Source organism: Coregonus lavaretus (genome assembly GCF_964263955.1).
Source record: "Coregonus lavaretus genome assembly, contig: HAP1_SCAFFOLD_3731, whole genome shotgun sequence".
In the NCBI taxonomy this organism is placed as follows: domain Eukaryota; kingdom Metazoa; phylum Chordata; class Actinopteri; order Salmoniformes; family Salmonidae; genus Coregonus; species Coregonus lavaretus.
Window position 1 is genome coordinate 1 of NW_028160586.1, and position 59,101 is coordinate 59,101.

Sequence of the window (59,101 nt, forward strand, 5' to 3'; positions counted from 1 at the left end):
CAAATCACAGCACTCGGGCTGCTCCATGCCTTATATGGACATTCAGCTTTTAGGGGGAAGGTTTTTCCCCATGAGCCGATGCAGCTATGCTGGGCTTTTTGTCTGCCTGTCTACCTTCCATATGCACACAGGGCTAAGCATGGGTTAACTTATGTATAAATTATTAATGGATGTCAATGGGGGATTTGTGATTTTTCTCTTCTTGAAAAATCGTTCTCCGTTTCCACGCACAGAAGCAAGCCAGTGCCTACTTACAGAGGGTCACTCACTGGAGCTTCGGCTGTCTTTTAAGACTCTGACAGACTGCTGACACAGCAAAGAAGGGAATCTCCCTAAAGGAGGGTATCAGCAGATCACATCCCTGGAATCTGTCTTTACTGTGCACCGATAAGTACAATTAAACACACACGCACACACGCACGCACACAAGCATGCACACACACACACAAACATTCAAACACAACACTGCCTGTGTCCTCATGCACAGCCCACTGCTCCTACCTCCCTGAATCCCCCAGAGAGCCCAGAGACTGTGTCCCATCCCCAGAGAGCCCAGAGACTGTGTCCCATCCCCAGAGAGCCCAGAGACTGTGTCCCATCCACAGAGAGCCCAGAGACTGTGTCCCATCCCTAGAGAGCCCAGAGACTGTGTCCCATCCCTAGAGAGCCCAGAGACTGTGTCCCATCCCTAGAGAGCCCAGAGACTGTGTCCCATCCCAGAGAGCCCAGAGACTGTCCCACTCCCAGAGAGGAGCAGAGTCAGACAGACAAGCAGCTGGAGGGCGTCTCCTCTCCTCTCCTCTCCTCTCCTCTCCTCTCCTCTCCTCTCTCTCCTCTCTCTCCTCTCCTCTCCTCTCCTCTCCTCTCTTCTCTCTCTTCTCTTCTCTTCTCTTCTCTTCTCTTCTCTTCTCTTCTCTTCTCTTCTCTTCTCTTCTCTTCTCTTCTCTTCTCTTCTCTTCTCTTCTCTTCTCTTCTCTTCTCTTCTCTTCTCTTCTCTTCTCTTCTCTTCTCTTCTCTTCTCTTCTCTTCTCTTCTCTTCTCTTCTCTTGTCTTGTCTTGTCTTGTCTTGTCTTCTCCTCTCCTCCCCCTCCTCTCCTCCCCCTCATCTCCTCCCCTCCCCTCCCCTCCCCTCTCCTCTCCTCTCCCCTCCCCCCTCTCCTCTCCTCTCCTCTCCTCTCCTCTCCTCTCCTCTCCTCTCCTCTCCTCTCCTCTCCTCTCCTCTCCTCTCCTCTCCTCTCCTCTCCTCTCCTCTCCTCTCCTCTCCTCTCCTCTCCTCTCCTCTCCTCTCCTCTCCTCTCCTCCCTTCCTCTCCTTCCCTCCTCTCCTCCCCCCTCTCCTCTCCGCTCCCCTCCTCTCTTCTCCCCTCTTCTTCTCTCCTCTCCTCTCCCCCTGGACCTGGAGGCTCAGCCTAACACTATCTCTCTCCGTCTCAACCAAATCTCCATGGTGATCAAAGCTAAAATAAATCCCTCCTGAACACAACACAGCACATTCACAAAATAAATAATCTTCTGATGGGGTGAGGGAAGCTGCAAATAGTCCGAGGCTTCTGATGGGGTGAGGGAAGCTGCAAATAGTCCGAGGCTTCTGATGGGGTGAGGGAAGCTGCAAATAGTCCGAGGCTTCTGATGGGGTGAGGGAAGCTGCAAATAGTCCGAGGCTTCTGATGGGGTGAGGGAAGCTGCAAATAGTCCGAGGCTTCTGATGGGGTGAGGGAAGCTGCAAATAGTCCGAGGCTTCTGATGGGGTGAGGGAAGCTGCAAATAGTCCGAGGCTTCTGATGGGGTGAGGGAAGCTGCAAATAGTCCGAGGCTTCTGATGGGGTGAGGGAAGCTGCAAATAGTCCGAGGCTTCTGATGGGGTGAGGGAAGCTGCAAATAGTCCGAGGCTTCTGATGGGGTGAGGGAAGCTGCAAATAGTCCGAGGCTTCTGATGGGGTGAGGGAAGCTGCAAATAGTCCGAGGCTTCTGATGGGGTGAGGGAAGCTGCAAATAGTCCGAGGCTTCTGATGGGGTGAGGGAAGCTGCAAATAGTCCGAGGCAAAATCAGATGTAAGCAAAGTAAAATCAAATGAACTTGGATAGAGCTAGGCAAAACAACATGTAAAGAGAATGTAAAAACGAAATGATAGCCTACTTTAGCGCCCAATGATCTCATGACTTGGGGCTCTATTCAATCTGTAAGGCTGAAGCGTTACAAATTCCGCGATATAAATTTAAAGGTAATTTCCGATTGAGCTGACATGCAGTCTACGCTAAAGCGAGAACATTGCCTTTAAATTTGAATCACGCTGTAAAGCAGAAATTCCACAATGCGGATTGACTAGAGCCCCTGGTCTCTTTACATGATGCAGACCTGTATGAATCGCAAGCTCAAGAATATTGCCAAGTAACATATTGTCCTGCAATAAAGTTAGAGCCACAGCATTCTTTGCAGGTGTCATGGCGTATGAACCCTCACAAACTTTGTCAGTTGTAGTTTCCCAGAGATGTAGGCTCTGCCATGAAGCATCTCTTCACTTCTAAGGCAGAACACCTTGTTGTGGTCCTTCCAATTCTGGAAGGCAAGTATATGCAAATCAGAGGCAGAGCCAGAGAGCAGCAGCTTTGCATGGTTTCCACAACATGAGCTCTGTACCCAGAATGCTTTTTGGCAGGACATCTGTCTCACTCCCATCATGCAGTGCGATAAAATGAAAACGTCTTGAGCTGGACTGGACCACCAATGTGGAAACAGCATTAGAGTAGAATTTAATAGGAGAAATGTGCACCATATGCTGCAGTATACTTTGATGTGGTATAACTCAATATGGCTACATGGCAAGGAGAGATGTCTCTAGCAGAACATAGATGGAGTGGTATATTGTGTTTGGACACACTTAGCACCAGATAAAGAATGTTTTTTTTCTTTTTTTAAATATTATTAGTAAAAAAAAAAATAAAAAAAATTTTTTGGGGGGGGGATGGATCAGCTTAATATTGCAGATAGATTGTATCTTCTATCAATGTAATTGTCTGCATCACTTCCAATCCCCCATGTTTTTTATATATATACTCCCCTTTATTACTTTTCAACCCCGCCATCATTTCCCTACTTGGAGTAAATTAGTGAACAACAATGCCCAGGCCTCTACTTCCGGCCTATACTTACTATCTACACCTTATGGACAGAGTTAATTTTACAATAATTCTATTATATATATATATATATATATATATATATATATATATATATATATATTCTTTTTTTTTGTTGCTCCTGAACTTCTTCTACTCTCAACCTCTCCGATCATTTTCATGATGTCCATCCGGTTTGCTTCTATATGCCATATCTTTCGAACTGTGCTCTTTCCCAAAAGCTCCCAACATACAACCTATATACTTATTATGGACACAGTATGCTTACATTATTAGCTATCTTTGTTATTATTTGTTGTTATTTGTTATTAGTCCCATCCTTCAACTCTATTCAATACCTCCCATCTATCTCTTAACACCATCCATATAGGATTTCTATTTGCCATATATATTTCAACCGTACTGTGATGTTTTACAAAAGTTCTGAACCTTTCTATTCTCATTGCTTCTACAGATTGTGAATTAAAAATAAACATTTTTGCTAAAAGTATTATTATATTATTGATTGATTGACTATGACTTTTCAGATCACCCAGTAATGCTATCTGCAAGGTTAGCTCCAGGTAAATATTGCAATCCTTTAGCCATTCCTGGACCTGTGTCCAAAAACAAGCTACAAATGGACAGAACCAAAACAAATGATCTAATGATTCTGTCTCTTCACAGCAAAATCTGCAGAGCTGGGAAGATTGTATCCCCCATATAAATAACATTCTATTGGTAGCAAGAATTTATATAATAATTTAAATTGAAAGATTCTAATTTTTGAATCCGGTGTCGTTTTGCGTGTCAGTTCATAAACACTATGCCATGGGATCGGTACATCAAAGATCTCTTCCCAACTATTTTGCAATCTATATGGGACGGCTGTCAATCCTTTGGTCCTTAAGTGAAACTGATATACTTTTTTATTTATCACAGTTTTCCTTAACCAATTATGTTCTTTAATGCAAGGCCGACAGACAAGTTCCTTACTTTCTCCCCCTTCCACTTTCCTCTTCCACTTTTGCGGTAAGGCTGCAATTATTTGGTTGTAATTTTGGGTAGAGCAGACATTTCCATATGTTTTTGTTAGCTGCATGTGCGACATAACTCCACCAGTCCTATCGATGATATCATTTACAAAGATTATACCTTTTTTAAACATTCTGTCAAAAAATAAAGGTTTTTTGTCAATTAGTATATTTGAATTTAACCACAATATTTGTTGCATTATTTGTTCTGTCGTTTCTGGAGGATTAAATTGAAATTGCAACCAACTTTCTATGGCTTCTTTTAGAAATAGTGATATTTGGGATTATTTTACATTTATTATTTGGGCTATGTAATACTTTATTACATTATATAGCATGGATTGCGTAAATGTTTTGACAATCCTGACTATTCATGTTTGAGAAAACACATGAAAGACAGAGTTCTTGGAACATCAGTCACAAGGAGATCACAGGCCAGTCGGATACATTTTCTGATTTTTTTTCACCCCCAGAAACTGTAGTTTGAGTGAAATGATGGAACTGAGCCAAGAACGCTCGACTTAAGAACTTAGGCTGCTCTGAACAGAGCCGTGACACCGTCTGAGACAGAGAGACCAGACCGTGTGTGTTGCTGATAGAGCATGATCGGCTCCGGCTCTGTTATTTCTAGACACAGTCTGTGACTAACCGCACACAGCCGAGTGGAATCAGGAAGAGGCACCCGTGTTGTAGACATTCTTCATCTTCCTCTTTCTTGCTCATAGTTTGTATTCACTGAACCCTAATGTTAATTGGGGGTAACACCAGCCTGGTCTCATAGAATAGACGTAACATAGTAAATGTAAATTCGGAGCACTCAAATTAGTATGATATGTTACGTTTTGGTATGGTTACATAAGACAGAAGGTTACTTAAGGCAAAAACAAAAGGAGGGTGGTTGGTTATGGTGGATGGGTGGGCGTATAACGCAAACGTCTAGCAACCCAAAGGTTGCATATTCGAATCTCATCATGGACAACTTTAGCTAATTAACAACTTTGCAACTACTTACTACTTTTTAGCTACTTAGGTAACCCTTCCCCTAACCTTAACCCTTTAACTTAACTCCTACCTCTAACCTTAATTCTAACCTTAAAGGAGTTTTTACTCACCAATGTAACAACATAGTGTGGTCAAAGACTTAGTAACTTAGTTGTAGTCACGATCTGGTTACCTATACAAACATAGTTATGTCTTTGGGATATTACATATTTATAAACTTATTTCTGGATATCTTCTTGTCACGATCGTTGAGAGACGGGTCAGACCAAGGTGCAGCGTGAATAGCGTACATGTTTATTAACTCAATAAACATACAACAAAACAAGAAACAACGTAACGTGAAGTCCTCCGGCTAGACACAGACAAGCCTAAACGGAACAAGATCCCACAACTAAGGTAGGCAACCAGGCTACTTAAGTACGATCCCCAATCAGAGACAACGAGCGACAGCTGCCTCTGATTGGGAATCACACCCGGCCAAACATAGAAAGATCAACCTAGATCTGCAACATAGAAAGAGACTAACATAGATCTCAAATAGACATTCACACCCTGACTCAACAAACAAGAGTTCCATAGGTCAGGGCGTGACAGTACCCCCCCCCCCCCCCCCCCCAAAGGTGCGGACTCCGGCCGCACAAACCTGACCTAACAGGGGAGGGTCCGGGTGGGCTTTCAGCCTCGGAGGCGGATCCGGCTCCGGGCGTGACGACCTCGCCCTCTCTGCCTCCCCGTTGCGCCCCTGGTCTGGTCTGGACCTCGGCGCGATGCTTCCCCTCTCCTTCCTCCCACGATGTACCAAGCCCTGTCTGGACCCTGGTGTGGGAGACCCCGAACCTGGAGAGGGGCTGACTTCTGGGTCTGAAGTGGAGCCGCTGACCGGAGCTGAACTGGACCCCGGTGGAGCGGACTGCTCTGGCTCCGGAGTGGAACCGCTGACCGGAGCTGGACTAGAAACCGGTGGAGCGGACTACTCTGGCTCCGGAATGGATCCGCTGACCGGAGCTGGACTCGGCACCGGTGGAGCGGACTGCTCTGGCTCCGGAGTGGAGCCGCTGACCGGAGCTGGACTGGGCACTGGTGGGCGGACTGCTCTGGCTCCGGAGTGGAGCCGCTGACCGGAGCTGGACTGGGCACACGCAACACTGTCTGGTGCGAGGAGCAGGCACGGGCCGTGCCGGACTAGATACACGCACCACTTGTCTGGTGCGAGGAGCAGGCACGGGTCGTGCCGGACTGGAGACACGCACTACTGGTTTGGTGCGAGGAGCAGGTACGGGCCGTGCCGGACTGGAGACACGCACCACTGGTTTGATGCGAGGAGCAGGCACGGGCCGTAACGGACTGGAGACACGCACCACTGGTTTGGTGCGAGGAGCAGGCACGGGCCGTGCCGGACTGGAGACACGAACCACTGGTTTGGTGCAAGGAGCAGGCACGGGCCGTGCCGGACTGGATACACGCACCACTGGTTTGGTGCGGGGAGCAGGTACGGGCCGTGCCGGACTGGATACACGCACCACTGGTTTGGTGCAGGGAGCTGGCACAACCCGTCCTGGCCGGATGCCCACTTTCGCACTACACGTGCGGGGCACTGGCACAGGACACACTGGGATGTGAATGCGCACTGGCGACACAGTGCGTATCTCCGCATACCTAGGTTCCTCAATGAACACACGCTCCTTTTGTTGCCTGACCAACTCCTCTCTCCGTGCCTCCACTACTTCCTTCTCCCTTTGAGCATCCTGTAGTACCTCCCTCTGAACGGATAACTCCTGCTCTCTCTGAGCTAACAGCCCCCGTAACGTGGTGGCCTCCTCTCTCAGACTGCTCCAGTCCTTCTCTCTCTCTCGCCAATTCTCCTCCAGTGAGGACTCCTCCGGGAGCCCCCACGAGTTAGGGAACAGAACCTCCTCCGTGTAAAACTGTTCCCATTCCTGTTCCCATGGTCGTAGGGACTCCAACTGGAACCCCACCGGGTGCAGTGGTCGGGGCTCTTCTCTCTCGATTCTCGACCACCCCTTTAGCCCCCCCAAAACATTTTCTTGGGGCTGCCTCTCGGGCTTCCTCCTCGGCTGGCGCCGTCGGTGTCGCCGTTGCTCCTCTCCTACCCGGGCTTCCTCTGTCCGTTCCCAAGGACAGCGATCCATCCCAGCCTGGATCTCCTCCCATGTCCAAGATCCCTTACCATCCAGGATCTCCTCCTATGTCCAGGATGTCTGCTCCTGGCCATGCTACTTGGTCCTCGTTCGGTGGGATCTTCTGTCACGATCGTTGAGAGACGGGTCAGACCAAGGTGCAGCGTGAAAAGCGTACATGTTTATTTACTCAATAAACATACAACAAAACAAGAAACAACGTAACGTGAAGTCCTCCGGCTAGACACAGACAAGCCTAAACGGAACAAGATCCCACAACTAAGGTAGGCAACCAGGCTACTTAAGTATGATCCCCAATCAGAGACAACGAGCGACAGCTGCCTCTGATTGGGAATCACACCCGGCCAAACATAGAAATATCAACCTAGATCTGCAACATAAAAAGAGACTAACATAGATCTCAAATAGATATTCACACCCTGACTCAACAAACAAGAGTTCCATAGGTCAGGGCGTGACAGTACCCCCCCCCCCCCCCCCCAAAGGTGCGGACTCCGGCCGCACAAACCTGACCTAACAGGGGAGGGTCCGGGTGGGCTTTCAGCCTTGGAGGCGGATCCGGCTCCGGGCGTGACGACCTCTCCCTCTCTGCCTCCCCGTTGCGGCCCTGGTCTGGTCTGGACCTCGGCGCGATGCTTCCCCTCTCCTTTCTCCCACGATGTACCAAGCCCTGTCTGCACCCTGGTGTGGGAGACCCCGAACCTGGAGAGGGGCTGACTTCTGGGTCTGAAGTGGAGCCGCTGACCGGAGCTGAACTGGAGGTGTAACTTTGCATTGGGACTTTTGATGCAAATCCATATGTTACATGTGGTTACGTTTATGCTACCTACCCTTTAACCCTAACCCTAACCCCAAGCCTAGCTAACGTTAGTCACCTAGCTAACGTTAGCATTAGCCACATAGCCACCTAGCTAACGTTAGCCACAATACATTTGAATTTGTAACATATCATATGAAATTGATGATGGATATCCACAAATTAATACATACCATACGAAATGTAACATATCATACTAAATGGAGGGAGACAGATTTACATGTACTATGTTCCATCTACGCCTGAGTCCAGGTTGGTAACACATGTGTGCTAAACAAATACCTCAAGGATGCTTGAGGTGACCATGAGATGTTTCTCTTCCTCAATGTGTAAGTCAACGCGGAGCGTCACTCATCAAATCATATACACCCATTAGACACGTGGTGACAGGAAGCTTCTTCCTGTCTGCTACGCTGTTGGATAAAGTGTTGACATCTGGAGTCTGACTGCAGTTAGTCACGGAGCAGAGCAGCGTCATTCCTAATTAGAGGAGGCAGAGGGACCTCTCTCGTGTTTAATGAGCAGGGCTTGGCATGAAGGAGGCCACAGGCGCCTGCTGCCCTCTCAGAGGAGATTCTGCCCCCCGGAGTGTCAGGATCTCCACAGGCCGAGAGAGAGAGAGACAGCAAGAGAGAGAGAGAAAGCAAGGGAGAGAGCGAGAGAGAGAACAAAACAGAGAGAAAGAGAACAAGAGACATAGCGAGAGACAGAGAGAGAGAGAGACAGAGCGAGAGAAAGACAGTGTAATATGTATACGTATTTAAGTGTGCATTGGGCAGAGAATGTATTGCATGTATTCCATTCATACAGTAGCCTTCTCTCGGCTGTGTTCTGGCTTCTTAATTTCTGGGGTGTATTTTTGTGTCTTGCAGTCTCATTGAAAATCACTGTCAGTATCTGTTCCTCTTCCCGCCTCAATGGTGCTGTGAACATTGGTGCCACATCTCACCCAGTTTTAAAGAGGTGCCACCATAACACAGTCCGTCATGCTGTAGGCCCAGCTCTCTGTCTGTGCCGGTGTGTGTGTGGGTGTGTGTCTGTGCGTGTGTGCATGTACATATCTACAGACTGGGAGAGAGAGTGTGAGTGAGTGTCGTTTTAAATGCTCTAGGCGGCGGTCTTGAACTGATTTGGTTAAAAATAAAGAAAGTAATCCTCCATTTCTTTTGTTTAGCACAATTTATTAAAATGGAACCCTGAGCGAGCAGGATTTAAATCTCTGAGTCTGTGTACAATTCCTTCTCCATTTCCATCAAGTAATCCACCTAGCTCATACTCTGCTATTGTATTCCTATGGTACAATCTTCATCTCATCCATAATGTACAAGAATTAGGATTTTGTAAATGGCTGGGGGACAATCATTGTAGTTGCTGAGTAACTTTCCTATAATCCTCTTGGTATTTAAGGCTGCGGTAGCTACTGTTTGGTGCCAGACCCACATTTGGTGAACAAAATTGGAAGGGAAACTGAAAATATGACAACATAAACATATCATACATAAAAAGAAGGAAGACATTTCACCTTACAGAATTAACTCATGATTGAATGTTATGCGTTTTTGTGTGACCATGTGTGGCCAATATTGGCTGGATTTCACAACTTGTGACCACACCTCCTGTATCCTGGTCCTGTATGGATCAGTTGGTAGAGCATGGTGCTTGCACCGCCATGGTTGTGGGTTCGATTCCAGGGGCCACCCATACGTAAAATGGATGCATGCATGACTGTAAATCGCTTTCGATAAGAGTGTCTGCATATATTAATATTATATCCCAGAATGCATTGCCAGATGTAGAAGACGTTAAGTTGATTTGGTGTTTGATGGATTGTTTAGGTTGGAGTCGGTGTGACCAACCATTTCACACATGTGAAAAGGTTGTCAGAACAAGTAGGCTGACGTTTACATTGTCAACTAGAAAATATGAAACATTCTTATTTACATTATCAATGTATTTCAATGGGAATAGTTGTATTACCTTGTACAGCCATATTATCTTTGGCATAGCTTGAAGATGGTATTATTGCTGCCATAAATACAATGCTTGGATCAATCACTTCCTACCTCAGCATTTCCTATGAAAACCACCCCTATATTCCAGTAGGGCATTCTTCTCAAAGGACATACAAAATCATTTTATTACAATTCTCGGCTAGGTTTTGACTTAAAAAAGCACACATTCAATGTAGAACAATGGTTGTCTGAATTAGGCTGATTGTTATAATTGCACAAGTGGTTGTGTCTCAAGTACTTTGAAAGTCCAGAAGTGATGAACTTCAGTGCAAAGCAAAGCCACTTCCGTTTCCATCATAATGCAACGCAATAAGCAAATACAGCAACATCCTTTGAGATGATTAAAACTGCTCCAAGAATGTACAGTGCATCGGGGGTCATATCAATCTTTTCAGGATTGCACAAACATTAGGTTTTGTGTTCAGCCTCACACAAGATAGTACTTCATCCCAGATAAAACTAAATGACACCAACAATAATAATATTTTTTATGGCCTATTCAGTTAAATGTTTCCTGGGGAAAGCTTTGTTTTCTGTTGTCTTCTTTCTAACATCTTTCTCACCTCACCCTCTTTTATGTCCATTCATAAAATCCAACTTCAATGATTTTTGCCTTCTGTTATTGGGTTGTGGTTGAACAAACAGAATAAAACTACAATATGCATAGTTTCAAGTTGAGCATTCTAAGAGCGTGAAAGTTCTAGAATGCCCTGCCTATTTTGTTCTCTAAAGCCTGCCTTAAATCATCCTACAAAAGCATTTTAAACAAATAAAAAACACAAACAATGATAATAACATAATCATAACACTGTTTTTTTTGTCTGTTTGACAGTCCAGAGCGAACCATTTCCACAGTACTGTGCAAACACATAACATACGTTAGTTAGCTACTGACTATAAAACAAGGCGGGGTGCTCTGGCGAGGCGCACTGTTCATTGGCTTCTCTCTCTCTCTCTCTCTCTCGCTCTCTCTCTCTCTCTCTCTCTCTCTCTCGCTCTCGCTCTCTCGCTCTCTCGCTCTCTCTCTCTCTCTCTTCTCTGACATAAACCCTATAAGACCTTAAGTAGGACATGGAGGTCAGAGGTCAAGCATTAGCATCACTGTTAGCTAGCCGGAGGGATGTATTCATCAACAGCATTGTTTACACACATTGTACCTTTGAAAAGCTCAGATTTTCAAACAGTAGCGAGCCGAGTGACTGTCTTAGGTATCAAGGTGTTGGAACTGTGCAGTCTGTATGTTTCTAGACACAGTAGCTTGTCGTAACAAATATGTAGAACAGAGTGAAAAGCCATATTAGACACATCTGTTCTCTCCAGTTTCTACCCGCCAGTTTCATCCTCTTGTTTTACAGCCTTCCTTTATAGTGCAATTCTGTTATTATTACTATTTTAGCAAATCACTTACAAGTGGTTCCTCTCCTCAGTACTGCATCTGACCTCTATGTCACGTCTCCCACTCATACCATACACACACACAGACGCCATCCCAGCTCCATGGCTCTACAGTAGCATGATAATCACCACTCATACCAGACACACACAGACACCATCCCGGCTCCATGGCTCTACAGTAGCAGGCGAAACAATGGCTGCAGTGGCAACTGGCTGAAGACAACTGGCTGTAGGCCTACAGGAAAGGAACAGCCCTGTCCTAGAATGTACCATCTAGTAACAACACAACCTAGACAGACGTCATCCATTTTGACCGTGTCATATGGCTCATGGAACAGACAGAAACACCCTATGGAACGCCAGTGCGTTCTGACTCTGTGAACTGGTTCCCCGACCTCCCCTTGTCCCTGTGAATCATAATGGTCCAGCAGAGATGAGGATGCCGCTGAGCTCCATTCCCAGGGCAGCAGCAGAGGGAGGGAGGGAGGGTGGTGTACTGTACTGTGTACAGTGGACTGCTGTTGGTTTTTGAGCGGTGCTCGTTGGGAATCTGGCTCAGACCAACCTTCCAGTGTGTTGTGTAACAGAAAAAGGAAAACATTCACATTCCCAACATGCAGGGCCAGTCTGGACACCATGTTTCCCTTCCTCTAATCTGAGTTTTCCTCAACCACTGTGTGTCTATCCCTGGAGAGGAGAGCCCTTCTGATTCCCCGGCCAAACCCTACATGTGGAACATCCCCTCTTTGACAACCAATGCAGAGGAAAACATCGAGAGAAAAACCTGACACTGCAGTATCACAAGGTCTTTCAGCAGCCGGTCAGTACAGAGAGACAGGATCTCTACTGGACTCCCTGGCCAACATGTACCTCAGACCCTAGATTGCCCCCCACACCCTTCATCAAGCAGACATGTAAGGGCACAATGGTTAACCACAGGGGACGTCGTTGGGCAACTGAATGTCCTCACTTTGTCACAGCATCAATAAAGTGAAAGGACACAGAAGGGGAGAAACAGACATATTTTACAATATTGTGGCTTTGCATGTTTAGTAGTTTTCTTTTGCTGAGGGATTCATAGTCAAGTCTGTGTTGAGTTCTCTGACGGTCACATCATGCTCTTCCTGTAGTCAGTCTGCTTGCCACTGTTGGAGGGCGTGAGGGGTGATAGGGAGGTGGGGGTGGTGGGCAGAGAGTCCAGCTGACGATAGAGCGCCCTCAGCTCCTTCACCTCCTCTAGAACCTCCTTGGCCTGACCCCATGTGGACGCTGCCTCCTTCAGCAGCCTCTCAGCCTCCGCCCGGGCCATGTCTGAGGAACTCCTGGAGCCCTTGGAACCTGGCGAGTCCTTCCCTTTCCCCTTCGCCCCCTGCACCTCCTCCCCCTTCGCCCCCTGCACCTCCTCCCCCTTCGCCCCCTGCACCTCCGTCAGCAGCTCCTGAGTTCTCTCCAGCTTCTGAGCGATGAGGTCCTGCAGCTGGCTGATGGGCGGCAGGTTGCCCAGGGGGGCGGAGGTCGCAGAGCGGGGGAGGGATGTCCTGGGTTTGGTGGCCCGTGTCTCGGAGTGCGAGAGGATCTCGTCCATGGAGGCGCAGCGGCTTTTCTCGGCCGATGTGAGCCTCTTGCCCGGCTGAGGGGTGCAGGATTTCTCCATCGGGCTCTGAAGTTGCTGTTTATCGTCCCAGGCTACCGCGGTATCGCGCGGCAGACTCTGGGACTTCCCAGTGACCTCTGCGGGAGTCGCTAGGCAGATGCTACTGATGGCACCCTCTGTTTTGGACCTGAGGCAATCGAGCTGGGTGGATTTGTCCAGGTTGACCCGGAAGCTCTTGTCACAGGTGTCCTGGCCGTCTGTGCTGGGGCTGGCCTCCTCCTGGATCAGGTCAAGGGTCAACATGCCGTCAGAGGTAGAAGTGGAGGTCTGGATACGGAGCAGGGAGAAACAGTCTGTTAGTGATATCAGACACAGTGAGAAAGACTGAGATCAGGGTAAGGCCCATTGTGATTTAGTTAAGGTAGGAAATGAATCGGATTAAACTAATCAAAAATCCCTGTTGAAAGTAGTTTGATCATTACCATGTCCAACTGACTCATTGAATTAAAGCTCAATTGACCGAGTTGGAATTGTCTCCAACCAGCCGTTGTGGTAATAAGGAGACATAAGACAAGACAGGCCAGGAGAAGCAGGATACCTACCACAGCCATGATGTGTCCTCGTGTAGGCAGGCGCCGTGTGTGAGGGATCTTAGCCCGGTCCCGTGTGAGATGGGACAGAAGGTTTTCATCCTCAACCATGACCTGAAAGAAAGAAAGAAAGAAAGAAAGAAAGAAAGAAAGAAAGAAAGAAAGAAAGAAAGAAAGAAAGAAAGAAAGAAAGAAAGAAAGAAAGAAAGAAGAGAGAAAGAAAGAGAACAAGAGAGAGAGAGAGAGAGAGAGAGAGAGAGAGAGAGAGAGAGAGATAATGAAACAGTCACGTGGAGTGAGGGGATTGACATGCTTTCACATTAGCCTGAGGGCTGTGTTTGTGTTGGAGTGGGTTGGGTAGTTTATTGATCATTATTATCGGCCTAATCATTGATTGATTATCTACAGGCATGTGATTCACTGGGCGAAATGGGCCACAACATATTGCATAAGGCCTTGGGAAACAGGCCGCTAACCTATAGCTAACCTATAGCTAACCTATAGCCACACTGACGACCAACACCTCTACACTGTCATCTAGTGATAACACCGTCTCCACTGATGAAGCAAGTTCAGCTGGAGTGTCGTTTATTCACTGGCTAGTAGGACTAAGCAACATGTAATCTTTTATCCGCTGGGATTTTATGTCTAATATCAAAGTCATATTGTCAATTGCATCTGAAAGCTTTTAACCATTTACATTATCAGGTGGAAGGAGAAAATATGGAGCAGACCAGAATATGTGCCCTGTGACTACACCCAGTCACCCACCCTAAGAGCCTTGTGTCCTCAATACAGAGTCATGGGGTTGAGTATTGAATTTAGGTCTTTATGTGACAACATGTGGCTTATCTGTATTTTAGGAAATGGAGGTTAGGTGTTTTAGAGGGGCGGTTAGGGGTTTTAGAGGGGAGGTTAGGGGTTTTAGAGGGGAGGTTAGGGGTTTTAGAGGGGAGGTTAGGGGTTTTAGAGGGGCGGTTAGGGGTTTTAGAGGGGCGGTTGGGGGTTTTAGAGGGGAGGTTAGGGGTTTTAGAGGGGCGGTTGGGGGTTTTAGAGGGGAGGTTAGGGGTTTTAGAGGGGTGGTTAGGGGTTTTAGAGGGGTGGTTAGGGGTTTTGGGTGCAGGCAAAGTAGAGTCATTCCATTACAGCAAAGTACCACTCATTCCTCAAGCTTTAAAGGATTTCATTTGTTTGCCAACATGATCCATTATCCATCTCCGGTGTTGGACATAACACAGAGTGGGTTTAAATGGTGATTATATGATGCATGCAGCTGTTATGTTCTGCCAAACATACTACAGTGTTATTTTGTTAGCTTGTCGCTCCACAATCATGGAAAGTATGCAGTTACAGCTATGACCTGCCTTATTGCTTTCTGACATGACAACCAATGACAAAGCCCATACTCATCCAGATGTCTTGTTCATCTTCCTTTGACAAAAACCTCGGATCAGCAATTGTCCCAAATCCAATTGTCAACATGTATCTAGTGCATCTATTGTAGGACAATATTCTAAAGTCAATCTAGCATTTCTATGTGGTACAGCCGACCAGGAGGAATCCACAGATTGAATAGAATTTTGGAGGATAAAAAATTAAATTGCTTCCAATCATGTGACTGTCTTGTCAGGGTAATGCGTTCAGTATAAGGGTGTATTTAAGGGCACTAGGTTAGCTAATATACACATACATTATTTGTACACAACACTTTCAAACAATGCTAAATTGTGATTCAATGCGGTTTTATCAACATAGATCTACAGTATGTGTGTACCATCATGTAGGACTCCACCTGCGATAACCCTACAGTTGAGAGCAATGAAACCCCATCCTGATGGAAGAGTGAGTCCCGTCTCTGATGTCATCAGGCTATTGAGCAGCAGAGACACTGGAGCCCTGGAGGTAACTGATACCTCTCACAGTGCTGGTGCTGTTGTTCTGAGCCCATCCACACGCCTGACCATTTGTCCTCTAAAATGTTAGTTTTTTATGTGAAAGTCGCTCAATTCTATATTCATTCTGTTTCTTTAACAGTGATGTCATGGATTTGGATAGTCAGAGTGAGAGTGTTTCTGCTTCTCCTATTTATAGCTGTGTGATAGGGACCTGTAAAGTTTGGGCCATCTATAGCTGTGTGATAGGGACCTGTAAAGTTTGGGCCATACAGTGGGGAAAAAAAGTATTTAGTCAGCCACCAATTGTGCAAGTTCTCCCACTTAAAAAGATGAGAGAGGCCTGTAATTTTCATCATAGGTACACGTCAACTATGACAGACAAAATGAGAAAATGTTTTCCAGTAAATCACATTGTAGGATTTTTAATGAATTTATTTGCAAATTATGGTGGAAAATAAGTATTTGGTCACCTACAAACAAGCAAGATTTCTGGCTCTCACAGACCTGTAACTTCTTCTTTAAGAGGCTCCTCTGTCCTATACTCGTTACCTGTATTAATGGCACCTGTTTGAACTTGTTATCAGTATAAAAGACACCTGTCCACAACCTCAAACAGTCACACTCCAAACTCCACTATGGCCAAGACCAAAGAGCTGTCAAAGGACACCAGAAACAAAATTGTAGACCTGCACCAGGCTGGGAAGACTGAATCTGCAATAGGTAAGCAGCTTGGTTTGAAGAAATCAACTGTGGGAGCAATTATTAGGAAATGGAAGACATACAAGACCACTGATAATCTCCCTCGATCTGGGGCTCCACGCAACATCTCACTCCGTGGGGTCAAAATGATCACAAGAACGGTGAGCAAAAATCCCAGAACCACACGGGGGGACCTAGTGAATGACCTGCAGAGAGCTGGGACCAAAGTAACAAAGCCTACCATCAGTAACACACTACGCCGCCAGGGACTCAAATCCTGCAGTGCCAGACGTGTCCAGGCCTGTCTGAAGTTTGCTAGAGTGCATTTGGATGATCCAGAAGAGGATTGGGAGAATGTCATATGGTCAGATGAAACCAAAATAGAACTTTTTGGTAAAAACTCAACTCGTCGTGTTTGGAGGACAAAGAATGCTGAGTTGCATCCAAAGAACACCATACCTACTATGTAGCATGGGGGTGGAAACATCATGCTTTGGGGCTGTTTTTCTGCAAAGGGACCAGGACGACTGATCCGTGTAAAGGAAAGAATGAAAGGGGCCATGTATCGTGAGATTTTGAGTGAAAACCTCCTTCCATCAGCAAGGGCATTGAAGATGAAACGTGGCTGGGTCTTTCAGCATGACAATGATCCCAAACACACCGCCCGGGCAACGAAGGAGTGGCTTTGTAAGAAGCATTTCAAGGTCCTGGAGTGGCCTAGCCAGTCTCCAGATCTCAACCCCATAGAAAATCTTTGGAGGGAGTTGAAAGTCCGTGTTGCCCAGCGACAGCCCCAAAACATCACTGCTCTAGAGGAGATCTGCATGGAGGAATGGGCCAATGTGATTTTCTGGATTTTTATTCCTCATTTTGTCTGTCATAGTTGACGTGTACCTATGATGAAAATTACAGGCCTCTCTCATCTTTTTAAGTGGGAGAACTTGCACAATTGGTGGCTGACTAAATACTTTCCCCCCCCACTATAGCTGTGTGATAGGGACCTGTAAAGTGTGGGCCATCTATAGCTTTGCGATAGGAACCTGTAAAGTTTGGGCCATCTATAGCTGTGTGATAGGGACCTGTAAAGTCTGGGCACTCTATAGCTGTGTTACAGGGACCTGTAAAGTTTGGGCCATCTATAGCTGTGTGATAGGGACCTGTAAAGTCTGGGCCATCTATAGCTTTGTGATAGGGACCTGTAAAGTTTGGGCCATCTATAGCTTTGTGATAGAGACCTGTAAAGATTGGGCCATAGCTGTTTGATAGGGACCTGTAAAGTTTGGGCAATCTATAGCTGTGTGATAGGGACCTGTAAAGTTTGGGCCATCTAAAGCTGTGTGATATTATAAAGCTACAGAGAGAGGAATAGGGGAAAGAGATTATAAAGCTACAGAGAGAGGAAGAGGGAAGATATATTATAAAGCTACAGAGAGAGGAAGAGGGGAAATAGATTATAAAGCCACAGAGAGAGGAAGAGGGGAAAGAGATTATAAAGCTACAGAGAGAGGAAGAGGGGGAAGAGATTATAAAGCCACACAGAGAAGAAGAGGGGAAAGATATTATAAAGCTACAGAGAGAGGAAGAGGGGGAAGAGATTATAAAGCTACAGAGAGAGGAAGAGGGGAAATATATTATAAAGCTACAGAGAGAGGAAGAGGGGAAAGAGATTATAAAGCTACAGAGAGAGGAAGAGGGGAAAGAGATTATAAAGCCACACAGAGAAGAAGAGGGGAAAAATATTATAAAGGCCATCTATAGCTGTGTGATAGGGACCTGTAAAGTTTGGGCCATCTATAGCTGTGTGATAGGGACCTGTAAAGTCTGGGCCATCTATAGCTTTGTGATAGGGACCTGTAAAGTTTGGGCCATCTATAGCTTTGTGATAGAGACCTGTAAAGATTGGGCCATAGCTGTTTGATAGGGACCTGTAAAGTTTGGGCAATCTATAGCTGTGTGATAGGGACCTGTAAAGTTTGGGCCATCTAAAGCTGTGTGATATTATAAAGCTACAGAGAGAGGAATAGGGGAAAGAGATTATAAAGCTACAGAGAGAGGAAGAGGGGAAATATATTATAAAGCTACAGAGAGAGGAAGAGGGGAAATAGATTATAAAGCCACAGAGAGAGGAAGAGGGGAAAGAGATTATAAAGCTACAGAGAGAGGAAGAGGGGGAAGAGATTATAAAGCCACACAGAGAAGAAGAGGGGAAAGATATTATAAAGCTACAGAGAGAGGAAGAGGGGGAAGAGATTATAAAGCTACAGAGAGAGGAAGAGGGGAAATATATTATAAAGCTACAGAGAGAGGAAGAGGGGAAAGAGATTATAAAGCTACAGAGAGAGGAAGAGGGGAAAGAGATTATAAAGCCACACAGAGAAGAAGAGGGGAAAGATATTATAAAGGCCATCTATAGCTGTGTGATAGGGACCTGTAAAGTTTGGGCCATCTATAGCTGTGTGATAGGGACCTGTAAAGTCTGGGCCATCTATAGCTTTGTGATAGGGACCTGTAAAGTTTGGGCCATCTATAGCTTTGTGATAGAGACCTGTAAAGATTGGGCCATAGCTGTTTGATAGGGACCTGTAAAGTTTGGGCAATCTATAGCTGTGTGATAGGGACCTGTAAAGTTTGGGCCATCTAAAGCTGTGTGATATTATAAAGCTACAGAGAGAGGAATAGGGGAAAGATATTATAAAGCTACAGAGAGAGGAATAGGGGAAAGAGATTATAAAGCTACAGAGAGAGGAAGAGGGGAAATATATTATAAAGCTACAGAGAGAGGAAGAGGGGAAAGAGATTATAAAGCTACAGAGAGAGGAAGAGGGGGAAGAGATTATAAAGCCACACAGAGAAGAAGAGGGGAAAGATATTATAAAGCTACAGAGAGAGGAAGAGGGGGAAGAGATTATAAAGCTACAGAGAGATGAAGAGGGGGAAAATATTATAAAGCTACAGAGAGAGGAAGAGGGGAAAGAGATTATAAAGCCACAGAGAGAGGAAGAGGGGAAAGAGATTATAAAGCTACAGAGAGAGGAAGAGGGGAAAGATATTATAAAGCCACACAGAGAAGAAGAGGGGAAAGATATTATAAAGGCCATCTATAGCTGTGTGATAGGGACCTGTAAAGTTTGGGCCATCTATAGCTGTGTGATAGGGACCTGTAATGTTTGGGCCATCTATAGCTGTGTGATAGGGACCTGTAAAGTTTGGGCCATCTATAGCTGTGTGATAGGGACCTGTAATGTTTGGGCCATCTATAGCTGTGTGATAGGGACCTGTAAAGTTTGGGCCATCTATAGCTGTGTGATATTATAAAGCTACAGAGAGAGGAAGAGGGGAAATAGATTATAACGCTGCAGAGAGAGGAAGAGGGGAAAGAGATTATAAAGCTACAGCGAGAGGAAGAGGGGAAATAGATTATAAAGCTACAGAGAGAGGAAGAGGGGAAATAGATAATAAAGCCACACAGAGAAGAAGAGGGGAAAGATATTATAAAGGCCATCTATAGCTGTGTGATAGGGACCTGTAAAGTTTGGGCCATCTATAGCTGTGTGATAGGGACCTGTAATGTTTGGGCCATCTATAGCTTTGTGATAGGGACCTGTAAAGATTGGGCCATAGCTGTGTGATAGGGACCTGTAAAGTTTGGGCCATCTAAAGCTGTGTGATATTATAAAGCTACAGAGAGAGGAAGAGGGGAAAGATATTATAAAGCTACATAGAGAGGAAGAGGGGAAATAGATTATAAAGCTACAGAGAGAGGAAGAGGGGGAAGAGATTATAAAGCTACAGAGAGAGGAAGAGGGGAAATATATTATAAAGCTACAAAGAGAGGAAGAGGGGAAAGAGATTACAAAGCTACAGAGAGAGGAAGAGGGGAAAGAGATTATAAAGCCACACAGAGAAGAAGAGGGGAAAGATATTATAAAGGCCATCTATAGCTGTGTGATAGGGACCTGTAAAGTTTGGGCCATCTATAGCTGTGTGATAGGGACCTGTAAAGTCTGGGCCATCTATAGCTTTGTGATAGGGACCTGTAAAGTTTGGGCCATCTATAGCTTTGTGATAGAGACCTGTAAAGATTGGGCCATAGCTGTTTGATAGGGACCTGTAAAGTTTGGGCAATCTATAGCTGTGTGATAGGGACCTGTAAAGTTTGGGCCATCTAAAGCTGTGTGATATTATAAAGCTACAGAGAGAGGAATAGGGGAAAGATATTATAAAGCTACAGAGAGAGGAATAGGGGAAAGAGATTATAAAGCTACAGAGAGAGGAAGAGGGGAAATATATTATAAAGCTACAGAGAGAGGAAGAGGGGGAAGAGATTATAAAGCCACACAGAGAAGAAGAGGGGAAAGATATTATAAAGCTACAGAGAGAGGAAGAGGGGGAAGAGATTATAAAGCTACAGAGAGATGAAGAGGGGAAAAATATTATAAAGCTACAGAGAGAGGAAGAGGGGAAAGAGATTATAAAGCCACAGAGAGAGGAAGAGGGGAAAGATATTATAAAGGCCATCTATAGCTGTGTGATAGGGACCTGTAAAGTTTGGGCCATCTATAGCTGTGTGATAGGGACCTGTAATGTTTGGGCCATCTATAGCTGTGTGATAGGGACCTGTAAAGTTTGGGCCATCTATAGCTGTGTGATAGGGACCTGTAATGTTTGGGCCATCTATAGCTGTGTGATAGGGACCTGTAAAGTTTGGGCCATCTATAGCTGTGTGATATTATAAAGCTACAGAGAGAGGAAGAGGGGAAATAGATTATAACGCTGCAGAGAGAGGAAGAGGGGAAAGAGATTATAAAGCTACAGCGAGAGGAAGAGGGGAAATAGATTATAAAGCTACAGAGAGAGGAAGAGGGGAAATAGATAATAAAGCCACACAGAGAAGAAGAGGGGAAAGATATTATAAAGGCCATCTATAGCTGTGTGATAGGGACCTGTAAAGTTTGGGCCATCTATAGCTGTGTGATAGGGACCTGTAATGTTTGGGCCATCTATAGCTTTGTGATAGGGACCTGTAAAGATTGGGCCATAGCTGTGTGATAGGGACCTGTAAAGTTTGGGCCATCTAAAGCTGTGTGATATTATAAAGCTACAGAGAGAGGAAGAGGGGAAAGATATTATAAAGCTACATAGAGAGGAAGAGGGGAAAGAGATTATAAAGCTACAGAGAGAGGAAGAGGGGGAAGAGATTATAAAGCCACACAGAGAAGAAGAGGGGAAAGATATTATAAAGGCCATCTATAGCTGTGTGATAGGGACCTGTAAAGTTTGGGCCATCTATAGCTGTGTGATAGGGACCTGTAAAGTTTGGGCCATCTATAGCTGTGTGATATTATAAAGCTACAGAGAGAGGAAGAGGGGAAAGAGATTATAAAGCTGTAGAGAGAGGAAGAGGGGAAAGAGATTATAAAGCTACAGAGAGAGGAAGAGGGGAAATATATTATAAAGCTACAGAGAGAAGAAGAGGGGAAAGAGATTATAAAGCTACAGAGAGAGGAAGAGGGGAAATAGATAATAAAGCCACACAGAGAAGAAGAGGGGAAAGATATTATAAAGGCCATCTATAGCTGTGTGATAGGGACCTGTAAAGTTTGGGCCATCTATAGCTTTGTGATAGGGACCTGTAAAGATTGGGCCATAGCTGTGTGATAGGGACCTGTAAAGTTTGGGCCATCTAAAGCTGTGTGATATTATAAAGCTACAGAGAGAGGAAGAGGGGAAAGATATTATAAAGCTACAGAGAGAGAAATAGGGGAAAGAGATTATAAAGCTGCAGAGAGAGGAAGAGGGGAAATAGATTATAAAGCTACAGAGAGAGGAAGAGGGGAAAGAGATTATAAAACCACACAGAGAAGAAGAGGGGAAATATATTATAAAGCTACAGAGAGAGGAAGAGGGGAAAGAGATTATAAAGCTGCAGACAGAAGAAGAGGGGAAAGATATTATAAAGCTACAGAGAGAGTAAGAGGGGAAAGAGATTATAAAGCTACAGAGAGAAGAAGAGGGGAAAGAGAGGGGAGGTGCACCGAGGGGTGTGTCTCACCTCATCCAGGATGCTGTTCTTGGATCTGGTAATTGCTCCATTTAAGGCGTTTATCCAGGACTCCTTCTCCTCTGGACTAACAGCCAGGAACACTAGGTTAGGGACCTGACAGACACAAAGGAGAGAGAGAGAGGGAATGTAAGAAGCCAGGGCCTTGCACAATATTGTGTTACTGAGCATGAAGGGAGTGTGGAAAATCCTAACATGCATAGTTCTCAGTAAACCACTTGTAAGGGATACCTTCAGATAGGTACCATTCCAGAAACCCATTCACTCACGCACACATTCACAGACAGATATGACCATATGGTGCTCTTTCTCCCACTGTGGCTACAGGAAACTGCAGCTGTGTGGAGAATCTGAGAATCTCTCTCAGTCTGTGTCTGTCTGTGTGCTGAAACACAAGCTTCCTGGCCTGACAACCCAACATGATACTCTATCCTCCTGCTGCTCTGGGGAGTTCTGGGAGAGCCTGCAGATGGTGTGTGCGTGTGCAAGCACGTGTGTATAAGCACGTGTGTGTGTGCCGCTTTGTGAGTGCATGTGTGTGTTAGGGATGGGCATGAGTTATCGAGTACTCAAACGGAAGTCAAGGCTTGATCTTTAACCAGAGATAAAAAATAATAATATTACTGTAAAACTATTTTTTGGATTGTGCTTTGTGGCTGCCCGAACAGGAAAGAGAAATGTTGTGTGGAAATGTTTTGTTGTCTTGAAGACAACGTTAATTTGCTTTGACTCTAGTGTTCCATTTGTACATGTGCATTTGCAGGGCACAACAAAAAAGAAACCTAGCCAAGCATCATTCAAGTTAGGCCTATAGATTAATGGGCACATCTTTTTTTCCTGTGCGGGCCTTGTGTTCTACATATAAAAGAAAATAATGATTTAGTACTCGAAAAAAAAATAAGAGTACGCAAACATAAAAAAAACGTCAAATGCCCATCACTAGTGTGTGTAGGGGACATGGGGGAATCACTGCCTCACCATAAGAGCCTTTTCATGTATCAAAGGTGAACTGGACTGGTAAACTGTCAGATTTCAAATGGTCTACAAGCATTGGAAATGTGACACTTTCACTCTGTTTCTCAAGTTAGTCTGTCAATCAGCGTTGGTGATCATATACTGGGTGTAGGAGTTGGAGGTGTGGTGAGTCTGGAACACAATGTCCCTGTGAAAGGGAGGGAACAGAGGGAGGGAACAGAGGGAGGGAACAGAGGGAGGGAACAGAGGGAGGGAACAGAGGGAGGGAATAGAGGGAGGGAACAGAGGGAGGGAATAGAGGGAGGGAACAGAGGGAGGGAATAGAGGGAGGGAACAGAGGGAGGGAACAGAGGGAGGGAATAGAGGGAACAGAGGGAGGGAACAGAGGGAGGGAACAGAGGGAACAGAGGGAGGGAACAGAGGGAGGGAACAGAGGGAACAGAGGGAGGGAACAGAGGGAGGGAACAGAGGGAACAGAGGGAGGGAATAGAGGGAGGGAACAGAGGGAGGGAATAGAGGGAACAGAGGGAGGGAACAGAGGGAGGGAACAGAGGGAGGGAATAGAGGGAGGGAACAGAGGGAGGGAATAGAGGGAACAGAGGGAGGGAACAGAGGGAGGGAACAGAGGGAGGGAACAGAGGGAGGGAACAGAGGGAGGGAACATAGGGAGGGAACAGAGGGAGGGAATAGAGGGAGGGAACAGAGGGAGGGAATAGAGGGAGGGAACAGAGGGAGGGAATAAAGGGAACAGAGGGAGGGAATAGAGGGAGGGAACAGAGGGAACAGAGGGAGGGAACAGAGGGAGGGAATAGAGGGAACAGAGGGAGGGAACAGAGGGAGGGAATAGAGGGAACAGAGGGAGGGAACAGAGGGAACAGAGGGAGGGAACAGAGGGAGGGAACATAGGGAGGGAACAGAGGGAGGGAACAGAGGGAGGGAACAGAGGGAGGGAATAGAGGGAGGGAACAGAGGGAGGGAACAGAGGGAGGGAATAGAGGGAACAGAGGGAGGGAACAGAGGGAGGGAACAGAGGGAGGGAACAAAGGGAGGGAACAGAGGGAGGGAACAGAGGGAGGGAACAGAGGGAGGGAACAGAGGGAGGGAACAGAGGGAGGGAACATAGGGAGGGAACAGAGGGAGGGAACATAGGGAGGGAACAGAGGGAGGGAATAGAGGGAGGGAACAGAGGGAGGGAACAGAGGGAGGGAATAGAGGGAACAGAGGGAGGGAACAGAGGGAGGGAACAGAGGGAGGGAACATAGGGAGGGAACAGAGGGAGGGAACATAGGGAGGGAACAGAGGGAGGGAACAGAGGGAGGGAACAGAGGGAGGGAACAGAGGGAGGGAATAGAGGGAACAGAGGGAGGGAACAGAGGGAGGGAACATAGGGAGGGAACAGAGGGAGGGAACATAGGGAGGGAACAGAGGGAGGGAACAGAGGGAGGGAACAGAGGGAGGGAACATAGGGAGGGAACAGAGGGAGGGAACAGAGGGAGGGAACAGAGGGAGGGAACAGAGGGAGGACATTGTCTCTGGGCAGAGACATAGGAGGTGGGAGGAGCTAAGTAGAGTCAAAGAGGAACATAGCTAATGACTAAGGACAGGGTGTACAGTGTGGTGGCCCGGTCCGGTGAGCCGGGTCAGGTGAGTGTCAATCAGCTTGTCAATCTGGCTGCTGTAACCGATCTGACTATGTTAATAGCCGGCTAAAGTACCGTGAAACTCATCTCAACAGTGTGTTTTAGATGTAAGTATTGATTGTGTTGCTATTGTGGTACAGTACTTTGAGGTACAGGTTTGCTCTTTGCAAGGTTCTAGATCTGGGTTCATGTGGGGACTTCCGGTGGACTCACCGTATTGCCTGGGATTCTGGAGCGCAGCAGGGTGAACTTGCTGTGGTTTTTCTTGCTGCGGCTCTTGGCCTTGCGGAGCTCCTCAGAACGCTCGTAGTCCGTCAGGTCAACCACCTCCTGGATCTTATTCTCATCCTTCACCTGCAGATAGACACAATGGACAGATGGAGATGTTTCAGATAGACACAATGGACAGATGGAGATGTTTCAGATAGACACAATGGACAGATGGAGATGTTTCAGATAGACACAATGGACAGATGGAGATGTTGAACATAGACACAATGGACAGATGGAGATGTTGAACATAGACACAATGGACAGATGGAGATGTTGAACATAGACACAATGGACAGATGGAGATGTTGAACATAGACACAATGGACAGATGGAGATGTTTCAGATAGACACAATGGACAGATGGAGATGTTTCAGATAGACACAATGGACAGATGGAGATGTTGAACATAGACACAATGGACAGATGGAGATGTTGAACATAGACACAATGGACAGATAGGGTTGAACATAGACACAATGGACAGATAGAGATGTTTCAGATAGACACAATGGACAGATGGAGATGTTGAACATAGACACAATGGACAGATGGAGATGTTTCAGATAGACACAATGGACAGATGGAGATGTTTCAGATAGACACAATGGACAGATGGAGATGTTTCAGATGGACACAATGGACAGATGGAGATGTTTCAGATAGACACAATGGACAGATGGAGATGTTGAACATAGACACAATGGACAGATGGAGATGTTGAACATAGACACAATGAACAGATGGAGATGTTGAACATAGACACAATGGACAGATGGAGATGTTTCAGATAGACACAATGGACAGATGGAGATGTTGAACATAGACACAATGGACAGATGGAGATGTTGAACATTGACACAATGGACAGATGGAGATGTTGAACATAGACACAATGGACAGATGGAGATGTTGAACATAGACACAATGGACAGATGGAGATGTTGAAAAGCAAGCTGAGACTCCAATACAGACGTCAACTTGTACAGAATGAACTGTATGAACTGTAATAGCGTATTCTGTGTCCCTGAAAACTGTGAGAGAGATACAAAGGATGTGTCCGATGTGATGTGTGAGGCTGTTTGGTGTAAGGGCGGGGATGGCATGCAAGAAGCCACTGAAATCTAATCAAAGGTAATCATCCAATAATGCTGCAGGGTGCAGATAGGGCAGGTGGCCATCAATTCTCCGGTTCGGAGCATGCTGGACTACTCACAACGGGCACAATCAGCCCCCCCATCCCACTTCCTAGACACAAACTCCCTCCTGTTCCGTGTTGTTAATAACTGTTAATAACTGGTGTTATTAATCTGACGGCCCCCACCCCCACCCCACCACCAAACACATCCCAGGACAAAGGCAATAGACTGAACAGGCAGCACCCAGTGACAACACAACAGCTAATTGGATTAAGGTCAGACATGGCTTTGTGTCCACAACAATGCTTAAACCACATCAGACCACTTTTGAGGTCTGGGAAAAAATTGAGAAGTTTAGATTTTTGGGTGTAGTTACCCTTTAATTCAAGTGCACACATAGCAAGAGGCTGTTGTTTAGCATGTTTTTGTAGCGCACATATAATGTTCACTTGCTTACAAGTTTCAAGTTTTATTAGTCGTAAAAAATACTATGATAAACTATTTCAAATCTTGTTCAACTTTTGTACATAAATGTGCCTCAGTGAGTCAACATAACGCTCGCTGCCTCTAGTGATTTTAGTTCTCTGATCCCTGGTGGAGCCATACACACTCCTTGGAACAATCAAAAGGCCTGAAGTGTTTGCATTGAGATAAGGAAGATATCTGTTAGTTATCTAGTTACTAAGTTGATGGCCAGAAAGCCAGTCAGAAAAAATATTAATTCATGTGCTTATAAAATGGGTTTATAAGAATACTTATCTGTGCTTTCAGACAGGAATAACAATTCAAAAACAGAAATGGTCATTGTTTATCCTGTGTAAAAAATATATTATATAAAACCATTATTTAAACTAACCATGCACTTTTCATAAACATGCTAACATTTGGGTGATTTAAAGTGTTTACTGCATTACAAAGGATTTGATTACAGCTATACGGCACCGCTGTTGGGAGATATGTTGTTGCCCTGGGTGGGTGAGTTGGGCTGTGGGTTTAGGATTGAAAGAGTAGATGGCACTGGACAGAAGGTTTTGGAAGATATCATACCCCACGGCCTCCCCCCTCCCTCCCAACACATGTCCCCCTCAGCGCTGACACTCACTTTGGTTTTAATCCCCCCCCCCCCCCCCCCCCCCCCACACACACACACTCTGTCACTTCTGATCAGGGAGAGTGGGGAGGGAGAGAGGGGGAGGGGGGTTCCAGAGCCGACGTGATGTTGGAGCTCAGAGCTACAAAGCCAGACTGGAATCTGTCTTACTCTTTCTCCGCGACAGTCTGATCACCACAGACTGTATGCATGATACTGTCTATCCACCACACTGTCTATCCACCACACTGTCTATCCACCACACTGTCTATCCACCATACTGTCTATCCACCACACTGTCTATCCACCACACTATCTATCCACAATACTGTCTATCCACCACACTATCTATCCACAATACTGTCTATCCACCACACTATCTATCCACAATACTGTCTATCCACCACACTGTCTATCCACCATACTGTCTATCCACCACACTGTCTATCCACCACACTATCTATCCACAATACTGTCTATCCACCACACTATCTATCCACAATACTGTCTATCCACCACACTATCTATCCACAATACTGTCTATCCACCATACTGTCTATCCACCACACTGTCTATCCACCACACTGTCTATCCACCACACTGTCTATCCACCATACTGTCTATCCACCATACTGTCTATCCACCACACTGTCTATCCACCACACTGTCTATCCACCACACTGTCTATCCACCACACTGTCTATCCACCATACTGTCTATCCACCATACTGTCTATCCACCACACTGTCTATCCACCATACTGTCTATCCACCACACTGTCTATCCACCATACTGTCTATCCACCATACTGTCTATCCACCACACTGTCTATCCACCACACTGTCTATCCACCACACTGTCTATCCACCACACTGTCTATCCACCACACTGTCTATCCACCATACTGTCTATCCACCATACTGTCTATCCACCACACTGTCTATCCACCACACTGTCTATCCACCACACTATCTATCCACCATACTGTCTATCCACCACACTGTCTATCCACAGACACCAGTTCCTTCCTCTCTCTTCTTCTGCTGATGAAAAAGCAAATCTTGTCACATGAATTCTGACCCCTTTCAGTCACACGACTCTTGGGAAGTCTCACATCAAGCTATGATGATGACCATGTCACCTTGCCATCTTCTATGACTTCCTGTTGTTCAGTGGAGAGACACCCCGTACTGTCCACTGTATGATTTCAGGAGGGAGAAGACCAGACATGGCGTGACCATGCTACGCCTCAAACATCACACTGGTTTGTTTACTGTCAGAAAGCCTCTCTCTCTCAACTGGTTCCAAGCGCACACCAGGACCCGCGCTGACGTCACTTGACCCCTCAGCACAACAAGGCCCTCGCTAAGTGGCGATCAATTTCCATTAGTGGAGCAGGACGGAGACTGATCAAACTGTGCAGCCGCTGTAGGACACACGCATGGCTGGACGCATGGCTGGACCTGGGAGACAGCAGGGCAATGCCAACGCTAGTCCAGTCAACTTTCACTCTAAACAACTCTTCTCTCTCAGAGCTGCCTCCAGAACGCAGTGGTCAGCCCAACATCGTCACTCTTCTTAGAACTCAAAGGCAGCATATTGCAAGTCAGCTATGTCTGAATCTGCTGGATAGAGTGGGAGAGAGGAGGGAGGGTCACATAATACTGGTTCAGATGGGTTTAGTGGTCAGGACAGGAGATATATTAATACTGTTTCTGTTCGGTTTAGTGGTCAGGACAAGAGATATATTAATACTGGTTCAGTTGGGTTTAGTGGTCAGGACAGGATATATATTAATACTGGTTCAGTTGGGTTGAGTGGTCAGGAAAGGAGATATGTTAATACTGGTTCAGTTGGGTTGAGTGGTCAGGAAAGGAGATATATTAATACTGGTTTAGTGGTCAGGACAGGATATATATTAATACTGTTTCAGTTGGGTTTAGTGGTCAGGACAGGATGAGACTCGTTGAGGCTAGGTGACCTCTGCTAGCGTCAAGACAGACTAGGGTCTCCTCTGAGGCCTGGGGAAGCCTGTCTCATGTAGCCTCAACAGAGCCAGAACCTGAGCCGGACTCTGCTCACGTGACGTGTCACAAGTAGGCGTTAACCAAACAGTGGGTTTGTTAAGCTTGGAACCCATATCTGCTTGTCAAGGAACATGGAGAACACATAGTCCCCTCGTCAAGCTTGGTTTGGACTCTTTTGTGAAGGAGGCCCTATTTCAAGACCAGCCATTAAACTCCAGAGGGGGAAAAACAACAAAGCACTGTGTTCTGTGGCCCTGATACATGCCTAGGAAGAAACGGATCTCAAAGCGCCATCTTGTCCGGCTTTGTTGGAGGCTCTTTTGTAGCATGCAGCTATTCCGAGGCTTGGTCCTGGCTATACATAGACCCTCATAGAATCTCTTGAGTGGGAGAAACCCAAGTGCTTGCCACACAAAAGATGCTGGTGCTAATTTTGGCTGATGACGTGCTGTACCGACAAACTACGGGGGACCTTTTCCGTTGCGGATTGAGGGGGGTGTCGTGAATAATTAACAGCCCTTCTGTATTGCATTAAGATGAAAGTAGGGTCATCCCTTTTCAAGGTAACACTTTCCAAAAGGATGAGGCCCCTTCAAATATCCCCCAACGATACTGATGAATACAAACTCATATATTGTGGATATCTCTCCTACCACTCATGATCATATATGATACATGTTTTCCAGTGGTATAAAGTATATCTATGAGGTCACAAGCAGGCCTGAAACACATCTGATTATGTACCATGTAACCACTAAAGTGCAGCAAATACACTATAATCACTCATAGGATGAGTTCCCTTAAGGTTAAAGGGCAAGTGCTTGGGTTGGAAAAACTGAATTCACTGCATCTTTCCTCTACATGATGGAACCATGCATTTTCCCTCTGTGTATTTACAAGCATTATTCCACATAATATATAATAATATATGCAATTTAGCAGACACTTTTATCCAAAGTGACTTACAGTAATGCGTGCATACATTTTACGTACGGATGGTCCCGAGAATGGAACCCACTATCCTGGTGTTGCAAGCTACCAAGTGAGCTACAGAGGACCACCATGTGGTACTGGGCGGAGGTGGAGCCTATGAGGCTAGCCCTGTAATTGGTGCATTCATCTCCCCAGGGGAACATTTTAGCCCCCTGCATAGGTGTTGTATTTTTTATATTCTAATCCCCGGAGTATCCTGACTTCAACTAACACCTGATGCAAGACTAATCTTGACCGACAGGGTGATCAATCGAGGATGATGACAGTGATGATGTGCATTCATGGGTATAATCGCCTCTAAAAAGTAGGGACCCTTTAAGCTCACTGGCTCGTGTCCATGTAAATTCTGGTTTATGAGGACATATACATGGATTCTAGTTCACACCAGCTGCCGCCAGGGGACATTCTCTAGAACATCCAAAAACCTTTAGCCACATCTGTACAGATCAGGATGCCCACCAGATTCAGCGAGCGTCTCTAACTACAACATTCATAAATGATGAGACATCCAGGCACTAAAACGTGAACCCACAGACTCTCAATCTCCCTTCTATAGAAAGATCAGATCACCCAGGGAAGGTGTGCAGTATTAGCACATCTCATTAAAGTTGCATGGAGTAGCGTTTGGAGGCTATCAGTGAGGTGGGAGGGATGGGAGCATGGCAACATGCCCTGGTGATATCAAAGCTACAGAAATAGCCCCAGTAACACCTCCTGTACCCCCTCCCATAGTCACGACTTGGCAGTGGTCTCTGGCACTTGTTCAACAGAGGAACAGGTGAGGACAGGGAGGGAGGCAGGGGGTGGGAGATCCAACCGTTAACTGTGCTTTTGAAAAGAAAAACACAGCTGCTCCAGAAAAGAAATAAAATGTTTGGAGAACACCCTTTATCCAGAGGCAGAATGGAATGAGACGCCACGTGAGCACAGAGAGACGAACAGCGCGAGAGATTCGTTTCCTCAGTGCTTGGAAAGGAAAAGCAGTATGGTACCCACGAGGCTGACTTCTGTCTCTCTTTATCTCCCTCACTCACTCACTCTCTCTCTCTTTCTTTCTTTCTTTCTCCTTTGTCAGGATGGGATATTGAGCAATGCCCACTCCCAGCGCTTACTGAGTTTAGGACAAACTAAAGGAATGAAAATGAAGACAAATAGCCATTTAAAACTCTCTGTCCATGTTGTGTGGCATACTGTAATCACTGTGTTAGGAACAAACCTAATTCTGCCTTGTAAAATTAAGGTAATTTTCAACACACTTGCATAATGTTCAAGTGTTAATAACACGCAACACCTCAGTTTCCAATATACAGTATGTCTATTTCAATTACACTGAGAATCCATTATGTGTCTACAGTATTTGAGAAAACAAATGTCCTCCTACATCACTAGTATGAGTCACCGTGTCCATGTGAGTCACAACCCCCCTCCATCTGTCTGGATCAGCTGAGCGATGGCTTCCCAGACACGGTGCTCATAGCAGGTGAGGTTCCTAAAGCCATGCCTGGTCTGAAAACAACCACTAGCCTCGTAGACCCCATCAGATCAGTGTTTGCAGAGATTAAGGTAATAGGTGGAAGCAATAGAGGAGAAACTCCCCTGAGCCTATTGAGATGCTAGGTGGAACCATCATCATATAGCTTCCACCCATCCGGTCCATTCAGATCTTTAAAACACAATAGAAGTAGCTAATTGTCAGTGGCACACCACAGCCAAGCGACACCAACTTGTAGCAACAGGTAGAGGTAACACATTCACTAAAATAGAGGTAGTGTATGCTCATATGCTCATATGTAGACAGACATAACAAGCCCTTGTCTCCACGGTTCACTCGCTGTAATACACTGTAATACAGGGGACTCTCTAAATAAAATGTGACTCATGTACTACTTCCTTTAATAAATATGGGGCGGCAGGTAGCTTAGTGGTTAAGAGCGTAGTGCCAGTAACCGAAAGGTCGCTGGTTCTAATCCCCGAGCCGACTAGGTGAAAAATCTGTCGATGTGCCCTTGAGCAAGGCACTTAACCCTAATTGCTCCTGTAAGTCGCTCTGGATAAGAGCGTCTGCTAAATAACTAAAATGTAAATGTAAATGTAAACAGTGGTTTCGTGCATTCTACTAGGTGGTAGAGAATCTTGGTCTCTCCACATTAACACTGTTTTCTCACTTCAGTGGTGTAGGTCTCAGGAGAACCCAGCCAGTTAGTGACAGGTACAGCCACAGACAGGGTGATGAAGGGTCAAATGATAATTGTGTCAAAGCCCCAAAAACATTATCTGACAGTATTGAATTAATCGTTTCAAATTCATAAATCACCTCAACCTTTATTTCAGTTGGGTGCTACTAACACACAGGAGGGGTGTGAGTAATAGATTAGGCTACTGATCCATGGTGAGAACCTGTCCCCCTGAGTGTAACCCTAATTACGAGGTTTAATGCAAATAGTGAGGTCAGATGTGGTCCGGCAGTCTCAACATGAGGAAGTGGAATGGACACATAGGGTGCCGTTGATGTGGTTCTAGAACTAGACGTTGGCATATTTGTATTTATTTGTTCATTCAAAGTGAGAAGCCTGTCTGAACCAAGCCATGCAAATACCTTGTGTCATATTTAGAGAGCAAATTCAGTGGGACGCACCAGCTCCTTTTTGCCTAAGCTCAGTTGGAGATTACAATAGCAGGTAAGGATGGTACTCTCCAAATGCAACCCTTATAACCCACGCAGCAACTTACTGTATACTGACCTTTTACACGGGAGCAATGAGGTACCATTGTCATAAATCTGGTCATACACTGACATGCATGAGGAAACAATTGGCTAATGGCGATGCTGGTAAACGCTTGGGTTTGTTCCATTGTTTCACTGCTGTATAGTAAAAGGCTTTTCCATAGAGGGAGTATAAGTGGTGGTGTTCAATAGGAGAACCTGCAGGGTCTGGCAGGATCCCATTACAGGGATGAGTCAGACACAGCTGACAGGGAGTCATAGCATTCTGATATCATCTAATGCTGGGCCTCTAACCAAACCTTTTCCAATTGTTTCTTATAATCACCATCATCCCACACTTCCCATCAATCCGAAATTGAAATTCCCTTTCAAGCTTTTTTCTGTTTCCAACATTACTATGGCCATGAAGCAATATCCATGACCTACAGCACCAGCCTGTTGTTTTGGAACCAACGGAGGCCCGCCTCAGTAATGGTGAGGGGAAACACTGCTCTTGATCTGGACTACTTTTTTCAAGCAAGCAGATGGTTGCTCTCATTACCGTTTCAGCAGAAAAACATTCTGAGCTCACGAACTGTTAATTACATTACTAGAACTATCCATCTTCCATACAATCTTGTTTTGAGCTTTACAACAACATTATGTGTGTAACGTCTAGGCAGTTGCCTTCAAACTCTTATCCGTATTATAACCCCCTAAAAACCCTTTTTAATTGAAAGATAATTTGGTCTTGTTACATTGCCCTTACCACAACTCCCCCAGCCAGTGGATGACATTTGAGTTAACATAGCATTTCTGGCAATCCTGAAGTGTGACCTAAATACATTAAAATGAGGGAAAGAGTGCTGAGCGTTTACAGCCGTTTGACTCCATCATCATCCTCCCTGCCAGAGTTTAATGGCCCTGATGCAAATGCTGAAAGTACAGCAGCTCTGGCATCAGGCAGTTTGGACCACTACATTAATGAGTCATGCTCCCCCATCTTCTAGAACCTGCGGAACACCAAGCCATTGAGGTGTCACTATAAACTAGCCTTTGCTATCCACTTTTGAAATTTAAGGCTCCTCATTTGGGTTCATCCTTGACTCAATACCAGTCTCCGACACAGTCTGCTGTATTCAACAACCCTTTATCTTTGTAACACTGGGTGAGTCCTAATGCACAATGTGCAAGCAGCACACCCATAACATATGCATCTGGGCGGCAGGTAGCCTAGCGGTTAGAGCGTTGGGGCAGTAACCGAAAAGTCCCGGGTTTGAATCCCTGAGCCGACGAGGTGAAAAATCTGTTGATATACCCTTAAGCAAGGCACTTAACCCTAATTGCTCCAAATAAACTGGCCGTGACCCCACTCTCAGAGGGAGTTGGGATATGCAAAAAACACATTTCCAATTCCCACATATAATACACATGTGTGAAATAGGACACATAGACGCACCCACCACACTACTATTATTACCAGAGACAGAGTGGTTTCTGTTAATCTCATTCACACCTTGAGTCCAGCCCATGATTACATTCAGCATGGCATCTTTCCGGCAGGAGGATGTGGACTTGTGGTCTGCCCCGTGCCAGGCTTTGGAGGCTTTCTATAGGTTGGCATGGAAACTAGCAGCCCATCCTCATCTAACCCACTACTCCCCTCACCCTCCTGATGGGCAGCTGGAGGCACACTAGCACAGACCCACCACTCCCATTCAGAACACAGAGGGAGAGAGAGGGGAGGTAGAGGTAGACAAAGAGTAAAGGGAGGTGGAGATACAGGTAGCGAGAGAGCAGAGAGAGAGAGAGAGAGAGAGAGAGGGAGCAGAGAGAGAGAAAGAGAGCAGAAAGAGAGAGAGAGAGAGCCGAGATGCAGAGAGCAGAGATAGAGAGAGCAGAGAGAGAGAGAGCAGAAAGAGAGAGAAAGAGAGCAGACATAGAGAGAGCAGAAAGAGAGAGAGAGCAGAGAGAGAGAGAGAGAACGAGAGAGAGGGAGAGCAGAAAGAGATAGAGCAAGCAGAGAGAGAGAGAGAGAGAGAGAGAGCGAGCGAGCAGAGAGAGAGAGGTCTGGGGATTAAACAATCATCCAGATTGAATTACCTCTGTCCAATCAAAGAGAGAGAGAGAGAAATAGAGAGGAAGACAAACAGACAGCAGTAGACAGCGTTGGCTTTACTCCCTAACATGAGAAAGATACTTGCATGGCTTTACTCCCTAACATGAGAAAGATACTTGCATGGCTTTACTCCCTAACATGAGAAAGATACTTGCATGGCTTTACTCCCTAACATGAGAAAGATACTTGCATGGCTTTACTCCCTAACATGAGAAAGATACTTGCATGGCTTTACTCCCTAACATGAGAAACATACTTGCATGGCTTTACTCCCTAACATGAGAAACATACTTGCATGGCTTTACTCCCTAACATGAGAAAGATACTTGCATGGCTTTACTCCCTAACATGAGAAAGATACTTGCATGGTTTGCGTTGTGTGTTTGTGTGTGTGTTGTTTGTGTCATTGCTATGCTATAACACTAAAAGGCCCACTCCCAATGACACACTTTCCTGGAGCTGACCCCCAGCGTGCTATAGCCTGGCATGAGAGGCCAGTTGGCAAACACCAGCGAGCATTATGCCAAAACGCCACACAAAGAAGTGCACTTCAAAAGGAAGTATGCTTTGTTCTGTCTCTGTTCTTTTTTCTATCCCCTCTGCCTTTCTTCCCCACTTTCTCCTCCTTTCTCTCTCTTCCAACTCTCTTCCCCCCTTCGTCCCTCGCAGACAGAGAGAGAGAGAGAGAGAGAGAGAGAGAGAGAGAGAGAGAGAGAGAGAATGAAACAGTCACATGTGGAGTGAGGGGATTGACATGCTTTCACATTAACTGTGTAGGTGTTGGAGTGGGTTGGGTAGTTTATTGATCAGTATTATGGACCTAATCATTGATTAATTATCTACAGGCATGTGAGAAAGATAGGGGACAGCAAGAGAATCAGGGAGAGTGAGAGAAACAGGGAGAGTGAGAGAAACAGGGAGTGTGAGAGACACAGGGAGAGTGAGAGACACAGGGAGAGTGAGAGAAACAGTGAGAGTGAGATAGAGAGAAACAGGGAGAGTGAGAGAAACAGGGAGAGTGAGAGACACAGGGAGAGTGAGAGAAACAAGGAGAGTGAGAGACACAGGGAGAGTGAGAGAAACAGGGAGAGTGAGAGACACAGGGAGAGTGAGAGAAACAGGGAGAGTGAGAGAAACAGGGAGAGTGAGAGACACAGGGAGAGTGAAAGAAACAGGGAGAGTGAGAGACACCGGGAGAGTGAGAGACACAGGGAGAGTGAGAGAAACAGGGAGAGTGAAAGAAACAGGGAGAGTGAGTGACACCGGGAGAGTGAGAGACACAGGGAGAGTGAGAGAAATAGGGAGAGTGAGAGAAACCGGGAGAGTGAGAGAAACAGGGAGAGTGAGAGAAACAGGGAGAGAGAGAAACAGGAGAAAGTGAAGTAAGTACTTTCTCCTCCTTTCTCTCTTTTCCAACTATCTTCCCCCCTTCGTCCCTCCCTCCTCCCCTCCCTTCCTCCATTGCATTATTCCCTTTAGACAAACATAAAACATCTCCTCCCCTTCAGGACAAAGCGATGGCTAACGGACTGCTTGGGGTAGGCTTATGTTTTAATTCAAATGTAAGGAGCTAATTCTTTATGTGCCTCAACACTGAATGAATCACTGAGCAGGTTGCTAGAATGGTTTAATTGAAGAAAAGCTATGGTTGTGAAGTGAAATCCACCCGCTCTGGGACTGATCAGGCTCATCTACAATTCAAACAGATTATCATTCTCACAGTACTTTCCCTCATACCATCCCCCTGACTGACTCAATTAGAACAGGTTCAGAAAGAAGGAACTTGTGCAAATAAACACTGCAGCCTTTAGTTAGGAAGTAAGATGATACCAATGAAGAAGCAGAATGTATAGTGTGGGGCTGTGGGCTAGAAACGATCTCAAAATGGATCTAGTGCTTAGCAGTGTTGAGGAGAGAAACTGCAGCACATGCTCCACTTCAAGATAGCAAATAATGTGCAGAGCGTTTCAGAAACCCACTGGGTGATGCGGTTATCAGCTAAAGTGAAAGCACACTGCCATACATGACTTGATAACTCACAAATCAAACAAAATAGGTTTGTGTGCATCCCAATGGACTAAGACCTCATCAACCCAATGGACTAAGACCTCATCTCAGGTCATCAGTATCTCTATCAAACATATGTGTGTTTGTCTAGTGAATCCATGTCTAGAGGGTATTCTAGTATTGAGATAACAGAGGAATGATAATGACTGAACATCTCCCTCTGCAACTGGATCCTGGACTTCCTGACGGGCTGCCCCCAGGTGGTGAGGGTAGGCAACACCACATCTGCCATGCTGACCCTCAACACGGGGGCCCCTCACGGGTGCATGCTTAGTCCCCTCCCGTACTCCCTGTTCACCCAAGACTGCGTGGCCACGCACGACTCCAACACCATCATTAAGTTTGCCGACGACACGACGGTGGTAGACCTGATCACCAATGATGATGAGACAGCCTATAGGGAGGAGGTCAGAGACCTGGCAGTGTGGTGCCAGGACAACAACCTCTCCCTCAATGTCAGCAAGACAAAGGAGCTGATTGTGGACTACAGGAAAACGAGGGCCGAGCACGTTCCCATTCACATTGACAGGGCTGTAGTGGAGCGGGTCGAGAGCTTCAAGTTCCTTGGTGTCCACATCACTGAGAAAATGTCAATCCTGCTGAGCGCAAACTTGAACGTTGTGAAAATTCTGTGCAACTTCCGGCGCGCGTTTACTGTGAAAACTGAGGCTGTACCCACTTTAAGTTAGTTTTAACAGTGGTCAAGTGATCATAATGTAGGCCTACCAGAGGCCTACCATAAAAACCAATGGAGAAAATGCATCCCATAGCATTTTAACATGGAAATAGCTGTTCTATCGTTCAGCCTACAGTAGCAGCCAATGTGTGGTGTTCAATGTAGGCCTACATTCCATGAGACTTTTGAAAGAAACATGCAGGGCTTGACATTAACCTGTTTATCCACTTGTCCTTCAGACAAGGAGGTGACTGAACATGTTGTTTTGTTGTTTGATGCAAGAAACCACTTTACTAAATGAAATGCATCATTATTACCATACCATTATTACAGAGAATCAGACATATTATGCTTCCCTCTGCTTATTGGCTACCAAAGACCAAAAAAAGCTCTTTACCTGACTCACTTTTCAAAGATGTCTAGAAATGCACATGTTTTGTGCTCTTGTAGGAAGCAATCACTCCCCCATTGCTGACTACAAATTATATATAACTGAGCTAATAACTCACTAACTAGCAAAGGATATGAACAAATGTACAAATGTGCACACGTCGCTACATGTAGCTTTCGCTTTGATCTCAAAACAAGTGCATCTACTCACGACTGCTCATGCTGTAAAAACAGTCCAGTTCAAAGTGAATGGCACAGATCCATATATGGCAATTGTCTATTTGCATATAGACCTACTGCAGCTCTGATTGGTTATGGCACACCAGTCTGTGTAGAGTACGGGCCTTAGTTTTGCATACTAAGTCTTGCATAGTTAATTTTGTTTCGGTATGTTGCATTGAAAGTGGCTAATATTGTGTTGATTCGATCACAATTCCCACAGTAAAGGGAAACGTTGATAGTGTTAACTCTAGAATGTTTAGTGAAGTTCAATCTCATGCTTCTCTGCGCGGGCTGATATTTCTTCTGCGCGGCAGTCCTGGGGGAGCTGCACGCCCGCACGCAGCTTAGAGGGAACATTGCTAAGGACCTATCATGGTCCAAACACATCAACACAGTCGTGAAGAGGAAACGACAATGCCTATTCCGCCTCAAGAGGCTGAAAAGATTTGGTATGGAACCTGAGATCCTCAAAAAGTTCTACAGCTGCACCATCGAGAGCATCCTCACTGGTTGCATCACCGCTTGGTATGGCAACTGTTCGGCATCCGACCACAAGGCGCTACAGAGGGTACTGCGTAAGGCCTAGTACATCACTGAGGCCGAGCTCCATGCCATCCAGGACCTCTATACCAGGCGGTGTCAGAGGAAGGCCCTAAAAATGGACAAAGACTCCAGCCACCCAAGTCATAGACTGTTCTTTCTGATACCGCATGGCAAGCGGTACCGGAGCGCCAAGTCTGGGACCAAAAGGCTCCTTAACAGCTTCTACCCCAAGCCATAAGACTGCTGAACAGCTAATCATGGCTTCCTGGAATGTATTTTATTCTTATTTATTCTTTTTTTTTGCACTGACTCTCTTGCACAGGCTCAACTGGACTCTAACCACCCACTCACACATACTACACTGACACTCCAACACACACGGACACGGACACACACATGCATATTGACGCCACACACACACACACACACACACACACACACACACACACATACATTCACATTCTTTCACACTTCACATATGCTGCTACTACTCTCTGTTTATTATCTATGCATAGTCACTTTACCCCTACCTACATGTACATATTACCTCAATTACCTCGACTAACCCGTACCCCCGCACATTGACTCGGTACCGGTACCCCTTGTATATAGCCTCGTTATTTTTATTTATTAGCAAATTTGTCTTAATTTTTAAAAACTCTGCATTGTTGGTTAAGCGCTCGTAAGTAAGCATTTAACGGTTGTATTCGACACGTGACAAATAACATTTGATTTGATAGACTTAATGGAAAAAGGTTTCTTGTTGTGTGCTGGTGTTACCTAGGGTTTTGTCTTTTGCACAAAGTGCTCATAAAATCCCCCCCATGTCTTGACGAGTCATTTGAAGAAGAGAGGTTAGGTGTCAGTTTCTGAGAAGAAGTACTGTTTGGTGCTCTGACCAATAACCCTCTAACACACAAAGCAGAACAGAGACAAAGGTTGTTTCAAAATACCCCAGAGGGAAGAAACGTCTTCCTTATTTGGGCAAAGAACTACAGTCAGAAGAAGGAACTAATTCAGTCAATATGTCCATGGCTCATATCTGCCAGTCTAACTTGGTTGTCTCTTTGGTTGAGGACAGTCTAAGCATCATAATGAAGTGGGAAACGGTACTGTGGTTAGGTATCTAAAAAGTGTAGTGAAACACAACAGACATCATAGTGAAAGTGGACAGAGACTGAATCAGAACATTACAGACGTCAGGCTGGAACAGGTTGGTAAGCGAGGTGAAATCGGAGCTCTCCCACTTGCCAGTCCTCGTTCCTCACAGCTGTCCCAACTAAGGGGAGGCCTTTAATCTCAGATCTCCTTGAAACCTGACCCCATGCCTGCATTGTCATGAAAAATAATGCTGGGTTGACATTTGGCCCTAAAAGCCACTTGAGGAAAGTCAAGGAAGGCACTTTCTTTGTTGACCATAGACTTTAGACCTACCTGCTAGCCATTTAATATGGACCCAAGATACTTGTTGCGCAGGGTCATCAGTTACAGATCTGAAAGAATAGGATTTGGCCTACCCGTTGGCTGCATAGAGTTCCGGCCATATTGTTTACAGCCATCAGATTCTCACAGGTCTATAAAGACCCTTGGGGAAGTGTAGGGAAAGGGGGCTAGCAGGTTGATTACAGACTGGACCTGAGACTCATGCTCCCTCCAATGTAAATCTCTCTCAGGACTGCTGACACTTAATAAGTCATGGCAGTCAACTCAAGTAAAGGCTTGATAGGTGAATATATGAGCTGCACTGACGTCACCCACCTTAACAGGCCCCCTGACAGAATGTCAATGGGAAATTATCATGAATTCAACATTTTATCAAGCTAATGTTCTATCTGGTGGGGTTTCCAACGGGAAGCTTTCCTTTGCCATTGTTTCCTAAGGTTTGTTATTTTGGGGTACTTAGCTCTGGGCGGTTTTGTTTATAATTCTGTGACAAATGACTGAAAATTGCAATAAATTGATACGGTTGGTGATTGGTTGGCCCCTCTTACATTTACATTTTAGCAGACGCTCTTATCCAGAGCGACTTACAGTTCGTGAGTACATTTTTCATACTGGCCCCCCGTGGGAAACGAACCCACAACCCTGGCGTTGCAAGCGCCATGCTCTATCAACTGAGCTACAAGGGACTCTTCAAGTGACCAAAACCCTGGAAGGCATTTCTTTGCCACATATGCCTTGATATTCAACTCTCAGAGGCTACTTTCCCTCAAAGCTGTGAATATGTTAGGATTGATTAGATCACAGTTTGGAATCTTCAGTGTCTGTCAGATTCCGCAGTGATCCCTGGAGTTCTGTTTACAGTTGGAGCAAGGTGTTAAAGTGCTCCCTTAGAAGCAGCCAACACATCCTCCTGTAAGCTTCAGCTGAGCTTGGCAGAATACTAATACCCTGCAACTCTAAAGCAAGCCCAGCAAGAGAACTGTCAGCGCCCGATCGCAGTCAGTGTGTGTGTGTGTGTGTGTGTGTGTGTGTGTGTGTGTACGTGCATGCGTGCGTGCGTGTGCGTGTGTAGCAAATTCCCTGTAACTCTCAGCTAAGCGGTTTAAAACGGCCTCCTCTGCCTTGTATCAAGCACCACATTGACTCTGACTATGTGGCTCATTATTGCCTCTGTCTAATATCTGGAGCAATCACCCTGACACATCACAGGCTGGCTCTGTCACTATGGTTACCAAGACTCTCATTAAGGTCTTAATACGGCAACACCACAACCACGAGGGTGCTGTTGTGTCTCGTAGCTATGCCTGGAGCACCCTTCTGTTCTCAGTATATTACCATCTAGTGAGCCTGACCACGGCAGTTTCTGCATGCCTTATTACCATCTAGGGTCATCTCTCTGACAACTCCTTCTGTCACAAGGCTAGACCGATGTGCTAGAGGTTTCTGGAGACTTCCTAGCTCAATTAATAAACATTCTAGGGCTTTTATGAGCGCATATTTGAGATGGGGATACTTTATACTCTTCTCTCAAGCTGTTTTGCTGTGGACAACTAATAGAGTAATACATCAGACTTCAGCCATTCAGAAGTACTCTAACTGACATTTGACTGCAATGATAACAGACACTTTAGGTCAAAGAACCAAAGTATAGTGTAGAGCAGACATACAGTGGAGTATTATCTGAAATAGTTTTTTAAAATCTATAACGTTGGGTTCTGTTTCCTGTGAGGTGGAAGGTGTGCTGCAGCTCAGGTTTGATGCTGACAGGGCGAGAAAGAGAGAGACAGAGAGAGACAGAGAGAGAGGAGAGAGAGAGAGGCGAGAGAGAGAGACAGAGAGAGAGGAGAGAGAGAGAGGAGAGAGAGGAGAGAGAGAGAGGCGAGAGAGAGAGACAGAGAGAGAGGAGAGAGAGAGAGGAGAGAGAGAGAGAGAGAGAGAGAGAGTCATAGAGAGACAGAGAGAGGAGACAAATTTGACCCCAATAACTACAGTGGGATATGCGTCAACAGCAACCTTGGGAAAATCCTCTGCATTATCATTAACAGCAGACTAGTTCATTTCCTCAGTGAAAACAATGTACTTTACCAAATTACGGTAAGACAGACCACGTATTCACCCAGCACACCCTAATTGACAAACAAACAAACCAAAACAAAGGCAAAGTCTTCTCATGCTTTGTTGATTTCAAAAAAGCTTTTGACTCTATTTGGCATGAGGGTCTGCTATACAAATGGATGGAAAGTGGGGTTGTGGGAAAAACATGTACACAAACAACAAGTGTGCGGTTAAAATTGGCAAAAACATACACATTTCTTTCCACAGGGCCGTGGGGTGAGACAGGGATGCAGTTTAAGCCCCACCCTCTTCAACATACATATCAAAGAATTGGTGAGGCCAATAGAACAATCTGCAGCACCCGGCCTCACCCTACTAGAATCTGACGTCAAATGTCTACTGTTTGCTGATGATCTGGTGCTTCTGTCACCAACCAAGGAATGCCTACAGCAGCACCTAGATATTCTGCACAGATTCTGTCAGACCTGGGCCCTGACAGTAAATCTCAGTAAGACAAAAATAATGGTGTTCCAAAAAAGGTCCAGTTACCAGGACCACAAATACAAATTCCATCTAGACACCGTTGCCCTAGAGCACATAAAAAACTATACATACCTCGGCCTAAACATCAGTGCCACAGGAAACTTCCACAAAGCTGTGAACTATCTGAGAGACAAGGCAAGAAGGGCCTTCTATGCCATCAAAAGGAACTTAAAATTTGACATACCAATTAGGATCTGGCTAAAAATACTTGAATCAGTTATAGAACCCATTGCCCTTTATGGTTGTGAGGTCTGGGGTCCGCTCACCAACCAAGAATTCACAAAATGGGACAAACACCAAATTGAGACTGCATGCAGTATTCTGCTAAAATATCCTCAGTGTACAACGAAAAACACAAAATAGTGCATGCAGAGCAGAATTAAGCCGATACCCGCTAATTATCAAAATCCAGAAAAGAGCCGTTAAATTATATAACCACTTAAAAGGAAGTGATTCCCAAACCTTCCATAACAAAGCCATCATCTACAGAGAGATCAACTTGGAGAAGAGTCCCCTAAGTAAGCTGGTCTTGGGGCTCTGTTCACAAACACAAACAGACCCCACAGAGCCCCAGGACAACAACAACAACAACAACACAATTAGACCCAACCAAATCATGAGAAAACAAAAAGAGAATTACTTGACACATTGGAAAGAATTAACAAAAAAATGGAGCAAACTAGAATGCTATTTGGCCCTAAACAGAGAGTACACAGTGGCAGAATACCTGACCACTGTGACTGACCCAAACTCAAGGAAAGCTTTGACTATGTACAGACTCAGTGAGCATAGCCTTGCTATTGAGAAAGGCCGCCGTAGGCAGACCTGGCTGTCAAGAGAAGACAGGCTATGTGCACACTGCCCACAAAATGAGGTGGAAACTGAGCTGCACTTCCTAACCTCCTGCCAAATGTATGACCATATTAGAGACACATATTTCCCTCAGATTACAGAGATCCACAAAGAATTCGAAAACAAACCCAATTTTGATAAACTCCCTTATTTACTGGGTGAAATACCACAGTGTTCCATCACAGCAGCAAGATTTGTGACCTGTTGCCACAAGAAAAGGGCAACCAGTGAAGAACAAACACCATTGTAAATACAACCCATATTTATGTTTATTTATTTTCCCATTTGTACTTTAACTATTTGCACATTGTTACACTGTATATATACATAATATGACATTTGAAATGTCTTTATTCTTTTGGAACTTCTGAGTGTAATGTTTACTGTTAATATTGATTGAGCGAGAGAGAGAGAGAGAGAGAGAGAGAGAGAGAGAGAGAGAGAGAGAGAGAGGAGAGGAGAGATAGGAGAGAGAGAGGAGAGAGAGAGAGGAGAGAGAGGAGAGAGAGAAAAAGTCAGAACCCTGTTGGCACACCAGCCCCTGAGGGATGATAGATGAGGTTTGGCAGGAGGATACAGAGATTTATGTGAAGCCTTAAGTGAACCTGCGATTTTTTAAATGGGAAAAGCCCAGCCTCAAGCACACCCTAGTACACAGACACACACACACACAAAGCTTTGGAGATGCTGATTTGGTCCAGTCAGTCTGAGTGGATCCAGAACAGAGGAAATGTGCTGGTTCTGTTTGCATTTGAAAAGTAAAAAAATAAGTGTTCAATGCTCCAAAAAATGTCAAGGTGTGTAAATGTTAGCTGTTCAATGAAGAGAAGTTACTTACCTCTTTCTCTGAGATGTAAAGTTGGTCCCCTTTGAGTATTACAAAACGATTTTTCCATATCTCCCTAAATATCCCTTTGCCACAGAACTTGCGAATCCAACCGATTTTGTCTGGCTGCGTGGGATGCTGGTTTGTGTCCTGGGGTCCCTGCATATTCAATGAAAGCAACAAAGTAGCAGTTAAGACATGAAATTGTCAGAGCACCTCGTTTAGATTCTAAACGGGGAATGAACAGACAAGAAAAAGAGGAGAGTCTTTTAGTGAGGCGACTCAGCCCCCTGTCATTTCCTTTGTCATGTAGATGCTGTCACATTCCTTGCGCGCACCGTTTTTCTTGGGCTAGTGTTTTTGTCACCATCTCATGATCTCAGTTAGGCTACACCGACCACGTTAGCTAATTGCATTCCAAGAATAAGGCTAGTTTTAAAGGCCTCTGATTCCGTTATACACAAAAAGGTTTGTATTTTACAGCATCCACAACAAGCATTTCATCAGAACACTTTTAAACTCTACATTGCTAGATCTCTAGTCGAATATCATTGTGTTAATCAAGTTAAGATAGGCTAACTGGAGAATGACCCCCACTATGAATAAAGAAAGCAAAGCAGCATGTCTAACAAATGCATCACTTTGGAGTTTGGACACAGACTTCGCTACAAAGTAACCGAGTCAGTAATGTATCAAGTATCATTGACGTGTTTATTAAACACAACACTCGTTACATTGTAGCTTTTTGTTACATTCTTTTGAATAGCAGCTAACCACAAACCCGTTATTACATTGTAGCTGAAGTGATCATCACTGGCATCGTTTCAGAACCTTACCCGTTTTGCTGAATTGTTTTTCTTCATTGTGAAGGATAGGACTGTCGATTACTACCCACGACTTCACCCAGTTATAAATCCGTAATTTTACACAATAGGCTGATGCCAAGAATCGCCGTATATGGCCGTAAAGCTCGAAAGCCGTCAGTAGGCTATGTCTTGCCCCTTTTCTCGCCGCCTCCCTACGTTGGAACACTTCAGTTTTCTCCCTCTCTACTCCTTTGTAGTTAGACCTGAATGGGGTTGGTCTAGCTGTGCTCTCGCATGCTCTGAACACTGAACTGAATTGGTAGTGTCTAGTTACGCGGATGAGTCCGTTTCATTGCCTCCCCATTGAGTCCCTCTCGCTCTCCTCTCTTCTCCGAGACTTCGGTTATTACAGACCTTGCAGCTGGGGACTGGATAGGCTGCTCCCCGGCTCTGTAACTCGACGGCTCCATCTATCTAAAGCCCAAGCTGTAGGCCTACCAAGTATTGATGTCATCATAGAAAATAAGGAATGAAGGCACGAGTTTAGTGTGCGAGACACTCATGTGGAAATTACAGGCTGTAGAAAGTGGGGGTGTATGGGAGGGGGTGTTAGGCTACAAGTTAAGTGATGTCTAGAAAATTAAAGATGCATTCTCAAACTTTTGTATAATTTCAGTTGGAAGTGGTGCTCACCGAGCCAAAAGTGGTCCCCGTTTTTTGTGTACTATGTCATCAAATAGTGTACTAAGTCATCCATTTCGTATGTGTTACATCCTGTGCAATTCGTATGATATGTTACGAATCCAATTCGTACTATACTATATGTTACACATTTGTTGTGTTTAAGATTCTGGAGTGCATCTTTAATTATGTCATGATATTCAAATGACCCTTAAGATCTCACAAAAAAATATCAATAGACTAGAAAATTATACGAAGATAAAATCTACGTCTGGGCTATAGGGTGGAAAATATTATACCTGTGATGTAATAGTCTGTCTCATCAAAAACAAAATGGCCACTTGTTGTTTGCAACCTTTGGTGACCCTCTTAGGTTTCCAAGAATATCTGAGGAAGCTTATCGCTTAAGCCCCCTTTCCACTTTCACACACTCTAGGATAGGCCTACACCAATATGAATAGACAAGATTGTTGTGCCTGAAATACGTTTTTCTCCAGCAACATTGGCAATGTTCTATGGCATGGACATCTATTCTCTTATGTTATCTCAGGACAACCTTTATACAAAATTGCTATTCTTTGTTTCCTTGGTACAATTTCTGTCTTTATCAACATGTCCAACAACCAAAGCACAGTGCCCTGTATTTTGAGGTATTAAGCAGTATCAAACATTGTTAAGCGGCTCGAGTTCTGAGTCACACGTAACACAGATTTGGGAACCATTTGGACTGAAAGACATGTAGTCAGTACTTTTGTCTCTGTGATTTGTTGTTGTTAGCATTGGGAGGGATTAGGTGTAGATAGCTGTGTGGTGGGATTGGGTGAGGGCTTGGCTGGAGAGCTAAACAAGGATTCAATGCCCCTGGATGTCTGGGTCTGGGACTTTATGAATAGAAAGGCTAGAGGATAGTAGTGAAAAAAAGGGTAATGATTACGCCTCATTACAATACTATTTAACAGCCAAGTTCAATTGTCTGTTCCATGGTTGGCCTCAGTCCTCCTCTTGCTAACCCAGGCATGTCACTACAGCCAGGGAACACGGAAGGGAACACCATTATTTTAATTTCCCCCTAAAACAAATATTTTAATTAAACTGAGTCACTACTGAATTGACACCAAACCATGTAAAGTATATCTCCAAAGATTTGTCAGCATGTTTGCTTCATTAAAGTGGTCAGTCAATATGACTGTGTGTATTTTAGGGGTTAACAACACATGTAAATACACTTAACAAAAATATTAATGCAACATGCAACAATTTCAAAGATTTTACAGAGTTACATTTCATATAATGAAATCTGTCAATTGAAGAAAATTCATTAGGCCCTAATCTCTGGATTTCACATGACTGGGAATACAGATATGCATCTGTTGTTCACAGATACAGTACCTTAAAAAAAAGTAGTGGCGTGGATCAGAAAACCAGTCAGTATCTGGTGTGACCATCATTTGCCTCATGCAGCGCAACACATCTCCTTCGCATAGCGTTGATCAGGCTATTGATTGTGGCCTGTGGAATGTTGCATTTATATTTTTGTGTAGATTTGGTTACAGTTGGACGTGTGATGAACCTGTCAAGTGTAGACTTTGATTCTCTCCTTGTTCTTTCTCAGGACAGACTCTCACTATTCACTGCACAGACTGAGCAGAAAGTCTGAGCAGAAAGAGACAGAGGGTAGCGGGTCTACTGTCTCAAGATTCATCTCTTTCTCCCGCAGTCTCTTCTCACAATCTCCTATCATGGTTGATGAAAAAAGGAAATCTGTCCGGGAATAGGATGGAGTAATCACAGAATAGTCCCTGCAGCATGACTCCTGCTAATCCCACCCAGCAGTAGTGTTAAAATGCACCCCTGGCCCGGTATAACACAAGGCTCTTGCGCAACTACACCGGAAATCAGCTTATAGACTAGAGCATGACCTCACTTCACGGGGTCCAAAGGAGGCATTGTGTGTGTGTGTATGTGTGGTGTGTGTGTGTGTGTGTGTGTGTAGACCAGTGAGTGAATGGTCTAATGCTCTAGTTTACAACAGAATGTAGCCTTTTGTTGGACCAAAGCCACTTTCTCCTCTGTCACTCACTCTCCCTGTTTCTCTCACTCTCCCTGTTTCTCTCACTCTCCCTGTGTCTCTCACTCTCCCTGTTTCTCTCACTCTCCCTGTTTCTCTCACTCTCCCTGTGTCTCTCACTCTCCCTGTTTCTCTCACTCTCCCTCTGTCTCTCACTCTCCCTGTTTCTCTCACTCTCCCTGCGTCTCTCACGCTCCCCTATCTTTCTCACATGCCTGTAGATAACATAATACTGATCAATAAACTATCCAACCCACTCCAACACATACACAGCCCCATGGCTAATGTGAAAGCATGTCAATCCCCTCACTCCACATGTGACTGTTTCATTCTCTCTCTCTCTCTCTCTCTCTCTCTCTCTCTCTCTCTCTCTCTCTCTCTCTCTCTCTCTCTCTCTCTCTCTCTCTCTCTCTCTCTCTCTCTCTCTCTCTCTCTCTCTCTCTCTCTTTCTCTCTCTCTCTCTCTCTCTCGCTCTCTCTCTCTCTCTCTCTCTCTCTCTCTCTGTCTCTCTTTCTCTCTCTCTCTCTCTCTCTGTCTCTCTCTCTCTTCTCTCTCTCTTCTCTCTCTTGTTCTCTCTCTCTCTCTCTCTCTCTCTCTCTCTCTCTCTCTCTCTCTCTCTCTCTCTCTCTCTCTCTCATTCTCTCTCCCCCTCTCTCTCTCCCTCTTTCTCTCTCCCCCTCTCTCTCTCCCCTCTCTCGCTCCCTCTCTCTCCTTCAAGGACTAATCACAACCCCCTTCACCCCCAAATGCCTCTGCCATCCTCCCCCACTGATAAGATCAGAGCCCTTACATCAAGTGTTCACCTTCAGACGCTGATTGTTGTTTCTCAAAAGGTCATCCCTATAAATAGAGATCACTCTTCACCTTGTCAAGTGTGTGTGTGTGTGTGGGTGGGTGCGTGTGTGTGCGTGCGTGCGTGCACATGTTTATTTTTGTGTATCTTTGAAGGCCAATCGAGGCTGATTGTCTTGAAGGACCATGGCTGCAGGCAACTTAAAACTGTGGCCCTTCTTTACACAGCACAGAGAATGGAGAGCACTGGTTAGCTAGGGTGGTATTAAAGGGCATCTCACTGACTGGATTTCCTCAGAACTCAATAAAGCCTTAAAGTGATGCTCCAAAGGTTCTGTATCATTTCAGCCAGTAGTTTTGAAAGTAGTGCTCACGAGCCAAAATGGGTCTCAGATGTTGCACAATTGTGTACTACGTCATCCATTTCGTATGATATGTTACGAATTTGTAAATGCTTAAGATCCCGGACTGCATCTTTAACTACCACAAACTTCAGCTGTGGCCAACAGGTAAACACTCCTGGAAGAACAGATGTGAACACAAAGCTTGTGTGATGGCATAGTAAATATCTTTATTAGCAACAGACACGTCTCTTAAAAGTGAAGCATTATCAATCAAATATTTGTTTAAATCCAAAGCCTTAAGATGAACCCTGGTTTTATCTATACTTAGCCTTTTTCCATGATTATTTCTGACACCAAAATAACCAAAATGTTTTGTCTACATCCTCATGGGCTTGAAATCAAATCCTTTGCGATAAGAAGATTGAAAGGTTGTCTGGGTCTTATCACAGAGAACATGTGTTAGATACAAGATTGGAGAACCCAAACAAAAGACTTAACTATGTTGTAGTACAGGGTTCTTCAATTCCTGTCCTGGAGGGCCGAAACACTTCTGTTTTTTATTTCTACCTGGTAGTTAATTGCACTCACCTGGTGTCCCAGGTCTGAATTAGCCCCTGATTAGAAGGAGAGGATGAAAAACAGAGGTGTTTCGGCCCTCCAGGACCGGAATTGAAGAACCCTGTTGTAGTACATCAAAACATGTTTTAAACCTGATACCTCTAACTAACTTCAAATGTAGGCAGTCTGCACTTCCATGCTTCAACTGTTGGACTAGGTTACAACGCATTCAATTTGTAAACATTTTGCAGAGTAGTGCCATATGGTGCTCAGTCAGACGCTGATTCTAAAGCTGTTTTGTGATATTCTACTCAGAAAGTACTGAGTTGAATAGACTTGTGGAAGCATGGAACTTTGCTCATTTACTGATTGCTCCAACAAGTGTTATAAATTGGACCATACACTAGGTCAACCTGGTCTCAGAGCATTATTTATTATCATATTATTCTGTATGTAAATCCGAGACACCCCATTTAGTATGATATGTTACGTTTCGTATGGTATGTATTAATTTGTGGATGTCCATCCCCCATTTCGTATGATATGTTATGAATTACAATTCGTATTATATGTTATGAATTCGCAAAACCTACAATATGTTAAAAATGTACAAAATGTACAATATGTTACGAATTTGAGCTAGATGGCTAGGTGGCTAACGTTAGCTAGCTGGCTAATGTTAGCTAAGCTAGTGGTTAGGGTTAGGGTTAAGCTTAGGGTTAAGTTTAGGAGTAAGGTTAAATGGTTAAGGTTAGGGTTAGGGGAAGGGTTAACTAAAAAGGTTAAGGTTAGGGTTGGGGTTAGGGGAAGTGTTAGCTAACATGCTAAGTAGTTGCAAAGTAGCTAAAAAGTTATGTAGTTGAAAAGTTGTCCATGATGAGATTTGAACTCGCACCTTCACGTTTTTGCCTTAACTAGTCATCTGTCACCATACCAAACATAATCAAACAAAATCTAATCAAATCAAATGTATTGGTCACGTATGTCACGATCGTCGTAGGGAATAGACCAAGGCGCAGCGTGATGAACGAACATGTTTAAACTTTATTATCTTTAGTGATAATAGACAACCAACAAAACAAGAAACGACTCGTGAAGTCCACGGTAACAATGAGCAACACGGAACAAGAACCCACAAACACAAAGGAAAAACAGACAGTTTAAATATGGCTCCCAATCAGAGACAACCAACGACAGCTGACACTCGTTGCCTCTGATTGGGAGTCACTCTAGCCAACATAGAAATAACCACAACTAGAACTACCAACATAGACATCTAACACATAGAATGAACACACCCTGGCTCAACATATAGAGTCCCAGAGCCAGGGTGTGACAGTACCCCCCCCCCTAAAGGCGCGGACTGCGACCGCGCCTCAACTTGAACAAAACAGGGGAGGGCTGGGTGGGCATACCTCCTCGGCGGCGGTTCTGGCTCCGGCCTTGCCCACCACCCTCCAATAAACCCCCCATAGCACCCCTGGTCCAGTCTGGCCCCGCTGGCTGGAGCTGAACTGGACGTAGCAGGAGCGGTTAGCTTCAGCTCCGTAGTGGAGCAGTTGACCGGTACCTTACCAGGCACCGGTGACCCAGGCACAGGTTGTGCTGGACTGACGACGCGCACCCCTGGCTTGGTGCGTGGAGGAGGAACGGGCCTTACCAGGCTGACGACGCGCACCCCTGGCTTGGTGCGTGGAGGAGGAACGGGCCTTACCAGGCTGACGACTCGCACCCCTGGCTTAGTGCGAGTAGCAGGAACAGGCCGGGCCGGGCTGGCGACGCGCACCGTAGGCTTGGTGCGTGGAGCAGCAACGGGCCTTACCAGGCTGACGACGCACACCGTAGGCTTGGTGCGTGGAGCAGGGACAGGCCGGACCGGGCTGGCGACGCACACCGTAGGCTTGGTGCGTGGAGCAGGGACAGGCCGGGCTGGGCTGGCGACGCACACCGTAGGCTTGGTGCGTGGAGCAGGGACAGGCCGGGCTGGGCTGGCGACGCACACCGTAGGCTTGGTGCGTGGGGCAGGGACAGGCCGGACTGGGCTGGCGACGCACACCGTAGGCTTGGTGCGTGGAGCAGGGACAGGCCGGACCGGGCTGGCGACGCACACCGTAGGCTTGGTGCGTGGAGCAGGGACAGGCCGGGCTGGGCTGGCGACGCACACCGTAGGCTTGGTGCATGGAGCAGGGACAGGCCGGGCTGGGCTGGCGACGCACACCGTAGGCTTGGTGCGTGGGGCAGGGACAGGCCGGACTGGGCTGGCGACGCACACCGTAGGCTTGGTGCGTGGAGCAGGGACAGGCCGGACTGGGCTGGCGACACACACCGTAGGCTTGGTGCGTGGAGCAGGGACAGGCCGGACTGGGCTGGCGACGCACCCCGTAGGCTTGGTGCGTGGAGCAGGGACAGGCCGGACCGGGCTGGCGACGCATACCGTAGGCTTGGTGCGAGGAGCAGGGACAGGCCGGACCGGGCTGGCGACGCGCACCGTACACTTGGTGCGAGGGGCCGGAACAGGCCGGACCGTACTGGGGACACACACCACTGGCTCTACCTCGGGATCTGGAACGGGCCGGACCGGACTGGTAACACACCCCAGTACCTCTCGCCGTGCCTCTACACCTTCCTTCCCTGCTTTGACCAGTGGCCCCCGTAACCTGGTGGCCTTCTGAATCCGCCCCTTTTCTGCCTCCGTCAGCCCCGTCGTCCATGCCGTGTGCCCCCCCCTAAAAAATTTCTGGGGTTGCCTCTCGCCTGTCCGACGTTGACACTGCTGACGCCGCTGCTCCTCTTTCGCCAGGGCCTTTCCCGGCGCTTCCTCCCATGTCCAGTCCAAGTTCTGCCCCGGGACGCGCTGCTTGGTCCTTACTTGGTGGGTTCTTCTGTCACGATCGTCGTAGGGAATAGACCAAGGCGCAGCGTGATGAACGAACATGTTTAAACTTTATTATCTTTAGTGATAATAGACAACCAACAAAACAAGAAACGACTCGTGAAGTCCACTGTAACAATGACCAACACAGAACAAGAACCCACAAACACAAAGGAAAAACAGACAGTTTAAATATGGCTCCCAATCAGAGACAACCAACGACAGCTGACACTCGTTGCCTCTGATTGGGAGTCACTCTAGCCAACATAGAAATAACCACAACTAGAACTACCAACATAGACATCTAACACATAGAATGAACACACCCTGGCTCAACATATAGAGTCCCAGAGCCAGGGTGTGACAACGTACACATGGTTAGCAGATGTTATTGCGAGTGTAGTGAAATGCTTGTGCTTCTAGTTCCGACAGTGCAGCAATATCTATCAAGTAATATCTAACAGTTCCACAACAAATACCTAATCCTAAGGAATGGAATAAGAATATATAAATATATGGGTGAGCAATGTCATTATCAGAGTGGCATATGCTAAGATGCAATAGATAGTATAGAATACAATATATACATATGAGATGGGTAATGCAAGATATGTAAACATTATTAAAGTTGCATTATTAAAGTGACTAGTGTTCCCTTTATTAAAGTGGCCAGTGATTTTCAAGTCTGTATGTAGGCAGCAGCCTCTCTGTGCTAGTGATGGCTGTTTAACCGTCTGATGGCCTTGAGATAGAAGCTGTTTTTCAGTCTCTCGGTCCCAGCTTTGATGCACCTGTACTTACCTCGCCTTCTGGATGATAGTGGGGTGAACAGGCAGTGGCTCGGGTGGTAGTTGTCCTTGATTTTCTTTTTGGCCTTCTTGTGACATCGGGTGCTGTAGGTATCCTGGAGGGCAGGTAGTTTGCCCCCAGTGATGCGTTGTGAAGACAGCACCATCCTCTGGAGAGCCCTGCGGTTGTGGGTGGTGCAGTTGCCATACCAGGCGTGATACAGCCCAACAGGATGCTCTCAATTGTGCATCTGTATAAGTTTGTGAGGGTTTTAGGTGACAGGCCAAATTTCTTCAGCCTCCTGAGGTTGAAGAGACGCTGTTGCGCCTGTCTGTGTGGGTGGACCATTTCAGTTTGTCAGTGATATGTACGCCGAGGAACTTAAAACTTTCTACCTTCTCCACTGCTGTCCCGTCGATGTGGATAGTGGGTTACTCCCTCTGGTGTTTCCTGAAGTCCACGATCTAGTCTATGAGGCCAGGCTGACTAAGTTAAACAACTTGGTATGTGTCTTAGTGGGAGGACATTGAACTGCTCCACCACTGGATCCTGTGGACTGGATTAGGTGGAAAAGGGATAGATTAGGGCCCATGCATAGCAGGAGTCATTTTTGTGGGCGCTAGACAGGGGCGCAGATGGCCTGGGTTTATAAACCAGCAATGTAGGGCAGTGGGGCTGGGACATGACAGACGGGAGGCCAGGGGAATGGGATGGGGGCTGGTGTGACTGGGGACTCAACATGGGGGCTGGTGTGACTGGGGACTCAACATAGGGCTGGTGTGACTGGGGACTCAACATGGGGTCTGGTGTGACTGGGGACTCAACATAGGACTGGTATGACTGGGGACTCAACATGGGACTGGTGTGACTGGGGACTCAACATGGGGGCTGGTGTGACTGGGGACTCAACATAGGACTGGTGTGACTGGGGACTCAACATGGGGGCTGGTGTGACTGGGGACTCAACATAGGACTGGTGTGACTGGGGACTCAACATAGGACTGGTGTGACTGGGGACTCAACATGGGGGCTGGTGTGACTGGGGACTCAACATAGGACTGGTGTGACTGGGGACTTAACATAGGACTGGTGTGACTGGGGACTCAACATAGGATTGGTGTGACTGGGGACTCAACATGGGTGCTGGTGTGACTGGGGACTCAACATAGGACTGGTGTGACTGGGGACTCAACATAGGACTGGTGTGACTGGGGACTCAACATAGGACTGGTGTGACTGGGGACTCAACATAGGATTGATGTGACTGGTGACTCAACATGGGGGCTGGTGTGACTGGGGACTCAACATGGGGGTGGGGGGAAAGGTTTGGTTCCTTGGCCTGGGATTTGGTAGTCCAGATCAGGATACTGCCAATGGGATTAGACTGGTAAAATCCCTGGCCCTCCATTCACCGCTCCGTCAATAGATTTGATCTTACTGGTCATCAGAAGGGTAAGTTAAGTATCAGGATCTTCATCAAGCCCCACCCCTGCCCTTCCAAAATGAGAATGAAATAAACCCTCCAGCCAGTGATGCGTAGATAGATGCCCAGCGATTCTGAGATGTGAAATCTGATTGAAGTCTTCTAATTCTCTCTAATCTTAATGCGAGGCAGATGTTGAGAGAAGGTTGATCCACAGGCGCCATGCAACTGATAATTTCATTACCCAATGGAAGGCCAGAGGAAAGGTCTGAAATGGGTCATGGGTCAGGCTCTCACATGCAAGTGTTGTTTAAAACCAGCTTTGGGGTCTATTTGGTTGAGGAATGCCATTTGCGTTTGAGCTGGCGATTTATTTAGATTAGGATTATTATGATTAATGGATTAAAATGCAAGTAATTTTCTTTACTATGTTATACAAAATGATTGACCTTAAAGCTAGGATCTGAATCTGATCAGTTTCTCACAGCAGGAAAATAATCCTGCAGCACATGAAATTGGAATTATTGTGTGGATTATAATTAATGGACATATTTGTGTTGATACATTTTTCGTTGGTAAATCAAGTCTGACATTTTTAAGTGGAAATTACAAACTTTAGAAGCCTTTTAAACCTTGAATTCACTACACGTTTGCATTTCCTGCTATGCAGGACATTTCCTATAACAACAGGATGATCAATTTAAGCCGCTTTATCCATATCTCTGGCTTTAAACAATACTAAAGCATCAAGTGGCTATGAATGTGTAATGGCTATAAATACAACGGTTACAAATAGTTATGGTGGTCTAATGGTTGTGTATTGCTCAGTTCAGGTTAAGTGCTGGTGTGAGTCATGTGAGGAAGCTTCTCAGAACCACAATGTACAAAAGACGTCATCACAAACCTTACAGAATGTACCTCTATCTTCAGCCATACCAAGTTCATAGCTCTGTATTGCGGTGGCAATAAAAAACGCATATTTTACTACCACTGCAAGTCCATTCTCCACAGAATTAGCCAACGCTGGCAAGATTGATGGACCCGTAAATCCAACATCAGCCTATAGGGCTATTCTGTATTCAACCACCTGTACAGTATTTTTCTAAGGTTAAAACACATTATTTGATAGCTCTGAGCTACTACTGTTTCCTGAAAATGATTTGCTGAATCAGACCGAAATCTGCTCAGGGGTGTTAAACGAAACAATTTCACTGAGCAACATCTGCTATTAGATTCCTGAGAATAACCTCAGGAAGATATGAGTCAAAGCCACTTTCTTGTGATAAAAGCAACGTGGACACCAAAAATAGAGGATAGGTATGACACAGTCAGGTGGTTCTGAATGGTCTGCATTCTGATGGTTTCCAGAGGAAGTGAGAGAGGGGAAGAGGAAGTCAGATTGGCCACTTCATAGCATGTCTGTGAAGAAATCTGATTTACCATCAGACTCAACGTTGTGAGTGAGATGTTTGACATACAGTATCATGACATTACTTGTCCTCTCCTTAAAGGACCAAACTTATTGTTACGTTACACTGTGCATACAGTTCACTATCTGGGTCATCCTGTCCCCCCCAGACAGTCGCCCAGGGCATCAGAAACTCACAGTCACATTTTGAGTGGGCTGACTCTGCAAAAACAAGGGAGTCAGTCCGCAACAACAAACCCTTCTCCGCCCTCCTCCGTTGGCCAATAGTGCTCCACTTCCTCCTGTGTTGATCCACTTCTGAAGAAAAAACAAACAGCCATCTTCCAGTTAGGCCATTAGACGGTCAGAGGTTAGGGGGAGAATTGTAACAGCTGTTTCTGGTTACAGCATGTCTGAGTACTAACCTTAATTTTCCATAATGTTTACTAGTTTCATGGGCTTTTTTCTTGTATTGTGTCATTGTAGATCAAGGAGTCACATGAAGAATGGTGGAGTTTTTCATATGACACCTGCTAATGAACAATGTGTCCTAATGATTCCTTTCTGTTCCATTACACTCCATTCCAGCCATTCCATTCCAGCCATTATTATGAGCCGTCCTCCTCTCAGCAGCCTCCACTGATGTATCCTCTCTCATATAGTTGTGTTCACATGGTAGATTTTCCAGCAACCCAAGTGGGCTCTTCAGCTTGTTTAGTTCCCTGCACTCCTTCACAAAACACAGACAGAAATGACCCTGTACTGCTAGTTTTCCCTGACATGTCATTTTAGACACCCCAAATAAACAGCCATGCCAGAGAAACCTTGATGATTTAGAGGCTGGTTTGGTTCTGGAATGTGAAGAACGTGTTATGGGAAGAGCTGTGTGGTCTGTCAGTGTGTGTGTGTGTGTGTGTGTGTGTGTGTGTGTGTGTGTGTGTGTGTGTGTGTGTGTGTGTGTGTGTGTGTGTGTGTGTGTGTGTGTGTGTGTGTGTGTGTGTGTGTGTGTGTGTGTGTGTGTGCGTGTGCATGCGTGTGTGCTTGCGCGTTTGTGTGTGTGTGTTTCTACCCTGAATTAAACGTTCAGTGTAACAGTATATTTTCTTCCCGGCCTAAAGCTACTGGACAGGAGGAGAGTTGAATATGGAGTAGTAGTCAATCTGTTCTTACGTACCCCTTCCTGGATTACATTAAACACAAAGTCCCCTCCTGGACACACACACACACACACACACACACAAACACACACACACAGAGAGAGATTGTATTTTAGCCCTCCTGGATTAAGGCATGGACAATGGACAGTATCTCCAGATTACCCCGCTGCCTCCTCACACACATCATGTACATCATGAGACCGGGAGACCCATGGGCGGTGCACAATTGGTCCAGCGTCGTCCAAGGTAGGGGAGGGTTTGGCAGGGATGTGGGTTCGTTTCCCACGGGGGGCCAGTATGAAAAAAATACAAAAAACATGTATGCATTCACTAACTGTAAGTCGCTCTGGATAAGAGCGTCTGCTAAATGACTAAAATGTAAATGTAAATCATTCATTCTCCTGCATTCAGACAAAACACAATTGAGCTGGCGTGTTGAGCTGTAGCAGTGGCACTGACAAGGCCTTGCTTTAGCTACATACACAACGAGGTGTGAAGTCTTGTTGTTGAAGTGTGTTGAAGACTAATTGAAATCATCGTTAGCTTAGTCATGAAGGGGGCAAACAAAACAATGTGAGCATAAATATGCTAAACTAAGCAACTCAGTGTTATTCAGTTGCTAATACAAGGACAATCATTTTTTTGAATGGATCAATTCTGTAGGATGTTGTGATGTGTATTTTATTTTATTCCTCTTGTGTTAGTTACTATTTAAATTTGTATTGTTATTTTTTTTAAACTCTGCATCGTTGGGAAAGGTTTGTAAGCAAGCATTTCATTGTAAAGTCTACATCAGTTGTATTCGGCACGTGATAAATACAATTTGATTTGATTTTGATTAAATGCACAGTAAGAAGAAGACAAACAGAGAGTGCATCTTTTGGAGACAACGTGGGGTTTTATCTGTGACAGAATCTGAATCCGTCCAGCATATTTATGACTCACACACACCTCTCTTCTCTCAGAGTAGGACAACCGGGAGAACAACTTTTCTGTTTAATCATATTGACATTCACTTGATTTGAGTTCCTAACAGTTTACAGCATATTTCCTGTCACTGTCTACTGTAATTCACATATAAGCTACGTCGGACCAGGTTGGATAGAAGTAAACCCACATAGAGCATATTTCCTGTTACCTGGGTAAATGGTACACAACTCTACTGTAAGATACCTTGTCATTTGGCACAGTGATGCGTGACTCTGACAGTACCATTAAATGGTTTATTGTAATGGACACTGTAAGGACAGTGGC

The 59,101-nt window shown here is 45.6% G+C and overlaps 1 protein-coding gene across 1 annotated transcript; it reads right to left on the reverse strand.

Moving 5' to 3' along the window:
- Positions 1-12,554: 12,554 nt before the first annotated feature.
- Positions 12,555-45,881, reverse strand: LOC311121649 (pleckstrin homology domain-containing family O member 1-like). Its single transcript, XM_084196109.1, has 6 exons — positions 45,786-45,881; positions 44,962-45,108; positions 25,203-25,343; positions 22,366-22,470; positions 13,732-13,833; positions 12,555-13,456 (listed from the first exon to the last, which is right to left on the reverse strand). The coding sequence occupies exons 1-6, from the start codon at positions 45,810-45,812 to the stop codon at positions 12,644-12,646; spliced, it is 1,335 nt and encodes a 444-aa protein (XP_084052235.1). The 5' UTR covers positions 45,813-45,881; the 3' UTR covers positions 12,555-12,643.
- Positions 45,882-59,101: the final 13,220 nt, after the last annotated feature.

Bases quoted from the DNA above. Each gene is read 5' to 3' on its own strand.
- LOC311121649 (XM_084196109.1), bottom strand. From the start codon at position 45,812: ATGAAGAAAAACAATTCAGCAAAACGG. The intron at 22,471-25,202 runs GTGAGTCCACCG...TGTGTCTGTCAG, and splicing joins CCAGAATCCCAGGCAATACG to GTCCCTAACCTAGTGTTCCT. The intron at 13,834-22,365 runs GTGAGACACACC...TCTTTCTTTCAG, and splicing joins AGAACAGCATCCTGGATGAG to GTCATGGTTGAGGATGAAAA.